Source organism: Zophobas morio, unplaced genomic scaffold (assembly GCF_036711695.1).
Source record: "Zophobas morio isolate AGI-343-1 ecotype UQ-CSIRO unplaced genomic scaffold, CSIRO_AGI_Zmor_V1 ptg000255l, whole genome shotgun sequence".
NCBI lineage: Eukaryota > Metazoa > Arthropoda > Insecta > Coleoptera > Tenebrionidae > Zophobas > Zophobas morio.
The window spans coordinates 10,109-82,197 of record NW_026972359.1 but is presented as its reverse complement, the minus strand read 5'-3'; the positions used below and the strand labels follow the sequence as shown (position 1 = coordinate 82,197).

The 72,089-nt window shown below is 24.4% G+C and overlaps 2 protein-coding genes and 3 long non-coding RNA genes across 6 annotated transcripts; 1 reads left to right on the top strand and 4 right to left on the bottom strand.

The window, feature by feature from the left end:
- Nucleotides 1–20,774: 20,774 nt before the first annotated feature.
- Nucleotides 20,775–21,399, bottom strand: LOC135146655 (uncharacterized). Its single transcript, XR_010283904.1, has 2 exons — nt 21,240–21,399; nt 20,775–20,913 (listed from the first exon to the last, which is right to left on the bottom strand). It is a non-coding gene; the product is annotated as an uncharacterized LOC135146655 (long non-coding RNA).
- Nucleotides 21,400–23,147: 1,748 nt separating this feature from the next.
- LOC135146654 (uncharacterized) lies at nt 23,148–23,446 on the bottom strand. The gene is made up of 3 exons (XR_010283903.1): nt 23,388–23,446; nt 23,294–23,333; nt 23,148–23,202 (listed from the first exon to the last, which is right to left on the bottom strand). It is a non-coding gene; the product is annotated as an uncharacterized LOC135146654 (long non-coding RNA).
- Nucleotides 23,447–28,504: 5,058 nt separating this feature from the next.
- LOC135146666 (fructose-bisphosphate aldolase-like) lies at nt 28,505–34,882 on the top strand. The gene is made up of 8 exons (XM_064078794.1): nt 28,505–28,709; nt 28,769–28,852; nt 28,957–29,193; nt 29,257–29,473; nt 32,199–32,304; nt 32,353–32,442; nt 32,832–32,934; nt 34,796–34,882. The coding sequence occupies exons 1-8, from the start codon at nt 28,557–28,559 to the stop codon at nt 34,880–34,882; spliced, it is 1,077 nt and encodes a 358-aa protein (XP_063934864.1). The 5' UTR covers nt 28,505–28,556.
- Nucleotides 34,883–43,219: 8,337 nt separating this feature from the next.
- LOC135146652 (uncharacterized) lies at nt 43,220–44,618 on the bottom strand. The gene is made up of 3 exons (XR_010283902.1): nt 44,576–44,618; nt 43,353–43,424; nt 43,220–43,290 (listed from the first exon to the last, which is right to left on the bottom strand). It is a non-coding gene; the product is annotated as an uncharacterized LOC135146652 (long non-coding RNA).
- Nucleotides 44,619–67,705: 23,087 nt separating this feature from the next.
- Nucleotides 67,706–71,164, bottom strand: LOC135146677 (leucine-rich repeat-containing protein 15-like). Of its 2 annotated transcripts, XM_064078803.1 has the most exons (10): nt 71,120–71,164; nt 70,975–71,043; nt 70,845–70,916; nt 69,931–70,002; nt 69,744–69,815; nt 68,524–68,595; nt 68,389–68,460; nt 68,265–68,336; nt 68,012–68,083; nt 67,706–67,957 (listed from the first exon to the last, which is right to left on the bottom strand). In XM_064078803.1, coding segments are annotated over exons 1-10 (768 nt in total). In that variant the 5' UTR covers nt 71,122–71,164; the 3' UTR covers nt 67,706–67,764. The 2 variants fall into 2 exon arrangements, 1 of the variants encoding a protein (XP_063934873.1); XR_010283907.1 differs by lacking the exons at nt 70,845–70,916; nt 70,975–71,043; nt 71,120–71,164 and having other exon boundaries at nt 68,261–68,336.
- Nucleotides 71,165–72,089: the final 925 nt, after the last annotated feature.

Sequence of the window (72,089 nt, the reverse complement as noted above, 5' to 3'; positions counted from 1 at the left end):
AATTATTAATAATCAAAAAAAATATTTTTTCTATTAAAATTATAAACTTGAGGAGATTGTAAAAAAAATATGAATACAAATTTTAATAATAATAAGTAATAGATAATTAATAATAAAAAATTATAATAATAGATAAAAACCAAAAGGCATAATATTAAACATTATAGAATAATTTGATTTTAATATAAAATTCTATTATATCGATGTATTAATTAATAACTATAATAATTATAAATAATTAAAGTATATTTTTCTATTAAAAATAATAAAAAATATATAAAAATATAGTATTACATAAGAGTATAATAGATAAGAAAATAGCAAACATAACAACAGTAATATAAAAATTTTTTTAACGACGTAATAAATAATAATATAAAATTATATAATAATAATATTAATCTTATTAAGAAATTTGATAATAATAATAATTACCAAACAACAACTACTCGTATATCTTGAAAAACACGAATTGCTAGAGGACCTTATAATAAATTATTTTACTTTATATTATTACCGTATAAACTTTTTATATTAAAAATTTGCGTTTTAATATTCGTTTATTAATACGAAAGTATAAAAAAAAAATTTTTTTCAAATTATTATTATTGATTTATTTTATGTAAAGATAATATATATAATTATAAATATATATTAAAAAGTTTTCTTTTATATTATTGTTATAAATATATTTAAATAAAGTTTTATTTTGTTTTTTATTATTATTATTACTATATTTTACTAACATAAGCAATGAAAATAAATAATATTACAATAATTATAATATAGTTTTTTTGATTATTTTTATTTTATTTAACTTTTTTTCCTAAACTTATTTTAATATTGAATTTACTATAATAATTTTTATTTTCAATATTTTATATTAATTTTTAGTATAATTATAACTTTTACTTTAACGCAAAAATAAAAAATAATATTATGTTAAATATTTCTTCATTATATATTTTTTATATATTTTGTTATTCTTATTTGTTATATTATTCCTCTTCTAAAGTAATTAATATTTTATTATTATAATATTTATGAATTTTTATATTATATTTATTTCAAATTTTTATAACATTTATTACTATATTAATACTATTTTATATATTAATAAATACATAAAAGTAATATTTATTAATACGTTTTTAAATATTTTCTTATTATTATTGTATTTTTTTTATATTATTCAAATAAAAAAATTTATATATAAAATTATCGAAAAAAATAATTTAAATATTTATCTTATTATGTTAATTTTCTGTAATAAACTAATTAATTTTTAAAATTATTTTATATAAAAAATTTAATAACGTAAAGTTATATTATTTTCATTATAATAACATTTTTTAATTAAATATAATAAAAGCATTTTCGCATATAATAATAATAAAATAATTAGAAAATTTTATGTAAAATTTATTGTATTATTATTATTATTGTAAAAAGTGAAGAGTATTATGTATTATTTTTTTTTTTACAGTAAAAAAAAGTGAATTACATTATTATTAAGCACATCATAACTATTATTTAACAAAGAAGACGATATCAAAATATAATGATATTAATATTAATAAAAATAAATAAAACTCTTGAAAATAATAAAAAATGCATAAACAATAAAAATAATAATAAAATTAAAACATTTAAAAGATTTTATAGCTTAACAGAATATAATTTTTATTTATTGATAACTTTTTATTCTATTATTTATATTATTATTATAGAAATATAATGCATATAATAACTATTAAAGAAAATTCTTGATATGGAAACATTTTATTATTATTATTATTACAAAGACCATAATAACTTTTAAAAACAGAAAAGAATTTTGAGTAAAATATATATAATATAATTTTATTCGTTTATAACTTTATATTAATTTTTTATTTATTTTATGTTTATTAATAATGCTTTTGATAACTGAAAAAAAAAGAAAGACAAGAAATTTTTTAATAAAATTTTTTTTTAATGCTTTAAATATTTCTAATCATTATTATTAATATTCTCTTCATTCATTTAACTAGTAAAATTACTTTTATTATTATTAATTTTTTTTTCCTTTTTTTATTATTACATATATTAATTATTTATTATTATTATTATAGTAAGTTTTTTTATTCTTTTAATAAATATTTTCATATTACCCTCTTCCTCCATAAAAAAGTTTTGGGTGTAGTTATAATTATTATAATAGTTTTCTGGAAATATCTCAGTTTCCTCAATCCACAGTTCACCTATTTAATGTAGTTTTTATATATATATATATTTTCAATGCTTTAGTTATTTATAGTTACTTATGTTTATATATTTATATATTTCTTAGGTATATTATATAAATAAATAAAAACTAAACTTTCTTATTTATAATAATAAGAAAATTACTTTAATTATATATTGTTGTTATATTTATTATTATTATTATCCATAAAAAGTATAAATACAATACCAATATTGTCCAATTCTAGAGAATTTGAGCCAAAATGCTGGCTACGAACCAACTAATATATAATATTAATAATAATAAAAATACGGAATAATACTTAAAATCTAAAAAAATATTAAATATTATATCAATAACGAAGATTATTGAAAGTATTATAAAAAGTTAATATAAAAAAATAATAATAAATAATATTGTAAGTAAGTATAATAATAAATAAAATAATACCATAATTTGAAATTATACCTATAAAGACGCTAAATAATATAATTAATAATAATTAATATACTAACAAACAATAATAGTAACAATTTCTAATAATAAATAAATGATATAATAATATGTAATACTCGTAAATAAAATATAAGTAATATTAACTAATAACGATATATGATATAATTAATATAATAAAAGCTAAAAGAATTAATACTTTATATTTCAATAAATAAAAAATTTTAAAAGTATATAAATAATTTAATTTAAGCAATTATAACAATTTTTAATAGTAAATATAAAATTATAATGGTAACAATTATAATAAATAAAATATATAATACTAATAACGATGATAAAAAGTATAAAAAAGTAATATTTAAAATATTAATAAATAAAATTATAATAATGATAATAATAAATAGAAAAAATAATACTAGTAACGACAATGAATAATAATGTCAGTTATAATAAAAGGAATAAGATATAATTAATATTTTTAAAAAATAAATTTATAAAAGTTATAAAAATTTAATATAAACAATAATTATAACAATTTATAAGAATAAATATATAAAATTATAATAATAACAATAATAATAAATATAATAAAAAAAATTCTAATAACGACGATAACTAATAATAATTATATTAATCAAGGAAATAATTATATTAATAGATAAATTTATAAGGTATTATAAAAAAGTAAAAATAATTTATTTACAATAATAATAATTCTTAATATTAACAATTAATAATTAAAATAATAATAATTATAAAATATATATGAAACTTAATATAATACTAATAATGTTAAATTATTTATTATAAATTATTAAATAAATATAATTGAAAAATTGATATTCATAACAAATATTTATAAATAATTTTAGTTATAAAATAAAATAGTGTTAATAATATTATAAAACATCTAATAAAAAATTATAAATATAATAAAAATAATAAAAGTATAATAATAATAACGTCATGCTCTTCACGATCGAAGCGAAAACTTAATAATTCGGTTCTTGTTATATAGCCAAAGTCATAAGCAAGCTGAGCTCCTATAATTATAATAATTATTATAATAATAATAATAAATAATAATAATACTAATAAGATAACAAAGTAAAATTTTTAGGGCAAAACCCAAATTATTGGCCTCCTCCAATAACAACCGAGCAGTGTCCTCTTGCTGGAGGGGTAGCGCCACTACTACTTTTTGGTGGGTGTCATGAGAAAGACGATTAATCCAATGCGCAGCATCGAGCGAGAGCTTCAGAGCCTTTTGGGCCAATGGAGCGAAGGGAGGAAGAAAACTAATATTTTTAGAAATATAGTGAAATATATTATAATTATAATAAAAACACGATAAATTTAGACAATAATATTTTAGAAATATAAATTTTATATCAATTTTATTGTTAATAAATACTACTAATATTTTGATAATAGTATATTAATAAAATAAACTTATTAATACTGTTAATTAGTAAAAACTGATTAAATTTAAATATGTTCTTCTGAAAAAATTATATCAATTTTATTAAATAATATAAAATTAGAAATAAACTTATTAATACAATTTTTTTATATAAAAACCTGTAAAATTTAAATAATATTATATTCAATGTATAAAATTTTTATCAATTTCATTATTAATTAATAATTAGTTAATAATTTGATATTAAAATTTAATTAAAATAAACTTATTAACACTATTATTAAAAGAAAAGAATACAATTTAAATAATATCCTGTATAAAATTTATATAAATTTTATTAATAACAATTGATAATAATTAATAACATTATAAAATTATTAAAACAATATTTTTAATGTATAAATTTTTAATCAATTCTATTAATAATAATAAATTAATAATATTTTGATAATTATATATAATTAAAATAAACCTAATAATACTATTATTTAATGAAAAAACTAGAAGATTTAAATAATAATATCTTTTTGTATAAAAAATTTAAACAGTTTTATTATGAAAATATTGATAATATTTTGATAATAATATAAAATTATAATTAACATATAAATACGATTTTCTATGAAAAATTTATAATATATATATATTTTTTTAAATGTATAAAAATTTAATCAATTTTATAACTAATAAATAAATAATAATATCGTAATAATAATTAACAATGACTTATTATTACTATTATTTATTTAAAGATTGATAAAATTTAAATAATAATATATTTCTTTTATAAATTTTATATCAATTTTATTATTAATAAAAAATAATATTTTCTTGTATATAATTTATATCAACTTAATTATTTAGAAAGATTAATAATATTTTAATAATATTAAATTATAATTAACTTTTTAATACTATTATATAATAAACATAAAAATTTTAAGTAATATTTACTTGTAAAAAATTTAGATCAATTTTATTATTACTTTTTAATACTATAATTTAATTAACTTTATAATTTATATAATATTGTAAAAAATTAATTCAATTTTTTTATTATTACAATATAAATACTTTTCAAAGAATATATAATAAACTTATTAAATAAAATAAAAAATTAAATTAAAAAAATATTTTCTTAAATAAAATAAATACAGTTAGAAATAATAAAAAAAAATTTGATTATATTATGATGAAAATATAAAATAATGATAAACTTGTAATTATAAACTATTAATATTTAAACATTATATTCTTTTATATAAAATTTAAATCAGTTTTATTATTTAATGAATATGAAAGTATTTTAATAAAATTATAAAATATAATGAACGTATTAAAACTATTATTATTAAAAAAAGGATAAATTTATATATTATATGTTTTAAAATAAAATTTAAATTATTAAAAAAACATAAAATTTAATATAAAAATTTTATTCAACTTTAAACTACAAACTTTCGAAAACTTTTATAAGTAAAAGTTAATTACTTCAAAAAATTCCTTTGGAGATTGTAATTATTTAAACTATAAACTTTACTTCGTTGTTTATTTTTAATACTTAAATTTTTATTTTAATTTTTTTTAAAAAAGTTTATGAAGTTTATGAAATATTATAAATATTTCATGAGAAATTTATAAAATTATAATATTTCCATTATTATTCTATAAATACCAAAAAAAATTTATTAATATTTTTTATTATAATCCACTTATAATTATTATTATATATCTATAAAAAAAACTTTAAAAACTATAAAAATATTTTTTATGTGCAATTAACTAATTATTATTCTTATTTTGTAGAAAACAGAAAATAATTCAAATTTTAATATAATCGACTTATTATTATTTCGTATAAGCCTTTATAATATATATACTTTTATTATAATTTTTATTTATTATTATTATTTTATTATTATTATTATATAAAAAATAGGAAAAAAATAATTTTAATAATATATTTTATTTTAAGAACATTATTATTATTACATATAAAATTTATAAAGTTTTAATATTTCGAGTATATTTAACTTGTAATAATTATTATTACTCTATGGAAAACAAAAAATTATCAATAATATTTTATTATAATATACTTATTACTATTATTTCTTAAAAAACTTAGAAAGTTTTAATATTTTTAATATAATTAACTTATTATTATCAAAAAATATATTTTTATTTTAATCAACTTATTTTTATTAAATCTTTAAAAATCTTAAAAATTTTGATATTATTAGATTAAACTTATTGTTATTATTTTTCCATAAAGACTTATAGATTTTCATGATGTATTTATAAATTTCAGTTTATTATTTTTTATCAAAAACTTTAAAATATAAATATATTTATTTAAACAACTTATTGTTATAAATAAAAATTCGTAGAAAATATTTAAAAAAATAATTTTTTTTATTTTCAGTTTATAATAGTAAATAATTAAACGTTGATAATCACCTTTTATATCTGATATTAATTATTTATTCGTTTAAAATATTTTATTTAGTGTTTATTATTATATTAATTTTATTAATAAGTATTAATAAAAAAGTACATTTTATTATTCTTTTTCAAGTTTTATATTATTTATTCATTTTATAATATTTTCTTTAATGTACATTATTTAAATTATTTAAAAATATCAAAAAATTTATTTTATTAATATTTTAATTCTATTTTATTTTAACATTTCTTATTTTTATTATTATTTTAAAAACATCATAAAAAGTCTATTTTATTATTATTATTATTTGAGTTTTATATTATTTTATATATTGGACTTTTTTTTCAGTGTACTACTTAATTATTATTTATAAAAAAATTTTTATATTATTATTTTAGTTTAATATTATTTTATTTATTTCATAATAATATTGAAAAGTTTATTATTTGAATTAATATTTAATAAACTTTAAGAAAAAAGTTTATTTAATATTTTAATTTAGAGTTTATATTACTTTTTTTTTAATCAATAATATTTCTTTTTTTTAACTTTTTTTAACTATTATTTAGAATAAGTTTGTTTATTATTATTACCTGATTTTATATTTTTTATTTTTTTATAATATTTTTTTAAAGGTTTATCATTTTCATTTTTATTTTATTAACATAAAAATTATTTTAGTAGACCCAAGTTTCATATTATTTTATTTATTTTATAGTTTTTTTTTGTTTTTATTATTTTTTTAATATTATCTAATGTTATAACCTAAATTATTAAAATTATTCATCTAGTCCTTATTTAACTTTATTTTATTGGTAGATACAAAAAAAGTTTATATTTTTTTATAACTTTATTTAATTTTTAAACAATAACAATTACTTTAATAACTTCGTTTGCAACATTTTATTAAAAAATAAATTTTATAGAGAAGTTTAATTTTTTATAAATAATTATAAAAACTTTATACAATATTTAATATTTCTAAAACTAGTTTAAAATTATTTAATTAAATAAAATCTCAATAAAAAGTTTATTTTTCCCTTAATGTTTATTTTATTAATAATATAAATTACAGCTTTAGTTAACAAGCACATTTAAATTAAAGTATTCTATTTATAGATTTTAAAAATTAGTATTATAACTAAATTCGTTAGAAATTATTTAGTTATGTTTTTGTTAAAGTATAGTAGGAATTTTTTTTAGATGCAATTCTAATGAAATCTATACAATAATTATTTTTTAATAACTTTATAAACTAATTTTATAGAAAACAATTTTAAAAAAATATTTTTATAGAGAAGTTTATTTTTCCATAATATTTTCCTAAATAATAAATATTATTACAGTTTAAGTTAGTTATAGTATATGATTTAGTTCTTTTATGTTTTATAAAATTTACTTTATTTAATTTTAAAAATGATTATTTTAACTTAAGTATAATATTATAATAATATATTATAGCAATAAGAAGTTTAAGGTAAAGGATATTATTAAAAAAATTTTTAATTAAAAATACTAGTAAAGAGTTATAAAAGTAAAGTTATAACATAATAAATACAAAATAAATTATATAAAAATTCTTTAATATATAAAATATAAAATTATATAAAAGTTGTAATAAAATTTTACTCTAAATTTCTGCAGATTATATTATATACTAAATAAAGGCAGCAGCCGCTTTCAAGAGGCTCAATTTCGTACTTGGAATTTGCATACTTGAAAGAAAAAGTTTTTAATAAATATATAGTAATATAATAATTATTATAAAAGTTGAAAGGGATTTATGTACAAAAGAAATAAAAAAAGTGCTGAATAAATTGTCCTCGTCAAACGTAAATTCGGTAACTTTTTCATCCTTAAAGTGTTTGAATTTCCCTGAAAGTAAAATTTACACACAAATTAATAACATATGGTTATTTTATTATTAAAGTAGATAAAAAATATTGTAGTTAATTTTTAAATGAAAAGCGATATAAGAATTTAAGTGAAAAAGTAGGTGTGTAAAATTTTATTATCCAACAGTAATAATAAAAAAACATTAAATAAATTGATTACAAATTTAATCTGAACAAATTGTTTATTAAAAAAACGAAACTTTTATAATTAAAATGACTAAAATTATGATATAATTTTTATGAAAATAGTGGCAATTAATAGAAAATTTTCAAGTTTAGTTTAACATCTAAACTTTATAAAAATAGATTTCATAATATATAATTAAAAGTATAAAAAATATTTTAAAGTTATGAAAGGGCTTTAAATGTTAAACAAACAATCTTTAATTTATTTTTCTATTAAAATGTAGAAAAAGGTTATAAACTATTTAAATTTTCAACTTTATTAACTTTTATACAGTAAATTGTAGAGGTTTAATTAAATTTAATTCTTTAACGAGTTTACAATAATAAAAACTTTACAGTTTAAAACAAGCTAATCTTATAATTTGCTAAACTTTCTGGTTTATTTAATGAAATTTTAAATTTTAAATTTTTTCAATAAAATGCAGACTAAAAGCGATATGTTTAAATATAAAGTTTTAATTTTTTAAGGAATTTTTATAAATTCTTTATATTTTAAATTTTCATAAACATGAACTAAATTTGGTATTTTGAATTAATATTTTTTTTATTATTTTTAAAAAATAAAAGACTATGAAATGGTTTATTGTTTAGTTTAAAATTTTAAAGGGATTATAATAATGAAAGCTTCAATGATGTGTCTAACAATCCCTATTAGATTTTGCTATTTTCATCCGATTTTTAAATGTAATAATAAAATAATTTTTTTTCATTCGATCTTTGATTATAATAAAGTTAAAATATTATTTTTATTATTAAAAAGGGTGCGGACTATTAAACGAATATTATTATTAGTAATAAATTTTAAGCCATCATAGTACTGGAAAAGTTGCTTTTTTTGTTGGCGTTATAATTTTAATTAAACTTAAATATATTTTTAACTTTAACAAAAGTGACAGCCTAATGAATGCATATAGTTAAATGAATACTAAATCTTTAAGGGATTATAATACTGAAAAATCTGCTTTTTTTACTTTAAATTTTTATTTAAATGTAAACTATATTACTTATTATTTTAATAAAAGTTGCAGACTAATAAATATTATTATTTAGTAATAAATTTTTAAGAAATTACTATACCGGAAAAATTGCTTTTCTTCTTTTTGTAACTTTAAATAAATGTAAACTATATTAAACTTTATTTTAATAAAGGTTGCAAACCATTAATTTAATATTAGTATTTTTTAAATTGTAAAGAATTGTGAGAATGAAAGCCTTTACAATGTTAAACAAAAAGTTTTTCGGAAATTGCTACTAAATTTAAGTTAATATATTTTAATTGTAAAATGTAAAAAATAAAGTAATATAAAAAAAATTTTCAAAAATATAAATAATTAGATATTTATATAATAAATAATAATTTAAATATATATATATTTATTTATATTTTTAGTATTAAATCTTAAAAATTATAAAATTGAAAGCTTTTTAGCTTTAAACAAAAAATTCTTTTAGAATTGGTATTATTTTTTTAAAATATTTTTAAAAATGAGAATAAAAAAGTTTCTATTTTTAAAATAATTTTAAGTTTTTCTATATAAAAAAAAGTTTCAAACGAAGTTCTACTTATAAGTATCACAATTTTTATATAAAGGACAAAATGTGCAAGCCTTACAGCGTAAAGCACGATACTTTTTTTTAGAAATTTTTAAATTTCTTTTAATTAAAACCTTTTGATAATTATAAAAAGTTGCAGACAAACGAAGATTTTTTTAAGAATTACAAACAAGAGTTCTTGCAATTACAAAATAGAATAAATTATATTTTTTATAAATTTAAATATCAACTAAAAAAAATTTAAATAAGTCTCATCCAAATATGAGCTAAAAAAGTTAAACAAAAAACAATCTTTATGAATTGCTATTCGAATTTTTTGGCGAAGACTATAAATAAAGTTAAAAAAATTTTTTTATTAGAAAAAGGTAAGCCTGTTTAGTACCTCCTTTATAAAAAGATGGCAAAAGCAGTATTAAAATCAAGAAGGCATTTTTACTTGTAACAATTTTTTTCTAATAAAATAAATTTCAAAATTTTATATTTTGTATTCAAATCATATTTTCTATGCTTATTAACTCGAGATCCGTAAATTTAAATTTGTTAGTTTTACTTTTACTTGCAGGCAGTTATAAAATTTAACTAATTGCTAATAATAATTACTAAAAACATTAAATAGTATTATAGGATAACATATATTATTAAAATTAGGTTAAAAGGAAGTAAGTACATTTTATAAGTAACAACTACTGATATTATTATTGGTGAAAGTAGTAACTAAGAATAACACAATTTAATTATACTAAAAAGTAAATTTTTATAAATAATTTCATAACAAATGTAAATTATATAACTAAATGAAAATTGTAACGCTTAACAATACTAATAATAATTATATAATAACAATTATTATAATATCAGAAAGTATAGCAGATAAAATTGTATTTAGGCGGCTTTACATATATCGCATAAAATGAAAATGTTAGAAATTGTATATGTAAATTTTTAGGCTCTTCGCCTTTAGAAATATATATTTATACATTTTACATATTGCACTAAAACTTTTCTTTAATCATGTACAAGAAAAGCTACTATTATAAATATTATACTCTTTGCAATTAAAAAATATTTTTATATATTTATATATAAGGTACAAAATAATAAAACTTTATAAAAACGTACAAGAAAAGTTATTTGTAAATTTCAAATCTTTACTTATTAAAAGTAATATTTATATATTTATAAACTTTTCTATAAACATGTACCATTAAGCTACTATTATAAATTTAGAACTCTTTGCTATTAAAAATATAATTTTGTATATATATTGTACTAAATATTCAAACTTTTTTATAAACATATATAGGAAAGGCTACTTTAAAATTTTAAATTCTTTACTTTTTAGAACTTTTATATATTTACGTAACACTAAATATTAAACTTTTTTATAAACTGCCATCTCTGGAATATTTCTACTAATAATGGTGCTTTTGTTATTTTTATCAGTCTAAAAATTTATACGGATGGCTTTCCTGAGGAGTTAATAAACAGATCAGAAAAAACGGTATCAAATTGAAGAGTAGAATCAATGTTCAGGATGGAAATGATTCTCAGTGTTAACTTTCTCTGGTTTTTGTAAAGTTGACGGTGAGTTTGACATATAAATTTTTTTAATAAACATAAATCTAATTTTGGCAGCTGAGTTTTTAGAATTTATTAACTTACATTAATATATTTATAAAATTTATACAAATATTTAAAAGTTTAAACAGACTATTTCATTTTCCCAAAGGGGATTTGTTATTTTGTATATTGAAGACAAAGAATTTAGATGTTCGATATTTTTGTAGTTCTTATTATTTTTATATAAAGGCAACGGTAAAATTTTTTGAGTATTTTCAGATTTTAAGCCAGGTAATACTAAATCTTCATACACTATACCGCCTAAAGAAAAGAGTTAAAAGTAAACTATAAAAATAAATTCTTCTTTTTACCAATGCAAAAGCTAGTATGGTTGTAAAGATGATGATAAAACAGTTGAGCTACGTCTCTTCTATAAAGTCGCGGAGGTACAATTTCAAACCTTTCTGAAGAGGCTTCAAAGAAAATTAATTTATTTTTTAGCAACTTTTTTAAACTTAATATTTTGCTTAGAAATACTCAAAAAGCTAAGTTTTTTTTCTCAAGTTACCTTAACAATCTAAAAATTAATAAAGTACTGCTAAATTAATTTAGAAAATAAAATCTATCTTCTCTTACGCAAATAACTCTGATCCTTATTATCGGTAAAAATTGCTTTCGCTACGTTTAACATAGTAATAAAAATATGAATAAAATTTAACAGTTCACTGACTTCTTTATAACACTCATGTACAGCTGTTAAAACCCAACAAAACAATTACTTCGCGGCTTTTTCAAGGTAAAAGTTAATTGTGGATCGTATAAGTTTGTATTATTTCAAAAAATTTTTAGCTAAAATAGTAATAACTTTACTATGGTTATTACTTTAAAGCTGTATAGTTCAAGTGCCTAAAAAGTTTGTAAGAGTAAGTAATGATACGACATGCGCGTCCTTATATTTTTACCTTTCGCTCTACTTTCAACGCTTCACATATGGTGTAGTTCAAAAGGTTATAAGGATCAAAATCTTATTGTGGCTTAAAAACAAGTTAAACCTTTTAGAATAAATGTATTTGTGCACAACTTTTTTTTTAAAGGAGAACTTTCAAGATATCGTAACAAAAAATAAAAGTTGTTGAACACCATAAATTAAAATATTTATTAATAAATTTGGTATGCTACCATCATGATAATACATCTTTTGCTTGCTAAACCATTTCTCCCTTTGAATTCATGGAGAAAACTACAAAAGTGAAGGAAATAAAATTCTTGTTATTAACGAGTCAAAAGTATTATTAAAACTTAATTTTTTATTATATTTTTACAAATTTATAAAAAAAAAACTTTTAACCGGGTAGTCTCTTTAAATTACTGCAAGCCCTAACAACTCAATTGTTGAGACAGGCATCTCATATTAATGACTGATAAATAACAACTTCAAATTAATTATTTACACAGTTTTTGGAAACATCCAACGTTACATTTACTTTACTGGTATAAACATAATATTTATCGTAATTTTTTATAGATGAACTTGTTCATTTCGGTATAAGAAAGGTTAACAACTATTTGTTGGGACAAGTATAAGAATTAATTAGTTTTTTAAACGGAGTTGACTTTGCAACAATTGACAACAACTGTTATCTAAATAGGGTATAATTTATTCTTGGTAACTATTTGTCAGATTTAGTGATAAAAATGACCCGAGGTGCAGCAACAAGCAAGGATGTGCGTAAAATAATGTCAAACAGTATAGCCAAGGTAATATTATACGTCGGTTTGCTGAATCTTTAAATATTCAATCGAGAAAACGAAGCGGTTGTTGTTCAAGGTAAAAGCCCAGGCGATCCTAAGCTAGTTTCGTCAGGAAGCCAACGATTTCTCATAAAATTGCAAAAAAGGGTGATGAAATACGTTACCATATATTAAGGCACTAAAAACTATCTTGTAAATGTTGTAGATAGTGGATACCCAAATCTTGACTAAAACCTTATAAGGATGGCATAACTACAATGTACCTTTTTAATCAGGAGCATTTTTTTATTATACGAAGGCTAAAGAAAAACCACTTCTCACCCTGAAAAAAATAAACTTGAATTGGCGAAACTCATGGACTGTAGAGGATTGGCAAAAATTATTTTCAGTGAATCAAATTCGACGTCTGTGTGAGGAATTTTTGAAAACGAGTTATAAGGTCTAAATATGGATTTTCATGGCGACTGAATTAAACGCATCATAAAATTTCCAAAGAGGGTGAAGATGTAGGACTGGGCTGAAGCAACTTTTAGTTTATCGACGGTTTTGTAAACGCTAAATATGAGGAAAAAAAATATTAACAAACCAATCCTTCCAAGTATCAACAAGCTGAATGCTGAGAAATATTGTGTTTCCATTAAGACAAAGCTTCTTATAATACACATAATTGGCTCCCTGAGAGTGGCGTCATAGTTTTGTGATGGCCTTCTAGTAGCTCAGGCCTTAATTATGTTAAAACGCTCTGGCATAAGAAGAAGCATCAATAAAGAAATGATCCTCAGAGAACAATTCCAGATTTAAAGTTGAAACTGGGTACATGCCAAGTTCGTTTACACCCTGAGTTATGTAAAGCTTTAGCAACAATCACGCATACCAGAACAGCAACGATTGTGAGGGCGAAAAGGGACGTAACACGATATTAAACTGCACATATTCGACTTCACCACAAATTATAGTTCTCAACGACTTTCAGGTTTTTTGTAATTCATTTAATTATAATTACTTTGTAGGACTAAACACCGACTTTCGTTACAGAAAACGCAAAAAAACTTACATATCTCTTGTTAAACGATTTTGCTTCTAATAAATAATAAAACAGGAAATATTATGTAGCGTTTCTCAAAAATTAGTTGTTATGGCTCGTAGCTTGTGTATGAGAGATAAGCACAAATGGAAGGTGCATATAGACATAGAACTTTATTCACTTTTATAGAAGCAGCTTGTTGTAAAGGTTTATTTATTTTTTTTCTGTTCCACAAAGTGTGTAAATAGTATTATAAGCACTCTTACCATTTCTGAGGAGTGATAGTTTTTTCTTCAGTCCTAAAAATAGCACAATAACTAAAAAGATAGGAAAAACGCAAAAAAAAACTTAAAAAAAAGCGGTTATTTCTTGGTTTATAAAATTAATATACTAGAAAATTGGTTAAGTAGATAAGATATAAACTAAACCAACGACCGAACAATTGTCAAATTTCATGTATTTAATAGTTTACAGTATTCTTATTTAATGGGGATAGCTATGAAGGGATATTAGTAGTAAATATTGGTCAGCAAATTATATTACGAAGACTTGTACAAAAACCAGGAAAATTTTCGATTTAAACTTTACTCAATTGAAAAATAAAACAAAAGCAGTTTAAGGCCCTCTTAGATTCAAAAACACGTCCTAGTCCTTATTAAAATAAGCTTTATATTAAAGTTAAGTCGTGGTTATTTATATTGCGCTAAAACAATTAAATGAAACGACGAAGGACTTCTGTGTTTATCGAACTATACAATAAAAAAAATGACCACCAATTGCGAACTCTTAAAGAGAAAAATTCTTTCTATTACCCTTTGCGAAAAACAAAAGTGGCCTTCTTTTACAACTTATGCAATTCAATGTTGACATGATCCCGAGGTCAAGAGATAAGCTTAAAATTAAAATTTTTCCGACAACAGCCGAAAACACCGCGCGATCACAGCGATAATGCCCAAGCAAGAACTAAAACATTTTACCTATCAGTAACCTGAGGAAACGATACACAATTTTGTTATTTTTGGAATTTGTTGAGAACTCGATATCTCCACCGTCGAGACGAACCTGCACGCGCAAGGCCTCGCACCTCTCCGAGTGGACGGATGCACACGGAGGACATTGTCAATGGCGAGCGGAGGAAACGTTCGTTACCACTAGTTCTGGAGTATACACCAGAACGGAGCGGCAAAAGCTTTTAAAGATGAAGGCTATTTCCACCTTCAGATCAAAACAGAAGATTTTTGAAAAACAGACGCACTGGTCAATGCCACCGCTGCCAAACCTTTGGTAACACCGCAAGATTTTGCACTGCGGTACCTCGGTGCGTCAATGCAGTGGGGGCCAGCTGACCACAGAGTGTACCAAATCACGAGACTTGCCTGCTATCTCTGCGAATTGTGGTGAGACATATACCGGCAACTACCGGGCTGCAAATGTAACCCGCGGAGTCTTTAGAGGCCCACCAAGTTACGCGGGCATGAGACCCAACGCCCACTCCAGAGATGCTACCATTACCCCAACTATACCACATGCTTCTCGCCTGAGAACGAGACCGCACTAAACGCCCTCTGTGAATAATCATACTAACATTGGTAATGCTGACTCCGTTATTTGAACAAGAACAGCGATCGCAACCTACTCTAAGGCATGTTAGCTATTTTGATGACGAAGCTGTTGACCATGCTTGAGACCTTGGAAGGTTTAGAATTAGTTTGCAATGACTTTTAAAATTCAAACACCTAAGCACATCCAACTACTTTTTTGAACCGCGGTGGACATCCAGAAGAAAAAACATGAGTTGCAAGAGTTAATGCAATGTGCAAATAGATATCTGTGCTGTCAGCGAAGCACAGCTCTCCCCTAATGTACCAATTTATCTGCAACTTTGCGACGTATCGCAGGGATCAATTGTACACCAGTGGTTGAGGGGTGGATATTCTTATCAAGCGAGACACCCAACACCATTTAATAGCATTACTAGCTCTTCAAGGGTTCGAGGCAGTTGGTTATCCCCTTAACCTGGTAGACAGGGGCCCTTTACTATAATGTCAATCTATAAACCGGCCAGCAAGCCACTCACTCCGTTAGAACTTGATGCTCTTCTAGTGCATGACTTTCGGGCGGGGGTTTTAACTTTAAACCTCCTGCGTGGAGCAGTCGGGTTGCAAATCGGAACGACTACATCCATGAGGCTTACGCTGAGAAACGCGGGTTGAGAATGTTAGGACCACAGTTGCCTACACTCATGGTAAGGAAGACGGAGACAAAGGACGTGTTGGATTCGTCGTATTAAAAAATATATGCATTCCCACGGCTATAGAGGCGCTAAATGTATTGTCGTCGGATCATTTGCCTGTCCTTCTCGAACTGGAAGACGAAAAGGAAGCAATAGCAATACTCTCACGAACTTATAAAAATTGGAACAAATTTTCCGAAATGGTCGAAAAGGCGCTCCAACCATTTACGAAACCACTCAAAACTCATGCTAAACTAAACAGCACTGTTGGTGAATCCGAACGCGCGGTGAAAGAAGCTCACAGCAAAGCAACGACGACACGTAAAGTTGCACCTCGTCCTAACGCCTTCCTGAGGAACTAAAAGCATTAATATACGAGCTTCGGCGTTTATTCAAGTAATTATGGCCTTCCAACGGGCAGAAGACAAACTAGTGCTAAACCGCCTTAACCGACATATCAGGAAAAAAGCTGACGGCGCATATAAATGCCGATGGGATAACAAAAATTAACGAAGTATAGGAAGCTGGTGACATCGGTCCGCCTCTGTTTGAAAATTGGTTAAGCGAGTGAGAAATCGCTGGCATTCGACTCGGCCACCACTTCGTAACGTCGATAACGCTCCCCTTGTGCCTAATCTTATCTCGTCAGATACAACTGATTTTCTGGAGATGCTCACCACAGATGAGATTAAGTCAATTATCAAGTTACTACCGAAGCGGAAGGCCTCCGACCTTGACGGCAGCATAAGCTGATGTTAAAAAAGTTGCCAGAGGCTGCGATGAATTATCTATGCAGCCTCGCCATCTTGGTGTTGATCTTCGGCTATTTTCCAGGGAGATGGAAATTAATGGTAGTGGTGATGTTACCAGAAACGTTGCAACTGGCGTCAGAGACTCCCAACTACCGACCATCAGCTTATTGTCGGCAGTAGGTAAGATATGAAGAAGTGATACTTATTCGTTTGAAAGCGGTTGTGGACGCACCTGAAATTTTACCAGAGTTCTAGTTTGGGTTTCGCAAGGGACACTCCACGACCCATCAAGTTCTTCGGCTGACTGAGTGGACGGGCACAGCCTCTAAATTTCAAAAAAGCCACCGGCGCTTTCTCTCACGGTGTTGAGAAGGCTTTTGGTTCATTATGGCATGGTGGTCTGTTATGCAAACTACATCCTTTGGCGATACCTCGAGACCTTCAAGGAGTTCTTAAGCGGCACTTAACCGGTCTGGTTTTCAACGTCCAAGTAGGCGCTGCCCTGTGGTCGCCTCACTATCTTACAGCGGGAGTCCCCAAGGCTCTCTTTCATTCTCTTTTATCACCACTGCTATACGCTCGGTCTGCCGGTCCGCCCTCAAACGCGAATCGACATTTACGCCGGCAATATGATGACTTATTCTTCGTCCAATCACACGTTTTAGTATGTCAGCGCTTACAATTTAATCCTGATGCGCTTGCTAGCGGGAGGCGCCAAAGGGGCCTCTCCACTAACGCAGCAAAGAACAAGGCGCTTCTTATAACGAAGAAAAGCCATACGCTGCCGACTCCGTTAACTTTTAACGGCATGGAAAATCCGTGTGTGTTCCCAGGTAAAATACCTGGGGGTCATTTTAGATTCCAAGTTGTCGTGGCGGCGAAGGTCAAAGAACAGACCCAGATGCTATATCCTTTCTTATGCAGCAAAAGTAAGCGCAATAAGCGAAGGTTTTATGTGGTGTGCATTCGACTGATTATGGCAAATGCATCTCCTGCCTGGGCCTATAACTTATCGAAAAGAACGCTCTCGCCTTTCACGAAAGGATAGCTGGACACGCTAATCGCCTACTAGCGGAAGAACTCACTAGTTGTGGGACGGTGCACAGTTCCGCTGTCCTCGCGACGCACCCTTCGCACTAACGGCTGCAAGTTATGTGGGGGGGAGGGGGTCTAAATTGAACGTGAAGGGCAACATGTTAATAAAATAATTTTATCTGCACTCCTGGGCCACGAAAAACCCCTGTTCGAGAGCTCGTGTATTCGAAGTTGTTAACTCGATCCAGCCCCAGGAAATGCCATTACTAAATAAATAAATGGTGGCTTTACCATTTCTTTTCTTTATACTCTTTTTTCCCTTCTCTCTTTTTCCGTTTTTACCCCGTCTCTAGTGTTTTAGTTTATGTTGCTCAAGAGGATCAGCGATATTATAAAAGTAATAGTTTTTTTTTTTTTTTAGTCTAGAGAGCGTTATTGTTGAAGTTAATAAAAAGCTTAGTGTTCTAGAGGACAACTAAGTAAATAAACAATAACTAGTTTTACTAAATATTTTGAAATAGGTTAAGAAAACTTTATTTAAACTCATTGCATCTCCATAAGGCGATAAATAACTGAAGATTGACAGTGATAGCTTGTATTAAATTTACTTTACAGGATTTTCGAATATAGCTTATTAACTACAGAGAGGATTTCAACTGTTCATTAATTAATTTCAACAGTAAAAACAGCTTATTCACTATTCAATAAATTGATTTCTTTATGTAACGTTAGCATACATAGGAAAACCTTAATTAACGTATACACAGTATGCCCTAATTAAAAATTTTAACCCCTCAAAGTTTGCAGCCGGATACCTTCATAAAAAGATAAAAAAAAGATTCAGAAAAAAAACAAGGAGCATGGAAGGCGAAAAAATACATTACTTTTTACCATTAGTCTTTCTATATACACTTTAAAAAAAAGTTAAACTACGACAATGCAAAAAGTCTATATTTATCCAATTATTAAGTCGTCTTTGCGTTTATGCTTCAAATTAATATAATTTTGCTATAAATTTAAGCTAAATGTTATATTTTTCGTCTTCATTTTACAACAGAATTCAATAAATCGAAAATTATGTGACACAACACGGGTCAAGCTGTTTATTGATTTATGTATCATGCTTCTAGAATGTGTTTCGGCTCTTGCCACTTGTATGACCTCTTCACTCTCCTTTGTGGTATAATAATCTAATCGCACCTTTTATTTTTTTCCAGTAAAACTTTTTATAATGATTATTACGTACTTTTTGTAAGAAAAAAGTTCATTATATATTTTTATTATTAAAAAATTCAACTTTGTATTAACAAAACGGATTGTATCTCTATTGCTGCTGTACCCGAGGAGTCAGCTACTTTACTGAGTCGGTTTATTTTTAAGACATTGGTTTGTGCTTTTTAAAATATGCGTGTTAAAAAAAATTGTGCTTTGCTTTTTTTATTTATTTTTTAGTTAACCCTAAAAAATTTTTGTTGTACGCTGAACTGATTTAGACAAGTAGATTGGTATTGTATTAACAGCTTACTTAGCGGAAACGACTGGGGCATATTTTAATTTATTAGTATCTCAAATCATCACGAATGAAGCCAATACTCTTACTATTATATATAATACACAAAAATACAACCATATACAAACCATTACTTACACATTAAACTAGCAAAAGACCACTTAAAAAAACGGAGCGCAGAGATACCACGACTCCAAAAAATTTTTCTTTGATTTTAAAAGATTTTAGCTTCAACATTTTTTTCAGCAGGTCTAATATTAACTAGATAAATTGGTAAACAACACCATAAACACGACTTTTTTTTAAAAAAAAAACACCAGAAAAACGTTTTGGTAAATTCAAAAGAATATAATAATATAATCTGTAAGAAAATGTGATACTTGTACATTATTATTATTATATGTTATAAGGTTTTCCTACTAGTACTTCAGGTTTCATTAATTCTATATTTTTTAAAAACATCTTCCCGCCTTAAAATTAGCAGTACTTACTAAAGTAACTGCAATTAAGCTGCTATATATTGTGTAACTAAATTTATTATTTAACATAAATCTTTCATTTTATCCTTAAACTTATGAATTATTTCCGTCCCAATAATTCATTTTAATAATAAATTAAGAATGCAATACTTTTTATTAAGCCTTATAATGAGTAATTTGTTAATAATATAATAACATAATAAAAATTTGCTATTAATAAAAATAAAATAAATAACAAAATGTTTTCATCAAATTTTTTTATTGGTTGAATAATTTTCTTAAAATAAACGTTTATCTTTTGTAAATTACTCAACTTTATTTTTACACTTGATCTTTTGAGATAAATCCGTCATCCATGAAATGGCCTCATCAAATCCTGTGCTGCAAATTTTTGTAGTTAAAAAAAGTAAGACTTGAAAAAAGTATTTAAATATATTCACTTTTAAAAGCATATAGTTAATTATATTTTTCGAAATATTAATTTAAGTCAATCCAAAATAAACTAATAAAGCGGAAAAGGTAGACATCGATAGTTATTCATATAAATTAGAATATATAATAACATGAGCAAGTAAAAAATTAAATATTTTTTTATTAAAACCAAAAAATAGATTTTTCGTAGAAAAAATTACAAAAGCAACTTAAGTATAATTATTTCTATTATTTTGAATTATAAAAAAAATAATGTAAATATGCAAATTACAAACCCTTTAAGTGCCGACATGGTAAAAATATTAACTGAAGAGTGGAATTCGACGTTTAATAAAATTAAATTTTTCCAGTCGCTCAAGGAAAAAGTTCCGTTTAAATCATTTTTATTAATAATAATAGTGAAAGGTTTCTTTTGAAGGGCCGTGTGATAATAAACTTCTTCTATATTATTAAAAAATAAAAATTGAAATGTTATAAAAAAAAGGAAAGTTTAGAAATTTTATAAAATTAAGTAGTCTCTTTAACAAAATAATAAAATTTTTTACAAATTTTATCGAGTACTTTATTTATGCCTGAAACAAAAAATAACAGAATTTAAAAGTACATAACAAGTAAACACTTAAGATAATAGTTTTTAGTAAATGAAAGAGTACGAGTGACAACGTTTACCATTTTCACAAAGTGAATTTATGAGTGTATAAAAAACAAAAATTCCAAATTTATAGTTCGATGTATCACGGGTTTGTCAAGAAGTAGGAACAATTGATATAATTGAAAACTTAAGAAAATAATTATAATAAACTATTAAGAAAACTAAATGTGTTCCTTAACAGTTTAATATTGAGTTACTTTTCAGTTTTTGAGCTCTAGTCAAGGTAATTTAAGAGGTGGGACGTGCATACTTTTATGCACTTTTTAAAAATTTATATTTCAAGTAAATATATATATCAAACAAACCTTTGTTCAACGTTATTGTTTTTGGCTATAAATTAAAGGACTTAAATTGCTGTCTGGCGCTTGTTATTATTTATAAGTAACTTAAAAATTGTTACTAAATTAACATGGTTGTGTTGAGCAAAATAAAAATAAAATTCGGTATCGTTTAACTCACTAACCTCCAGCCTTACGTAAATTTCTTAAGGTAAAAGACTTAAATTTATTATTAAAAAACTTCTATCTAATTCTTTATAGTTAGAATGCTATTACTTTTAAAAGTAAAACACTTCTTTAATTGAGCAGAATTTTTATATTCCGCTCATACAAATACCGAAAAAGAATTGTAGGGAACCGTACTAACCCTGAAGGTTGAGTTGAAAATTCTCATTTTAGGGTAAAATTAAAACTTCTAGTCTAAAAATATTAAAATAAAATAATTTAAAAATATATTTTTGTTAGATGTCTTACAATAATAATACTTAAACCCTGAGCAAGAATTCTAAAATCTAAAAATTTATAGCTTAGCTAAAGTCAAGTGCCTGTATATTTCATACATTCGAACTGCTTTTCTGTTAAGTATGGTAAACTCCTATTAGTTAACTTTTGGAAATGAAAGGATATCTTATTTAGTCACAAAACGGTTTTTATAGCTTAACTTTTCTATTCATCAAAGGAGGGAGTTCTTTACAAAACTACCAAAAAAAAAATTATTCACTGAAAATCAATTAACTTAAATAATTCCAAAGCATTACCTTTAACGTATATTTATACGAAATAGATAGTAAACAATAAGTTTGTTTTCTATTTAACTCCAAAGCATAATTGCCCAAAATTTTTACTTCGAATTTTAAAAATTAAACTTTTCTTAAAAATAAGGTTTTAAAAAAACTTAAGATTAGTTGTGAGAAAATTTTTTTAAATAATACTTTGTATTATTGGACAATGTTTATAAGTAAAAACTTTCTACAAATACCCAACATAACTTTCTTTTAACTTATAATAAAATTATTTCAAAAAATTTTATGAAATATTTATATATACAAATTCAAAGGTAACCTTACGAAATTTTAATTAAATTCCAATTAAAATTCCAAAAAGAACTAAACCTTATTATACAAGATTAACAAAGTTACGCTTATAATCCACCATACTTTAAAAAATATGTTTTTACTTATGTTAGGCAATACCAAAACCAGAAGAAAAAAAATTAATTAATATTTACAATAAAACTTTTACTAAAAAGTTCTAACATGGCATGAACTTCAGAAACGGTCCCATCAAATATAAATATGACTGCATCAACTTTTGTTTGTAAAAATAATAAATTATAAAAAAGAAGAGTAAATTAATCCAAGTTTTAAAAAATTTTTACAATTTTATATTTAAAGTAAACCTTCATTATAGTATTTATTCCAAAAGATTTTCATTTCTTCCTAAAAAAGTTAATTAATTTGGTAGTAGTGAAATAATTGCTGATTAAAGAAAACTTTTCCTCCGAGATCCCACAAAACAATTTCCAGTGTTCCATTAATAAAAAATTGTACAACTAACATAGTAATAACAATAAAATAATAAGATTTAAATGGCTTTTCTTACTAACGATTTAGCCCGACTGTTGGAAAAATTTTTCGATTCTTAAATTGATTATGTTTAGAAGTCAGTAAACATCTTAGATGTTCAACAAAGGTCTTAAATTTAAAAAATTCTTTTTCAGGTGAAAAGTATTTTTAAAATTATATAAAGCAATAATAGATATATGTAGAAGATTAACAGTATTTTTTTTAATACTTTCGTTCTAAAAAAAAAGAATAAACTTAAACTTCCAACTTTCAATATTTTATACTATTTTTAACGTTTTCAAATAAAAACATTCTAAGTTTCAAAGACTTTTTCTGAAGTTGTTTTCCTTTAAGAATCAACACCACAGAAAAAACACAAACTTTTATAAAAAAAACTTAATATTATAAAATTCAAAATATTATAAATAAGTTAATTTTAAAAAAAAGATTTTGTCGCTTATAAATACCATACTTTATTAAAGTCTTTTATAAATGGAGTTAAAAACCAATATTTTTAAATATATTTCTTTTTAATTTTATTTAAATTTTTTAAAAACTATAAAAAGCTTAATGCTTAAAATGTATTCAAATTTCTCTTAGAAATTAACTTCTAAAAATTTAGTCTTTATTTTCACAAGATAAACATATTATATAACCGTTTTTCCTGATTTCTCGGGACCTACAACTAAAATGTTGTACTTTGAACTTTCGAATAAATTATTCCATAATTCAGTTATAAAAGACAACATTATTGATATCATCTGATCTTTGCTTTCGATCAATTGTAAACGTTAGCCCTTAATAATAAAAGCACAGCAATAAGTAAAGCTAAATATCTTTTCTTATTTTTTCAATATCTCCTTTAATTACTTAAAAATATTAATTTTTATATGTCACCTTATTACAAAGCGCACATAACTACTAGGCGCGACTTATTCATTTCTTTAAAGTACTAGATTTTTTTATTAACAGTAAAACTTCAGGCGAAGTATTTTTAAGACTTCCGAAAGAATTTTACGTGATCACAATCCTTTTACTAGGCCGCCAAGCAACCTCACGTGCAGTTTTCCCAAAATGTACCAGCGAAGAGCGCCTATGTTAGAACAGTCAGCAGTTTTAAACATGTCGGGCGTACCGACTTAAAAAACTAATTCCTATTCATGAAGAAAAGAACGAATGTAGTTCATTTCTCTAACCCATTTGTCAATTCGAGAAATTTGAGCAGATGATACCAGTAAAGTCCATTAAGCTCTTCGACCGTCATTAATCGTACTACTTTTTTCTATATATATTTTGAACTCTGTATATAAAAACGTTCATCCATGTAGCTCTGGTTTGCGATACTTGTTGCCTATGCAGAGTGTTTATTGTAAAAATCCTTTCATTAAACGATAAAAATGTCAAAATTAACCCTGCTAGAGGGTTTATATATTGCCATTAGAGATACCCTCCGCGATTGACCTGGCGTGTAAATTATAAAACTAGCTTAACACTTCCTTTCAAGTTGCAATGATGCTGCATTCTTCTTTTGACCTCTACACCACATCAATTAGAGGATTCAATTAGAGGATTGGAGGCTCTTCTTAAGATACGTCGCAAAGTTAAATAATTTAAACGTGGCCTAATAATAGGTAAACAACAGATCTTACTCACTATAAATTCCTATAGTTCATGTTTCTAGTTGTGCTGACCTCTTTCTGCCTATTAGAACAGTATTAGGGTGTGACTAGACGCCTATGAGTTATAAATCATGCAAACGGATTTTCAGCTGGTTGGACAGATTTCTCTTTAAAATAGTTAACATTTAACGTTAGCTAATTTTTTTTTTACTATGCAGATTTAACTACTTCTTTTCAGGTTATAAATTTCAAGCGGACAGCCGCTTTTTTGGCCACGTTGATGTTATTTAGAGCGTTGTTAAAAGATTAATGATAGCTGATTCCGTCCGTCTTATAACCTTTTTATTAGCAAATTACTTTTTTCATAGTAATATAAAGTTGACTTTACGGTCGTTAACTTGTTTAGCGCTAGTCTTCCAGCGGTTTGCTATTAAGTAAAAGTTAGCCGTGTTATTTTAAAAATAGTTCTAAGTTGTCCAAGTAAATTTTATACCCTACACCGATTCTAGTTAATTAAAAGAATAAAAGTAGTAATTGTTAAATTTATAATACACTATAAGGCACAAGCCAAAAATTGTGCGTTTTCTCATCTAAAACTAAAAAAAAGCCTTACTAAATGCACGAAGAAGTGTAGTTGAGCGGTCCTAACTATTGTGTTCGTCATTCTTTTTAAGTTTAATTAATTATTTTAAAAACTATAAAAAGTTTTATTGCTTAAATGTATTCAAAATCTATATCTTTCTCAAGTTGGTATATATTAAAATATTTATATAACCGTTTCTCCGGACCTTTCTCGGGGTCTACAACTAAAATATTGTACTTTTTTCGAATAAATTATTCCATAATCCTTAAATGCGACAAAGAGCGTATTATACGATAGAGTAAATAGGTTCGCTAACTTCTACTTAGAGATGTGGTCGTTTCACTGCTAAGTTGCAATGTAATAAAGAAAAAAAACTAACCAACTAAACCAAAATACTTTTGATATATCGATAGAAATAAGCAAGAAGCTAATAGAAAACATATGTTAGACTAATAAGCAGAGCATGATTAAAAATATCCGTATAAAAAAGTTTTGGCTACATAAATAATTTTTTTATTTGTGCTGCATACTTTATCAACCGTTCTATTACGATGCATATCATGGACATTAAAAAACTCCTTGAGGATGTATAAATATATATAACTTCTGGCTATATAACAAATTTTTTTTTATTTTGCTGCACTTTTTTTATTAACCATTATATAATAATGGAAGTTATTAAAAAGAGCAGAAAACTCACATACAGAAGCTTTAAAATTACTTAAGGCCACAGCCATCGTCTTTTAAAAGTTTTTGGACTTAAGCGATCATTCCGAAACAAATTAAATAAATTTCTCAGGCCGCTTTTTTTTTTGGTTAAAAAATTTTTTATAATTAGATGTTATTATAATTTTGGTACTAATACGCAAATATATATATATTTAATAATATAATTTATAGTTTAGCAAATCTTCTTTGCTGTCTTCTTTCTTTTGCCTCTGAATTATAATTAACTCTCTGACAGTCCTTAAACATCAGCCAAAATATTAAGAAATCTTTTCAAATGTAAATAAAAGCCAACATAATTCATTAAAAATTTAATTACCTTAAGCACGGATATTAAATTTGAATAATTGAAGGTAGCTGATTATTTATTGAGTAGTTTTTAAATTATTGCATTAATATGTATAGTATACATAGGTATATTTTTCAATAAAACATGTGTGGCTCGGCCGGTTTTTTTTTTTTCGGTGTTTATAGCTTCTGTATTATCGCAGTTCTACGTTAGTCTAGAATACCAGCGATTATGTAAAGGTAATAGTTTAATCTAGAAGGCTAGATCAGAGACTAAACCTCTAGAGGGCGTAGTTGATGTTAATAAATAACTTGGTGGCCTAGAAGGCTACTATGTAAAAAAATACCGAACTTAACTAGTTTTATTAGACATTTTAAACACTAAGAAAACTTTATTTAAACATAATTAAAATCTTTGCGTTCCCCTTATAAAACCAATGAGTGAAGAGAAATACACTTATTTACCAATAATAAGAGAATTTTAATTTTAATGCATTTTTAACATATGTTAAGTGGGATAACTGCCGTTAATAAATAAGAAAGGGTTAATTAATAATAGTTCTACTACAACTACTCATAATAGTAATAATAAAATAATAATGATAATGACAGTAAAGAAGTAATAGATCAATAGTAATAATAGTAATTTAAATAATATAAAAAAGAATAATTTTATGCGCTTCTATTCTAAATTGTAGCACTCCAAACTTTATAAATAAGTATAGTATCTTCGAGTGGAGTACTTCGTATAGTTGTAATATATTAAAAAAATTTTTTGTAAGTCTGGTATTTAAGTTCCCTTCTATCACTGTTACTTCTCCAGGACACTATATATGTAGGATCTACACTTTCTATTAGTAATTATTTAGCGTATGTCTCATTTATCAGTCAACTAAAATATTTTATTTCTTTAAGTATAGACTTTGTTATAGGCTGGAAAAGTTTGTTACTTTAAAAACGAGATTTTGCCGGCTATAATTGTAGTTTTTCCTATACTGATTAGTTTTAAAAGCAAGGCATAATTTGGTTGGTATTTTTCTTAAGGACTTTTGCAGAAAAGTACTTGCAACGTATTAACAGTCGTTCGGCTTTCTATTATTATTATTAATCTCAATACTAGGTTAGCATTTATTTAGACAAACAAAATATACTCTTGATGGTCTTTTAAAAAACCTTCAAAGCTAAAAAAACCAGGTGGTTCGATAAAATTAAATTTATAACTTTGATAATTAAATAAACCCTTTTACATATTATAATACTCTTAGAAAACTTATATAAGACCAACTTGACTTTATATGCTTTAAAGCTAACGTGTAGAGAAAATTCATAAGTACAAAAGTTACCACCGTCCGTTGAATTCTTATAAGCTACTATTATACCAAAAACTAGCACTTTTTATATACTGTTATTAAACAAGAGATGCAATATTGTTAGATTTTCGCAATACAAGTAGAAACTAACTTTTTTTTTTAAAGGCTTTATACATTAAGTATCTGAAAAACTGAAAACAATAATTATAACAAAAATTTTTTGTGTACCTGATACTTTTTATATTAGTAATTAAAAAAAATGCAGTTAGTCATTAAAAGTAATATTTTTAATAAATAAAAAATTATTTGGTTTAACAAAAAAGTCAATGAAATAAAATTTCTGAACAATTCTATGTTTTGCAAAAAATTGATTAAAAAATATTCCTTATTTTGAATTAGCGGTATCAATCTTTTTAATCTGCTACATTATTATTAATCGCATCGCTGATCTTACTAAAAGTTTAATCAAAAATAAGCTCTTTTTAGCCTCTCATTCGGTTCTACCTTTTTTTTGCATTACCGTTTTACTTTTTTTCCTCTCTCCGGTGGTTCTTCTTTTCTTTTATTAGCAATGGGAGTTCTCGATTTCGTAAAACCAGGCGTGGTTACTGGCGATGATGTTACAAAAGTATTAAATTATGCTAAAGAAAATGGTTTTGCTATCCCCGCTGTTAATTGTGTATCTTCTTCATCCATAAATGCTTGTCTTGAAGCGGCCAAAAAAGTTAAGTTTATAGAAAAACTAATATTGTTTTTAAATCTAAAATAAAAAGTTTTATCAAGGTTAATTCCCCTATAATAATTCAATTTTCAAATGGTGGTGCTGCGTATATGGCTGGTAAAGGTCTTGATAATAAAGACCAGAAGGTGTTTTACGTTACGATTATTATAATTTTTTAAAGAAAAAACTTTTCTTACAAATATTAAGCTATTAAAAAAAGTGTTGTTATAGTTTACTATTTTATTGTTAGGCAGCTGTTTTGGGAGCTGTAGCTGGAGCAAATCATGTTCATTCTTTAGCGGAAGCTTATGGGGTAGTGGCTTTAGTGCATACCGATCACTGCGCGAAGAAACTTTTACCGTGGCTTTCTGGCTGCCTTGAGTTTGGAGAAAACTTTTATAAAAAAACAGGAAAGCCGTTATTTTCTTCTCACATGATTGATCTTTCTGAAGAGCCTCACGAAGAAAATGTTAAAATTTGCAAGGAAGTAATAATTTTTCTGATAATAATTATGAAAATTTTAAATTTTTATTTTACTTTTTAAAAAAAGTTTTTGGTTAGAATGGAAAAGATGAAAGTAACTTTGGAGATGGAAATTGGTATTACGGGCGGCGAGGAAGATGGCGTGGACAATACTAAAGTCGATAATAAAAAACTTTACTCGCAACCGGAAGACATTGAACTTGTTTGGGAAAATCTTTCTTCTGTTTCTAAGCGATTCACCATCGCCGCTGCTTTTGGAAATGTTCATGGAGTATATAAACCGGGTAAACTTAGAATTTTTTTAGTTGAAATTGTTTTTTTTTAATGAAAAGAAATTTATTATGTAACAAAATTTAGGAAAATGTGGCGAATTCAAAATTGTTAGTTTAAATTGTTTTATAATCTTAAAATTTAAAAGACAATCTTTGACTTCTACTTTTTTGTTAAATTTTAAAAATTAAAAATTTATTTTTATATACCCTTTTATATTTTCAATGTAAATTTGTAATAATATTATAATGTAAAATTTTAGAGATATATTTATTTTCTTTTAATAGGGAAGAGAAAATTATTTTACAAGATTTATAACGAATTTTATTTAGTTTTTGATTTTATTTTTTAATTTTAATAGTAAAAAAAAGATTTTTTCCCATTTCTTGTTATCTTTTTATTTATAAAAAATTTTAATATTAATTAATTTTTTGTGTAAAATTGTGATAAAAGTATTTTTTATCTGATGTTTAAGAACTTTTTAATTTATTCATGTTATTTTTATTAAATAGAGAATGTAATAAAATTTAATTTTTTTTTTTAAACTTCTAGCTTAATTTTTATTTTTAATTTACTTTTCTTTGTTAATTATTATTTAAAAATAAATTTAATTTTAATTTTTAAATTTTATGTAAATATGTGATAAAGTATTTTTTATGTCGGTTGTTTTAAGATCTTTAGTTTTTAAGTTATTATTGTTAAAAAGGAAATATAAAATTTAGGGGTAATTTTTTTAACAAAATTAATTTTTTTAGTTAAAATTAATTTAAAATTTTAAAGAAAATAGAGATTTTTTATTTTTTGTTTATTATTTTAACTTACAAGTTATATATATTTTTTATTAATTTTAAATGTGAATTTATAATTTAAGATATTTTTATCTTCATGTAAACGTAATAAATAATATTAAATTATTTAAGTAAAAATTATTAAATTATAAATTTTGTTAGTTTTTATTTAAATTAAAACTAATTTAGTTGGTGATTTTTATAATCAATTAGAAAATATTTTTAAAAATTATATAAATTTCTTTTTAAATTGGTTAAAGTTATGACAATAATATTGATTTAGTTATATATAGAAAATAATTAAGATTTTTAATTTATAAAATAAGTTTATAATTGAATTATTTTTTTATCTTGAAAATTTTTATTAAAATTTAATAAAATATTGATTTTTTATATTTTAATCATATAAAATTAGATTAATTGGTGACTTTAATAACCATTAAAAGACTTTTTCTTTAAATTTATATCCAACATTATAATATGGAATTTGTTAGAATTTTTCAAAAGAAAATATTAATTTTATAATTGTAAGTATATTAGTAATTAAAAATAAATAAATTATAAATTATTTTTATAAAAAATTTTAATTATAAACTAAAAATTAATTGCTTGGACCTAAATAACTTTATTTATTAATAAAAATAACTATATTTTTTATAATTTTAATTTATAAAAATTAATTTATTGGGTATCAAATAACCAATTAAAAACCTTGTTTTTTCAATTTATATGAAAAATTGTTTTATAGAATTTTTTATTATTTTTTTTAAAATAATTATTATTTAATATGAATTTTATAATAATAAAAAATAAAATTAAATTATAAATTATTTTATTCAAAATTTAAATTTTTTCAATTTTTTAAAAAAAAATTATTTTCCAAAAATAAGTTTTTGTATTTATAAATTTAAATAATTATATGTATATAAAATATTTATAAATAAATTAATAATAAATGACTTTTGCTATTATTAAAATTTCTTTAAAACATTATAAAATTTACATTTTATTTTATATTAAATAATTTTAGTTATAAAGAAAATTATTGTAAAAAATGGAAATAAATAATAATTTCTAAAATAAAATATAAATTTTAAAAATTTAATTTTAAGTAAATTTACTTGAAACTAATTTCCTTTATTTAGTTTTATGTAGTAATAAATAATAACAAGTAAGTATTAAAAAAAAAGCTTTCTTTATAAATTTATAAATTAAAATTTTTTTCCAAATTTGCAAATTTCATAGATTTGGGACGCATAAAATAAAAAAATTATTTTTTTTCGTTTATTTAAAATTTTTATTCGATAATAAAAAATAAAGTTTGAATATAAATATAAAATATAATTATTAAACTTAGACAAATTTAATAAATGAAAATATGTAAGCTAACTTTAATACAACTTTTAAAACTAACTCATTTATGCTACTGCTAATAAAAAGAGTGATGAAAATAATAGTAATAATATTTATTAATAATAATAAATTTCATAAATATAATAATAAAAAATAAGTCAGTAGAAAATTTATAACCGGTTTATTTATAATATAAACAATAAATAATTGTTATTATAATTTAAATTTTTTCACTACTAATAATTATAAATAAATAAAATTAATTTAAAAATTCATACATGAAAAATGTTTTGTATGAAGTTTATATTTGTTTTTATTATAATTAATAATAAAAATAATCATTAAAATATTATAAATTTAATAACTAGAAATAAATTAATTTTATAAACAAAATCTGAAAATGCTTTATTTAATATTGAAAATCAAAAACTAAATTTAAATTATTATTATAATAATGAATAATAAATAAAATTTAAATTTAATAAATTAACTCTTTAAAAAATTTGAAATGTGATTAATTTATAATTAAAAAAAATTAACTACTAAAAAAATAATATAAAATTAATTTAGTAATAATAGTAATAATAAAATATTATAGGAAACGTGCGATTAAGGCCTGATCTACTTGGAGACTTTCAAAAACATATTAAAGAAAAGTTTCGTTTATCTTCGGATAAGCCAGTCACTTTCGTGTTCCATGGCGGGTCCACCAATCATTATTTAGATTATAAATATTATTAATATTATTGCAGTTCCGGTTCGGACTCGAAAGATATCGAAACTGCTATAAAGAATGGAGTTGTGAAAATGAATATTGATACCGACACGCAGTGGGCTTATTGGTATGTAATAATAATAATAATAATAATAATAATAATAATAATAATAATAATAATAATAATAATAATAATAATAATAATAATAATAATAATAATAATAATAATAATAATAATAATAATAATATACTAAATAAAATATAGTAATATATAAAAATTATTAGTATTTGTGAAAATAAATATTATTATACTGATAAAAAATTATAATAGTGATAAGAGTTAATACATATATAAAAAAATATTGATCGAATAATAATAGTAATATTAGTATTCACACTAATAATTATAACAAAATAATAATTTATTTTATAATAATTATGAGAGAATAATTTAATAAATCTAATAATAATATCAATATAATTAATAATAATAGTAGTAATTGTAATAATAAAAAGGGATCGTTTACGGTGTTATTACGAAGAGAATAAGGATTTCTTGCAAAGTCAAATTGGAAATCCTAAAGGAGACGATAAACCCAATAAAGCTTATTACGATCCGGTTATTATTACTATAATAACTATTATTATTATTATTATTACTATTCTAACAATTATTATTATATTTTATAATAATTTTTATTTCTCGTAATATATTTTACTTAATATTATAATTATCATAATTATAATTTATTAAAATAAGAAGCGCATATCCAAAATATAAAGTTTTTATTGGTCTTCAAAGCTTTGCTGAAAAGCTGTATAGTCTCCGAATAATTCTTTTTTTGATAAGCAGTTTTCAACGGTCTTTTCATAAAAAAATAGTATAAATACATACAAAAAAAATGGGAAAATACTTAGCCAATAAAAATAAGAAAATCTCTATATTGTCCATTCAGTGAACCAAAAAAATATAAGGTAGAGCCTTTGTAAGGTAGGCGACGGTTCTCGAGTATTGCTCGTCGACTAGGAAATTCTCTGCAAGAAAAGCGTAGTGCGGTTCTAAATTGCGCGAGTATTTTTTTTGGTAGCTTTATAAAATTTCCAAGTCAATATTGTTAATATATAAAAGTAAATGTTATCAGTATATATTTAAAAGGTATAAAAGTAAAAAGTTAGAGTAAATAGTAATAATAAATATGAAAAGTTAGTAAAAGTTATTTAGTAAAACTTTTTTTAAAGGTTAGAAGTAAATGATAATAATAATAAAAAGTATAAAGAAGTAAATATTTTCAAAAAAAAAATAAAAAAATTTATATAATAAAAAGTAATAATGTAAAAAATTTGATAAATAATTAATAGATATAAAAAAGTATAAAAATAAAAAAAATAAAATTTACTAAAAAGTTTTAGGTAAAAGGTTAAAATATTAAAAAAAAGTATAAATAAAAGTAAAAAAATTTAAAATTTTATAAAAGTAAAAAAAATATTATTTATGTTTACAAAAAATTAAAATCTACCAAAAAGTTTTAAGTAACTTTTTATTTAAAAAAAAGTTAAAAGTATAAAAAAAAAGTATAACAAAGTAAATATTAAAAAATTTAAACTTACTATGTTTTGAAAACTTTTAATATACAAAAATTTATTTTGCATTTTTCATATTAATAAGTAAATATTGTTTTAATAACAATAATAGTATGAGAAAGTATAATTTAAAAACTTTTTATAATAATAGTTCAAGAAGATATTGATATAAATATTATTAATACGTGATTTACGTAGTATCAAATATTTATTAAATAAGAAATTGTAATTATTAAGTTTTATATATATGTTTTAAAAATATAAAGAAGTAAATAGGTATATCTTTATTATAATACTTTCTATTTATTAATATATATCATAAAAGCAAAAAAAATTGTAACTTTTTTTATATTAAGTTATGAATTATTTTTTTCATATATATATAAACTAATAAAAAATTTTAAAAAATTATTATAAGAAAATTATATATTTTTCGTGGGCAGCAAATTTTTTATTATAAGTTTTATATATAAAAGTAAAATATATTAATAAAAAAATAAGAAAATTACTAAAAGTTGATGTTAAAACATAACACAATTTTTGATTAGAAAAGTTTTACTGTAAAATTAAAATAGTAAGTATAACAAAAGTAAAATAAAAAGTTTATTATAATAGTATGTAATAAAAAAGTTTCTTATATATAAAAGTAAAATATATTAATAAAATAATAAGAAAAGTATGGAACAGTTAATACTGTATAATATAACAAATAAATATCTTATATTTTATTCTATTTTTTATTAGAAAAGTTTTATAATTAAAATCTCTTCATTAAATAAAATTACTACTAATAAAGTTACTAATAATAAAAAGTCACCATAAACTCATTTTTTTTCTGTATATTTAATATAATTATTATAATTACTTTTATGATTATTAATGTTATTTATAAATTTAAGCGAAAGTGGCTTCGGGAATGCGAGGAAGGCATGATTGCACGCATTGAAGTTGCTTATAAACACTTGAATTGTGTAAATAGGAATTAATTTCAATAAAAAATATTATTGTTATTATTATTAAGTTCAGGATGTGTACTGCTATTTTTGAGACAATTTAATGAATTTATTTGTTGGTAGTATAAAAGCGATTCAAAAGTAAAATAAATAAAAAACACTTATTTATTTTAATAAAAATAAAAAGTAAAAGAAAAATTTAAAAGTAAAAATTTTACGAAAAAATAACTAAATAGTAAAAAGATAGTAAATCTATAAACCTCAAATTTAATAATATAATAGAAAATGTAAATAAAAAAAACTTTAAAAAATAATGAAAAAAATAAAAGAAAACTTAAAAATAATATAAGTATAAAATAAAAATAATAAATAACAAAAAATATAAGAAATAATAAAACTTCGATAAGTTAATAAAAGTAATAAATAAAGAATATTTGTTCTAAAATTTAATTAAATGAAATAATTAATTATAAAAAATATAAGCAATAATAAAACTTTAAAAAGTTAATAAAAATAAATGAAAGAAAACTTTCCCATTTTTAATATAAATAAAAATTAATAAATTTATGAAATATTGAAAAAATTAATATAATTATAAATCATATGTACATGCAAAAAAGTAAGATTTTAAAGAAGTTAATAAAATAGTAAAAGAATTGGAATTAAAAAAAATAAAGAATACTATAAATTGTAATGTAAATTAAAAATAAATAAAATAAATTAAAAAGTTAGTATAAATAATTAAATATATATAATAATATTTAAAAGAAAACTAAAAGTATTAACATAATAATTAATAATAATAAATAACAAATAGGAAATTAAATTCAATAATAAATATTATAAAATTTCATTTAACGTTTTTACTGCAAACGCAATAGGTAAATCTTAAAGCCTTGAATATTTTAACTGAGTGTTTTTCGCAAACTTGAAAAGTTTTTAAGTATCTTTAGTATCAAAAATTTTTACTATTATTCTTTGTTACTGAAACTCGTATAAGTTTACGTCCTTAAATTAAATATAACTGTTATTATTCTTTTTTAAAACTTTAAAAGCAAAAAGGCCTCTTTAATAACTATATTTTTATCGTTAATAAGATATATGTTTTATTATTTATTGTTATTATTAACGTCAAAAATTGTTTATTTATTATTTTTGCTTATCCATAACTTTCTTTTACACAATTAAAATAGAAAGTTAAAAAAAATTTATATAAATGTAATAACTGTCGAGAAAAAAAAGCAAAAAGAAAAACTAGTTAAATTAAAACTTTAAGCAGAAACAAAGCATTTTTATTTACGGTTATGTAAATAAGGCGCGTTTAATATTTTTGCATTCCTCATTAAGTTATGGAAAATTTATAAATTTATTAAAATGAAGTAGCCGTGGTCGAGAAAGAAAGCAAAAAAAAAATTATTTTTATTATAAGTAACATTTTATTCAATAGTGCAATCCCAGTTAGGTGTTAAAATTTAATGGGCGCTTAGCTATTTGCATTTTTCATTTAAGTTACTGAATATATGCCACGTGAGGTTGAGCGCTTGAGGGCACATCACTGATTGGTCTTATTAAAAGGGTGGCATGTATACACATTTTTTACCTTTTTGTTGGTTTATTTAAAGAGTGCGCGTTATACTCCTTAAACAGCTCGAAAATTATGAGAGCTTAATATTTTTGAAGAACTATATATTATAGATAAACAAAAGTCTATAATATAGCTTTATCGTAAATACAAAAACTTTAGATTATATGTGTGGGGGCGGATGGCCATTATTAGTTGGTGGAGTGATTTTTGTCTGGTTAATTTCGTTAACGAACGACCTTTACCTGCTAAATACGCTATCTATTTAATATGGAAAAGCTTAAAGAGAAAAATCAAGGAGGGAGAGTTACAAAGCAAAGCTGCGGGGGAAAAGGAGAAGGACGAGCTTAATGTTTTCCGAGAACTATAAATTATAGATAGACACAAATTTATAATATAGGTTTATCGTAAATACAAAGACTCTGTTATAATTTATTTGATAATTTTTGAGCTGCTTGAGGAGTACAGTTGCACACCTAAATAAACAAACGTAAAGGGAAAAAAATATATTTTTTATTAATGAATTGTGCAGATGCTCGGTAATATTGAGTGCAAACTGCTTAAACTTGCAAATAATTTATATTAGGGCTTTAAATCGTATATAGCTTCAACAGGTCGTCTCACATAAAACTTTTTGCATGTGTAAAGGTAAAACAAAACTGTGATTGTGCGCTTAAAGCGCAAGGCGGGGCCTTTAAAAGCGTGACCTTTTCAGGGTTCGTATGTAAATTCTTGAACTCACTGATGGGTTGGATACCTACTAAACACGTTCAAAAGAAACTGAAGTTGCATACTTCAAGTTGTTTTAAACTCACTTCGTCATGCAACGTATTGTATCGCAGGAAATAAGATTCGTCTGTCATTAGTCGCAGGAGCTTGTTTTGCTGCGTCTGAAGGGGTGTAATCGTTGACGGTTTATCATATCTCTAAGTAACAGATGCGTAAGCAATAATAGGGTGCACGCAAATTTTAAACTATTTTAAAAGGCGTAGTATATTGCGCAGGGGCATTGTGTTTTTAGCACAGCAGCGGGTAGATTGCATGATTTGCTGCTTTAACCTTGGTCGTTACGAATTCTACGTGTTGCCTCCAAGTTAGTCGCTTATCGGTGATGACCCCAAGTGTTTGGTCAGAGAGCCCCAAAGGGCTCTTAACATCTTCGAGGGTTAGAGCGGGGGCGTGATGCATCTTGCGATGAGTATGGTTTTGCACTTCATTCCATTTAATGTTTACTCCCTACTGCTTATACCAGTTAGCAAATGTTTCCAAATAACACCGGTGTTGCCGTAATAATGAGTGGCTTTGGGACGCATAGAGTGCAAAACGCGGATGTGAGGGTTGGCAGGAATCTCTCGCATGTATAGCATGTAGAGTTGGAGGAACACCTCTCAGCCGGCAGACTCGCCCCCACTCTTAATTGAGAGGTGCGTTCGCCCCGAAAAAACGCAAGTATGCTGTAGAGGGCTAACTGGAATGCCTAAATGTGCTTAGTTTTTGCCTGAGACCCCGATGCCATACGCGGTCAAAGTTAAAGACATCAATAGAACGTGTAGAAATTGCACGAACATTTGGCATAAGAAAACACTTTTCGAAATGGGTACCGTGTTTGCTCTTCGTGGAACTGTTTAAGCGAAATAAAAAGGATTCTTCATGCGATATGTTAAAGGGATGGGTCCTAGAGCATCATTACGCTCCAAAGACCAATTGGCAATTAGCTGACTCGAAAGCAAAGGACGAAAGACAAACTGTCTGCCGGAAAGATTATGGCCACCGTCTTTTTGGGTACGCATGGTAGGATATGCATCGACTATTTTGCAAAAGAAAAAAATTATTATTATCAAATATTATATAACCCGATTATTTCGATTAAAGGAGGAAGTTAAAAAAAAAAAGGCTTCAAATGGCGAAAAGAAAAGCGCTTTTTTATCAAGACTATGCCTCGAGTCAAAAGTCGAGGGAAGGCAAATTTGCACGAACTGAAGTTCGGTTTCATTCTGCAACCACCATACTTTCCAGCTCAGCCCTCCAGTGACTATTATCTCTTTGCCGACCTCAAAAATTTGCTCTAGGGGATGAGCTTTGGGTGAAACGAAGATGTCATAGCCGAAACAGAAACCCATTTTAAAGGCGACGGCAAATTGTGCTATAAAAAAAGTGTTTAGAAATGCTGGAAAGTGTGGGTCTGATTGTATCGTTCTAGAAGGAGACTATGTTGAATAAAAAAGTTGAATTTTGCTAAAAAAAATTGTGTTTAATAAGTTAGTTCGACTCTTTCAGGTCAGGGCCCTATTTTCGTAGCACGCATGCTTGTATTGTTATTATGTTAGCCACGTGCATCTATTAATTAGCATGCTTATGGATATAAATATAGATAGCCCAACACCGTTGGTGGGGATTTAATTTTTTCTGCTCTTTGTTTGCTGCGTGGAAGGTGTTGTGGTATAGAGGGAAGCCTAATTACTGTGTTTTATATATTAATTTGTTCAATAAATTTATTTATTTACACATTTATTTTTACCTTGGGTATACATATATCTACATTTTATAGCAATTACCCGCGGTAGTGCCATTCTAGGAATAATTTCTCTATAACCGGAGTGACTTCTAGCCTCCTTAGGAGAGCCACGCTATATCCTCCGTTTATGCCCTTTCGGTGTCTCCGTGCCTGACTTGCACTTTACCACCTTTTTGGGAGAACGCAGGAGATTTGTTGGCTTTCTTACTAAGCCGGCTACTATCACTTTGTACGGGGCGCGTGTAGTCGTTTGGATGGAGGGCCCAAATTTATAACATTTTTTTAATTTTTGTTTTTTTTAAAATTCTTGTGATTGTACTAAAACTCTTTTATTTTTCTTTTAGCATTTTTATGAACTTTTTAAAGAATTTTTTTTTATTACAAAACAGTATTTAAGTAAATGTAGATGTAATTTAATTTTTTCTTATTTAATTAAAAAAAAAACTATTTACCGTTAATTTTAAAATAAATGTTTTAGTTTTTTTTTTCAAGTTTTTTTTTTGTTTTTAAAAAGTTTAATATTTTATAATTAAGATCGTTTTAATTGCTGTTCTTCGGTTATTTAATTTCTACTTGAAAAATACTAATAGATAATTGTTTTACTATTATCTGTACTTTTTCATATAAATTTTGTAATATTTTTTATATATAATTTTTTTAATAAACTTTTTATTTTTATATGAGCAATTTATTAGATTAGATAGGAAATTAATTTTTTCTACTATATAACGGTATCAAAGTGTATATATTAAATTATTGAAGTGCTAACCAAAAAATTATTAAAAATTAAATCTATTAAATTTTTATTATCAAATTAAATTCAAAAGCACAGCTATTCCACTGATTGTAATATGAATGCTGGCGCCGCTTGAGGCCGTAATTTTTTTATTTTCAGTTTCACTGACTTCCTCGTTGACTTCCTCGTTAAAAATCGACATCGTCTCAATTTCAGTTTCGCTAATTTCCTCGTTGCTTTTAATTATATTTAATTTTTCATTTTCTTCAGGATCAATAATTACTGGAACTTTTACTATATCTTCATCGCAATTTTCTATTGGAAAAGTGCTAAACGCGAAGAGTTTATCTTGGTGAGTGCACTGATCATTTTTATAGAAAAAAGCATCTTTATAAAGAAATCTTGAGCAGCAGAGAAAATCTTCGTTGAGATTAGCTTTTCTAATCGATTAATAATAAATAAATGGATTTATAATTTTACCAAAAATATTTTTAAACAAATAATTTTTATATAAATTATTGATTAAACAAAATAAACAAAAATTTATCTTTGAGATTTAGAGGAATTATAAAATTTTTTTAACAGATTTACCAATAATTTAAATATAGTATTATCATTTAAGAAAAATTTAAAGAAGTTAAAAAACTCTCTAATAATTCAGAATTAGAATTAAAATAATTTTAAAAAGAAAATTTACTGCCTGTTTATAAAAGGAAATTAAAAAATAATAAATTAAAATTATCGTTTCTAAAGAAATTAAAAAATTTAAAAAATAAATTAACTTAATTAATTCAAAAATAAAATAAAAAATTATAAAAGAAAAATTTCACAAAGAATTTTTTAATCACTATTGCTATAAAAACTAAATTCCAAAAAAAACAAAAAAATATTAAAATAATTGAGAAATAAAAATAAAAATTTCTATTATTTTTCAAATTATAATAAAAATTAACGGATAATTTTTAATTATTAATTCAGAAATAAATTAACAAAACCGTTACAAATATTTTAAATCTAAATTATCGTTTAAGAAAAAAGCATCGGGGCCAATTTCCGTAATGGGATTTTCCTTAAGATCTCTGAAAATTATAATTTATAAATATTAAATAAAAAATTTATAAAATTTAAAAATGAATAATAATTTTTTTAAAGAAAATTTAACAAAAAATAATTTATTATTTAAGTGATTGTAACTTTACATTTTTATTATTTACTATTAATTACAATAAATATGTAAAATTTAAAAAGTAAATTATAATTTTTATATTCCTTTTTTTAAATTTTTTTTAAAATTATTTATAAATACTTAAAAAGTAGCTTTCATGAATTTTTTTAAATTTTACTTTCTTTTTTGAAAACAGTTTTAAATTAAAAAAAAAATGAAGTGAATGTATAATAATAATTTTTTTAAAAAAAATTTTACTTTTAAAAGTAAATGATAATTTTCCTTCTTTACAAAAAATTTTTAAGTTAAAAACTTTTTTTATTATTATAACTTTTAACATTAAAAAAAATTAAGTAAATTATAATTTTTAATTTTTTTAACAAAATTTTAAGTTTTAAATAGTAAAACTTATTTTTTTTTCCTTTTTTAAGGAGAAGTTTTACAATAAAAAAATATGTGCAGTGAATTAGTTTACTTTTAAAAAAAATTAGAAACAGTCTAAAAGTAAAAATATAATTTTTTTAATCATAAAAAATGAATGAATTATTAATAATTTTTTTTTAAAAAAATTTTACTATAAACGATTAATTAATTATTTTTTAAATTTGTAAAAGAAAACTTTTAAAATTAAAAAAAAAATGAATTATAATAAAATTTAATTTTTTATCCTTTTTTTTTAAAAATGTTTTTACTTATAAATATTAAAGATTTATTTTTATATTTTTTTTCCAGAAGAAAACTTTTAACGTAAAAAAAGTGAAATGGATAAATAATTTAATTTTTTTTAAAAAATAATAAAACTTTCTGATAGTAAAATATATATTTTTTAATAAAAACTTTAACATTTCAAAAAAAAAAGTGATAACTAAAAATTTTAATTTTGTTAAATAAAAATTTTACTTTTAAAGAAAAACCTAATTTTTTATATTTTTTATTTATGAAAAAAATTTTAAAATCAGAAGAAAAGTGAAGTGAATTTATAATTTTTTTTTAATTACTATAAAAATAAATATTTTTCTAAAAATTAAATATTTTTAATTTTTTTTTAAATTTTTAAAGATTTATAAAAAAGTGAAGTGGACTCTAAATTCTTACTTTTTTTAAAATAAATTTTACTTTTAATTAGTAAAAAAATTATTTTTTAAAAAAACTTTAACATAAAAAAAGTGAAGTAAATTTAAATTTTATTTTTTAAAAAATATTTATTATAAAATGAAAACAGAATTTTTTTCTTTTTTTATATAAAAGAAAGAGTGAAAGAAGAAATTTTTCAAAATAAAAATTTTAACAATAAAAAAGGGAAGGGAATAGTATATTTTATTTTTTGAATAGTAATTTATATAATTTAAATATAATTTACAAAAAAATTTTTTTAAAAGAGATTTACGTTATAAAAAAGAAGTGAAATTAATAAAATTAGTTTTGAAAGTTAATTGTAACATTAAAAAGGAAAATCATAAATTTTTTATTTTTTTTAAAAATAAAGGAGATGGTTATTATTATATTTACACAAATAAATTTTAAAAATAAATTTTAAATAAATATTTTTTTAAATAAAAATTTATTTCTAAATTTTAAAAGTAAATGTAGAATTTTATTATTGATTTATATTTCGTATTATAGTTTTATTTATTTTATTAAAAAAATTATTGATGGAAATTAAAAAGTAAATTTTATATAAATTTAGATATAATAATTTTTTTTTGGTTTTTATTAAAAAAAATATAATAAAATTTTAAAAGAAAATTTTATGTAAATTTAAATAATAAAAAGTTAATAAATTTTAAAATATATTGTAAATTTTGAATAATATTTATTTTTCGTACAAAAATTTTTATTATTAAAAATTTAATAATTTTAAAAAAGATTACACGTAAATTTTATAATTTAAATTTTTTTAAATAATTTATAAATTTTAGTAAGTAAATATAAATTTTAATCCCTAATTTTTTTTGTATTAATATGTTTATTTTTATAAAAATTTTTTTTATAAAGTTTAAAAAGTAGATATAAAATTTTAAAATTTATTAAAAAAGTAAAGGGAACTTTTTTATTATTATTAAAAAATTAAGAAACTTTGGAATTTATAACAGTTAAAAATTTACAAGTAAGTTAAAACTTTTAATTGGGAAAAAGCCGATCCAGCAATGGACTTTATTGTATTTTTCTTAAGCGACCTTTTGCACGTGAAAAAAAATAAATGAATAATATATTTAAAAAATTTCATTTGAAAAAAATTAACAGAATCAAATTGATAACCTTTTATTAAAAATAAAATAAAAAATATTATTAATGATATAAATATAATAAAATGCATTTATAAAAAAAAAATTAAAATAATATTATTATTAACAATAGTAGTTATTTTACTTACAAGTGATGAAGTTTTTGGAGATTTTTAAAAAGATTTTCAATAGTAGTTAAAAGATTATTTTGCAACCACCTTAAAATAATAATAATAATAATAATAATAATAATAATATTAATAATAATAATAATAATAACAATTCTTTCAACTCGGTAAGCCCCATAAACAAGTTAGTGTCAAGCGAAGTTAAGCGGTTTGTAGAAAGCCATCTACATTAAAAAATAAAAAAGTTATATTTAGAAAACTTTTACCTTTTTTAAAAAGTGGGAAAAAAAATAAATATAAAAAACTTATATTATATACTATTATTTATATTAAGAAGTTTTGAAGAAAATAAAAATATTAATTATAAATACTTTGTACTATTATTTATACTAAAAAGTTTTATTAAATAATAAAGAAATATAAAAACTTTTACTTTTTATTATTATTTATATTAAAAAGTTCTAAAAATAATAGAAATAAATGTAGAAAACTTTTACATTTTTTTATTATTTATATTAAAAGGTTTAGTAAAAATAAAGACAACATTAATATAAAAAACTTACTTGTACATTTTAATATTATTTATATTAAACAGTTTAACAAAATAAATAAAAAATAAAAATAGAAAACTATTACTTATTATTATTTATATGAAAGTTTTAAAATAATAAAATTAATATAAAAAATATTTACTTATTTTTTTTATTAGAATTTTTTAAGGTCATCGAAATACAAAGAATATATTATTTTTTTATTTATAAATATTATTATTAATAGTCATCCAAAAAATATAAATAAAAACTTAATTTATATTATTTTTATACTTTATTTCTTATTTATTACTTTTAATAAAGTAAAGTAAAATTAAATAAATATTAAAAACTTTTACTTTTTATTATATATATAAAAAAACTTTTTTTAAAACCATTATTAATATTAATACTAATATTATTGTTATTAAAAGTCATAAAAAAATAGATAAAAACTTTACTTTATATTATTTTTATTTTAACATTTCTATAAAAAGTTGTTTATTTCATGTTTTATTATATTATATCTACAGAAAACTTTGTTAATAGTAATAGCCTGAAAGTTTCTATAGTATTATTATTTATAATTACTTCAAAAACTTTTTCAAGTAAAATTAATAAATAATTTATACTTTGTAAGTAATTTTTTATTTAAAATTATTTTTGGTCCTTTTTTTATATATAAAACTTTTATTATTTATATTACATTTAAAAAAAAAAATAAATAGAGCAATTTTTTAAAAATATAAATTAAAAAAATATTTACAAAAATAATTTTAATTAAAAAATAAATTAAAATTTTATAATTTTTAAATTTATTTATAAATTTAAATAATAAAACTTACAAGACTTTTAGTGCTTTCAGATTAGAAAAAGATTCTTTTTCTATAAAAGAAATTTTGTTGTTATCCAAATATCTTAGATAAAATAATTAGAAAATTTAATACGAAAGGTAATCAAAATTAATAAATTTATATAAAAAAGTAAATTATTTCGTAAATAAAAAATTTTATAAAAGTATTAAAAGTTGCAAAGTTTGGAATTTTACTAAAGTAGATTTTGAAATTTTAATAAGAAAATTAAAGAAATTTGCATAATATATGTTTACATTTAATAAATATAAATAAAAGTTTTATTGAAAATATTTATAAGATATCTAAATTGATTTAGTTGAAGTAAATTATAAAATTTTTTTTTAAGAATTTTTAAAATTATTATTACATTTAGAAAAAATATAAAAAATATTTTTTTATTACAAAATAATAAATAGAAAATTAACAAAATTTATTAAATAAATATTGCTTAAAAAAAATATATATTAAAAAAATTTCTAGATTTATATTAATTTAATTTTGTGATATTGTTAAGTAGAATTCAAATTCAAAAAGGAAATTAACAAAATTTCCAAAATAGTATTCACATTAAAAAAATTAATATATAAGAAATGTATCTAAGATTTATTATTATAAAGAAATTTTGTAATATTAAGTAGATTTCAATTTTTAAAAAGGAAATAATGAAAATTTACAAAATAAATATTACATTTAATAAATGTATAATTTAATATTTTTAAGATTTATAAATAATTTAAGATTAAAATAAAATTTTTAATATTTTAGAATGTAAAACTTTAAAAAGGAAATTTATAAAATTTACTAAATCAATAATATTTTCAATTAAAAAAAATAAAAAAAAACATTAAAATTTTCAAGATTTTATAATCTAGATTAAATTTTGTAATATTGTTAAGTAAATTATTAAATTTTAGAAAAAAATATTAAACGTAATCTTCAAATAAATATTTACGTTTAATAACTATATAAAAGAGTATTTATTAAAACTTAAAAGAAATAAAATAAAAATTATAATTATTATATTATTAAAGTAAATTTTAAAATTTTATAATGGAAACTAAATTTATTTACAAAAACATTAAATAAATATATTAAAAAAATATTTGTTAGAAAATAAGAATTATAAGATAATGTAAATTTTGTTAAAGTTGGTAATATAAAGTATTAAACAAACCACAAAATTTACAAAATAAATATTTACTTAAATTATTTCAAGTTTTATATATAAAATTTTTAATATAATTTTAATGACTTAATAATTTTTAAAAAAAAAAAATTTACATAATATTTGCTGTAAAAAAAATTTTTAAAGGAAAAGATTTGTAAAATAAAGTTTTCTTTATAAAAATATTATATTAGTAATATTATTTAAAAGTATAATAAAAACATTTTAAAAAAAATTGCAAATTAAATATGAGTGTTTAGTAAAATTAATAATAAATATAATTTTTTAAAAAAATATTTTTAAATCCTGAATATTACTTTAGTAAATTGCAAAATTACAAAATAACATAAAATTACAAAATTATATTTAAAAACAGATTTACAGTTCATATTAAAATTTATATGATAAATATTTGCTTTGATAAAAAATTTATATAAAAAAAATTTATTTATAATTATTACATAATTGTAATATTAAAGTAACAAAAAAAAATAATTTTTAAAACATAACATTTAATTACTTGCTTTAATAAAAATTATTTTAAAATTAATTATTAAAAAATATTATTATAGTATAGTACAAATATACAAAATAAATGTTTTGGTTCAGAAAAATTAATTAAAAAATTTACATTTTAAATTATAAGTTTGTTATATTATATAAGTGAATTATAAATTTTTTTAAAAAAAATTAAAATTTACATAATAACTATTTGCTTTATATAAGAAATATAAAAAAAAAAGATTTATAAAATAAAATTTTATTTTTTTTTAATAAATATTATACTGTTATAATATTATTTAAGCATATTATAAAATTAAAAAAAAAAATTACCAATAAAAATTGCGTTTTATAAATTTGTTATAAAAATAATAAGACTTTATAAAATTATATTCTATAAATATTTTAAATTTGTTATATTTATTAATATTATAATATTTATGCATATAGTAAAATTTAAAAAAAAATCTAGAACTAAAATTTATTAAAAAAAATTATTATTTTAAAATTTTTTATGATTCACTAATTAACTTTAATTGAATGAAAAGTTACATTAATAATTAAAAAAAATATTAAATTCTTATCGAGCATAAGAATGTTATAATAATGAAAACTGCATTAAAATAATTATAAGAATATTTTATTTCAAATTAATTATTACAGAATATAAATATGAAAAAAGCAATTTCGTAATGAAATATAAAAACTAATTTTGTTATAAAATAAATCATTTTTAAAGTAAAAATAAAAAAAAAAAATTAATTTTATTTTAAAATATTCAAAATAAAAATAAAAAAAATTATTAGGTGTTTATAAAATATAAAAAACAATTAGTTCCATAAAGATTATTTAAAAAGTAAAAATGAAAAAAAAAATTATATTTAAAACAATTTAATTCCAAAATATATTATTCCAATTTAATTCAACTTCGAAATAAATAATTAAAAACAATATATAAAAACAAGTAATAATTAATTTATAAAACTGTTTAATTCCTAGATAAACTATTTAAATATATGATAAAAAATAATCTTGTAAAAGATATAAAAACAATTCAATCCCATAATACAGTTAAAGGAAAACTTGAAAATGTTATTTTAAATTTAATTTTTAAAAAATAAAATAAAAATTTTTTTTCTAAAATATTTTTTCCGGATTTTTAAATTATAGCAATATAGATATTAAAAGTACTTCATAATTTGTTAGTGATCGCTTTTTGTAAAATTAAAAGTAAAGTTAAATAAGTTTTTTAAAATTTACTATAACTTAAAAACTAATTTTTATTAAAAAAATATTTTTAAATAGTAAAAAGGCATAGAGAATATTATTAAGAAAAAGTTGGAAGTTCGCAACCAAAATTTCATTTATTTTATAAATAATAGAATCTAAAAGTATACCAAAAAATATTATAAAGGAAAAAAGTTTTTAAACAGAAACTATTAAAGTTTTAAAACTATCTAAAAGCAGAACTTAAAAAAGTATTAAAGAAAATTAAATTTCAATTAATTAGGTCTATATAATAACTATAGAATTTTTGCATTGCTATAAAGTAATCATTTTTAACCGCTATCATAATTTATTTATTTATTGTAAAGAAGATCCGTAGAAGTTTTAAGTGGAAGTAAGAAATTGCCACAGTATTTAATCTTTTTAAAAGTTATAAGAAAATTATAATAACAAAATCGCTGAGAATTTTAGGTGTGTACAAAAATAAATAATAAAGAACGGAATTTTTCAAAACAAACTTTATTAGTTTAAAGATTGTTTTTAAACAAAACAAAAGAAAATTTAATTTTGTACATGAAAAATATGTTTTATAAATTTAAAAAAAAATATTAATTATTATTTTTTTTTTAAATAATCATCCGTTAAATTTGTTATAAGTAAATGTTAGAAGTCCACAAGAAGTTATTTAAGTGAAAATAAATTGCTGGAAAAGGTTAAAAGTTTCAAAAAAAGAAAATAGTTAAAGAAACAAAATAATAGTTTATTTTTTTATGAAATTTCTTAATTCAATTCGCTTTGTTTACCAATTACTACAAAAAATTAATTTTGTTATATAATAACTATTTTCATAAACTATTATTTTTTCTTTAATAGAGCCCCGTAAAAGATATTATAAGCAAGAGTTGGTATTCGCACCAGTAATAAACTTTTACTAGTTACAAAATTAATTAAAAAATGTTTTAAGAGCGGTTTCATAAATACACACTTATTTATTAATGCTGTCCTTGGGCAAAATATAAACATATAATTTACTTTTAAATTAGTTTTACAAAAAATTAATATAAATATGTCACTATTATGAAGAAATCATTTTAATACATGAATTTAAGGAGAATGTATCTCCTTTTTTTTTTAGTTAAGCTTAAAGATTTTTAAAATCTACGTTCATATTTTTATATTTTTAGTATACTTACAAAATCCTTAAGTTAATCAGTTCTTTGAATAGTTTATTGCTTATCGATGTGAGTTGGTTTTGATGAAGCCATCTTAGATTTAAAAATGTTATAGTTTTTTGCCATAAACTTTTAATATATACTCAAAATATTTTTTTTAAGTAAACCATTTATATACTATTAAAATTATTTAAATTTGCTAAAGTTAAAATTTATATACATTGACGACACTGAAAATAGTCGTCTTTGCACTGTTTAACGGTAATAAAAAGCGTGTTCTACTTAGTAGTAATTTATCTTTTAAATTTTTTTTTTTTAAGAATAAATAAGTCAATAATATTGCAAACTAAAAAAGTTTTATTCAACATATGTTAATCGTAAGTTGAATAAAAGTTTAATTAAATTTTAGTGAGAAACTTCTACCTCATGGCAATTTTTACTTAATAAAGCTATTAGTTATTTTTTTAGTAAAGTTAATAATATTACATTAAAAAAATTTACAAGTGTTTATGTTAAATTTTTAGAGAAGAATTCTCTATTTATTAAAGTGTTTTGTTTAACTAAAATTCTTTTGTGAAAATTTTCTATATTAATGCAAATATATAAATTGAATTGATAAAATCTTAATACTTTTTACAAATCGAAAAAGTAATAAGTAAATAATTTTTTTACATTTTTTTCTACGGTAAAAACAACTTATACGCATATATTTTTTTAAAAAATATAATTTTAAAAAGCTTAACATTGATGTTTTTAGATTATGACTAATAAATACGAAAACTACTTCATTTATTTTATTAGTAAAAAGTTTATTTGGGGAAGACTACAGTATTAATATCTTTCGAGGTAAAAATATTCATCGAACAACATTTTTGGTTTATTAAATTTATTTTTTTATGTTTTTATTATCTTTTGAATTATTTTGAACACTTTGATCTAATTTTATTTGTAGTTTATTTATATTTTTTAATTTTTAATTTTTAACTTACAAAGTTTTAATTTAATTTTTTTATTCACTCACATTTACAAATGAATTACTTTTTTCTTTTTGCTAACTTAAATTTTATTATTTTTTTACATTTTAGTATTTATTAACTTATTTTATTTAAAAATTGAGGCTAACGTAAACAAGTAGTTGCTAATTCTTCTAATTTTCTTGTAGAGTTCTACTCTATTCTCTTTATTAACATCATAAAATGCTACTTGTTATTAAAAGAAACTATTTAAATACAATTCTTTAAGCTTTTTGAAGTCTTTAAAAGTGTTTTCATTTAAAAAAGATAATTCATTGTGGGAGAGTATTCTTTTTATGAAATAAATATTATACCAAAAAAAATTTAAAGTAATAACTTTTAAAATTACAAAGAAGTAAGTTCTGTAGAAACTTCATTTTCTGGAGAAAATGATTTTAAAGAGCATTGTGATAGGTATCTAATTAATTATAAATTGTTAAATTATTTTAAAGAAAAGGTAAACCCAGAATATTATGTTTACTTACAAAAGCCTAATCTTAACGATTACCTAAACAATATTATTTATATATATTTAAGTAAATAAATTGTTAATTTAATGTTTATTCTTAATAACGCCAACATTAATTAAAAAATAAATTCTGGCCCGAAATTTATATATACTCTACGCATTTATTTATTACCTAGAAAAAACTATAATTAAGTGAAATTTTTACTTATTAATAAGTTATTACTCTTCTTATTTACAAAAATTAAAAAAAAATGATAACTTTTACTTTTCATTAATACTATAAAATTATTCAATGTTTCAATTATAATAAGATTAAAGTTTTGAGTATTTTACTTAATTTTTACATCCACTATTTGTTCAATCTTTTAATAGTAATATAAAGATTGCATTAGTAAACCTGCCATGTCCTTATTAGGAGGAAAAAGTACACACTAAATATTAAAGTTACTATATTAAAGTTTATTAACTTTTAATAGTCAAGCAAATATTTAAAAGCATATGTACATTAAGTAGTTTTACAGCTTTTTTTCTATAATTTAGCTGTCTTACAACTAAATTGTAAACTATAAAAGCCTTAGAAGGTAGAATTAGTAAGACGAACTGTCTTAATTTTAAAGATCGAATACCGCATTCACCTCATCCATAAAAATATAAAAACAACGTGGAAGGCTATTTTTAAAAAAAGAAGCGAAAAAGAACAGAATCTTAGTAACTTTAGGTTTGTACAAGTTAAGGAAAAACAAAGTAAGATGTTAAGTTCTTATTTATTTTTTACTAGCAAATAGAAGGCAAATGTTGGAATTATAATTAAAAAGTAACATTTATAATACTAAAAGGTTACATTCAATTAAGTTAATAAAACAAAAATTGTTTTTTTTGGTTAGAAAATGATTTTATGTTTCCTTTGGCCAGTTTTCACCCAATAATGTTACTATTTTTTATTCTGCGCAATTCTTAAATTTGAATTAAAAATGAAAGTGTTTTTTTTTAAAATAACTAAAGAAAAATTGTTTATTTAGTAAAAAACGCAGTATAAAAGTGATAGATAAACGTAAGTATTAGTAAAGCTTGCTTGTGTTAAAAAAAATTTATTTACTTATAATAACTTGAAAATTATATAAAAATGTGGAAAAAAAACTTTACCTAGACCCTAATTTAAAATTATTAAGCATAACTGAAACTTTCATATAGCCGTTTGGTTTTATTTAAATCAAGACAATTATTATAATTTATTCCATTTTTAATACAGCGAGAATTTTATGGTAACGAGTTGTTTTAGGGTTTTCAAACTTATTTAAGGCATTAAATAAACAATCCAATAATTAACAAGACACAATAAGAGTAATTAAAAATGAAAGATTTAGAAAAATAAAGTAGCTTTAAATCATTCTGAGCAGTTTTTAATTTGTACTTACAATACAGGAGAGGCACCCATATTTTTACAACGCTCTGTAGAATACGCCTCCTTTCCCAGAAAAATCACAAAGTAAAATGCAATAGAACAAAGTAGCATACTATCTACCAGAACAAATTAAAAATGTTTCACCAGTGGTTTGGTTAGTGAAGCTTTATATACTCGACTATTTTATTAACTTAAAATATTATGTCAGAAGTTACAACCTAGAAGAGTTAACCACTGAATATATAAAAAAGTATCTGTAATTTTGAATTGTAAAGCAAAATTCACTAGAAATCATTAATTTGTTTAACAATTACTTAATTTATTTATTATTATAACTGAGTAAAAGTTTAAGAGTTTTAAGAGCAGAACTTCAATCTGAACTTGCGAAAGTGTTTCAAACAAAAAATTGAAGAAAGTATATTATAACATATTAAAGTATGAGGGTTGTGCATATTATGACCTAAAAATAATGTTTTTTTCATTGTCACATAATTCCTTCCGAGTTTAGGTATGTGGAATAATGATCTGAGTAGTTGGCAGTTATTGGAGCAAATCTTAAGAATTTTTTTTAAAAACAAGCAAATAAGAAAATTTAATAATACCAAATATTTTTATAAACTGTAACCGGGAGTAAAGAGAACCTTAAATTTTAGAAAAGAATTAGTATTAGCACATTTTATGCTATAATCTTTACTGTTATTGAATTCTATCATTTTACTCTAATGTTATACTGCTTTGTTATAAGTAATATTAGTATTTCTTGCATTAAAAAAACTACTGAGTGTACTATTTTTCTTGTTTATATATGAGTTCATGTTTTATGTTCTATTTCAATATTTAATAATGTTTAAAGTTCAAAATAATTATTTAAAGTAGCCTAGTTTCTTTTATTTTTAAATAGCAAATACTTTGTAGGTCAGTTGCAGTGTTTTAATAGAAATACAATCCTTTACTATCCATAATTTCTTTTTTGTTTTCAACTAGTAATTTTTTTTAAAGGCTTCCCTTAAATTATAGGAATATTTATAAGATTTTTAAAAAAAAAGCGCGACACCTAATAATAAATTATAATATTATATCATCTTTACATACTGGGCTGACATAATAATAATGCAGATCAGTTGTTTTCTATTATTATTAGTTTGTTTATAATTATTTTATCATAACAAGGTCTTGGTATGCGATAGATAGATCAACGGAAAATTGCGAAGAAGAGCTTAGGGTTTATCCTGCTGCCGGCCGTTATCCAACAGCTTTATGCGTTCAATCAATTTTTACAAAGTATGTATAAAAGGAAATGATGAAATATGTCTAAAATTAAAAATTGAAATGAAAAAGTTAAAGAAACTTTTTTTTAAAAAAAATAATATTAATTTTTCTTGTTGCTCTTGATTATTCTTAAAACTTTTAAACTCAATTCCCTTTGTAAGTTTTTGTAAAACTCTTTAATATAAAAACTTTGCGTATTTATTTAATATTTTTAGGATTTGTTTTTTAACTTATTGGTGACAATGATAATATTTACGTAATCCAAGAATCTTTTTTTCAAACAAAATATATATCCATGTAATTACTCTCTTCCTCCATCGGCTGTCTTCTCACCTTAGCGTTTTTTAAATTGTTCCATAAGTATGATTTTATTATTACTGCCTACTACAGCAAAGCCCTAGAACTTTCGCTAAATATTTGATTTTTTTTTTTTTAGAAGTTTAGTCAGAAGTATCCCCTGCCCTTCTAGCTCTATCGACTCTCCACTAAAGATTTAATTATAAACTATATATAAGCTATAATAAAACTAACTTACTGTAAGCTCTTTAATTTATTATACCAGTTTATATTATATATATATATTTTCAGAGAGTTTTCAAATTTTTAACATCATACCGGGAATTGACGTAATAATCATCAGTACATTCATATTTGTTTCTAATTAACTGTGTTATCCTTTCTAGAGATTCCATCTATTTTTCCTCTTTCTCTAAATCGTACATCAGTAGGGTTATCAAAAACTTCAAAAAGATTATGTTAAAGTTTGCTAGAATGAATCATAAAGGTTATGAAAGTCAGCATAACCTTATAAAATAAAAACTGCATGGCCGGGCGCATTCCTTCCGTACTTATACATTTTCGCTTCACCGGCTTCTGCAATTTCCATCACAGCTAATTAAATAACTTATAAAGCATAAAGTTTGTAACTTATGTAATTTTATAGGCGTGGTGAACTTTTTACAGGATCGCTCTTATTCTAAGTTCCTAGCATATATTTCTATATATAAATAAATATATATCTAGATCGTAATAGCAAAAAAGAATAATGGTCCTTAATAATTCTTTTTGGTTCTACTAATTCATCCTACTCTAACAAGAGAACACAAAAGGTACTGAGAATTAGTGAAACTAAGATTTTTAAGTAAATATTATATTAAAAAAATTTAAGCTAAAATATTATTATAACCTTTAATTTTGATTAGACAATTATCTATATTAAAAGTCATTAAAAACTTTACCTTATCTTTATCCAAGGAAGATAACAAATATTATATGCTCGCTTTCGTTTAATATTATAATTAACTTTTTTTTTAAAATAAAAAATTGGGTAAAAGTTTTTTTTAATTTTATTTCAGATTTCAAACTCTTACTTATATTTAAACTCTGAATTGGATACTAGTTTACTATACGCTTAATTTAGTAGCTAAAAAAAAAAACTGTTTCATTTCTATAAGTTATAGTGAGAGAGAGACCAAAGTTGATTTATTAAAGCGCTTAGCACCAATACTTCAACAAAGATGAACCAAACTAAATGTGCGTTAGATTTTTATTTATATGGGTTTTTTTTTATTGAAGTAAAATTTATTGAAAGTCTAAAATTTTTCAGTTATTATAATTAAGTAATTTCTAGGTGATCTTTGCTTTTTTACTTAAGCCTCTCTCGTGTCGGTTAAGCCCCGTTGTTTAATTTTAATATTAAAATTCTTATTTGAATTATAATTTGGAAAGTTTATGGTTACTTCAAGCATTTGGTGTACAAATTTTTTGGAAAATATTTGTTTAATTAGTATATTTTAAAATCCAAGCGAATTTTAGTTAGTTTAAAAATTTACATTTACTCGGATACGTTGATGAAAGTTATTTTATATGAGAAGTAGTGACATTCCGAATTAATTTATAAGCATTAACACCTAAAGGTGACTTGCATAACCATCTGCCTTCAGTTGTTTTTTGAGTCGTATGCATAGTTGTTAAACGGATTTTTGAAAGAAGAGAAGCTTTTCTTGGGCTCGTTGTTAGCAACAAATCTAGTTCTGATGGTTCTGAAGACGAAGTCGAAATACTACTTTGTGATGAATCTAATTCGGGTAAACTATATAAGGCTCTTACTGGTTCTGGAAGTCCCATTTCTAGCAAAATAACGTTTGTGTATTCCACCACAGGGCCCCTAATATGCTGGCCAATTGTTACATCTTCTAAATTTGTTAAGGCATGAACAACTTCGTGAATATAAACTCTAACAAAGGAAGGATCACAAAGTTTGTTATTACAACCCATGTACCGTAGATTAGAAAGAGCTTTGATATTATGGTTAAGATACAACACGGTCTTTGATTTTGGATTAACATGTATATATCCTTTTTCATCTACAAAAGAACCGGAATAGTACGCCCGGATATTTTTACTTTTGACTACAAGCTCAACCCGATTATCAGGCTTATCCCACTTATAACTAAAACGCGCATAATTGAATAATCGTCTAAAGGTAGGACTCTTTACGTACGCTTTATTTAGTAAGATAGCTAAAAATTCATATTCTCTTGTTTTTCTTGCCAAGTTCAGTGAGTTTTTAGTAAACATTAAATCTATTACTCGCATTTTGTTTATTGTCAAGTAATCCTTACTGTCAACGGCAACGCGGTCGTGGTCCAGCAAATAGGGATCAGGATGTTCTGACTGGAGTCTAAGATTAGGATATTTCTGAGCGAGCGTGGAATAATGCTCTAATGCTCCTTTTTGATCAATTGATAAGCTGGCAATAATTTTCGTTCTTACTGGAGAAATACCGTAGGAAGGTAGCTGGTGAGCAATTTCTTTAAGAACTATGTTGGTATATTCTACTACTGGTCCTCGAGGATATTTCGAAGAAGGCTCATAAGGTATTCTTGTAAGAGCTTCGATAACTTCATGGAGGTAAGCATGCTCTACATTAAAGGTTGAAAAAGTATCTCCACTTTGGTAGTATCGACGGTTAACTAAATCAATGTTCAATCCTATAGTGCGCCCGTGAGTGGCTCCTTCTCCAGAAATTGTCGTCTGTATTGCTTCGTTGGGAGCAATCACCCAACGATTTTCTTTTTTGAAAAGCTCCGTATCATAAGCATAGTTATATAAGCGTCTAAAAGTAGGACTTTCTGTGTAAGCGTCAGTTATTATTCTTCTCAGTACATAGTATTCCACCGGAAAATCTCTCCAATTTTTAGTTTTGACTTTTTTAAATTCAAAATAGGCCATCTCCTTTTTATTTTTTATAAATGACTCTATAACACCATTACTTTCACCTAAAAAACGATTGGAAGTATCAATAGCCAAACTATCGTGCTGCAAAAGTAAAGGGTCAGGGTTTTCTAGCTGAAGTTGGAGATCAGGGTGTTGCCAATAAAGCTCTTTATAAAAATGAACTACTTTATCGGGTATTGCTTTCCGAGTCACTTCTTTTACTTTATTCGAGATCGAACTTGCGACAGCCAACTTACCTGTAAGTTCCGCAGCCCTTGTTGATGGATTCATATGTAACCCATTTTCTAAAACTGGTGTTGATAACGGAGTCGGCCAAGTTTCCGGTGGTGCAGCGGGTTCTATTAAACTATCCTCTACCAAAACTGTTTCGGATGTCGTTTGTAAAGTGTCCAAAACATTCATTTCGAACTCTGTGGCAAGTTGCTTTGGGCCTTCTAATAATTCTCGACCTACTTCCTTTATTAATCTCATTGATTTGACGATAAATATACTCGCGGCGCCGAACAAAGCCGCAGTACCTACGTCCGTTTCTGCACCTTTAGCAGCTTGTTTTCTTTCCTCTGCAGAATCACCAAAAATTGCTATATGTGATTCTATTCCAAGAGTAGTAGCAAATAGAGCGGTTCCAAATGTAGCCCCTATAGGGCCAAAAAACATTAACGGTATGCTAAAAAACATTCCGACAATTTGGAAAGCCATTAATACGCGCTGCTCACATAGTTCACTGTTAGACATTATTAAGGTATTAGCATCTTTAAATTTACATCTTTTTGTTTTTTTTGCTAAAACGTCAAACACATCTTCTTTAATCTTATAATCTTCATAATAGTCAATCCCGCTGCCGTCCACCTGCCAGTCTCCTTCTGCTAATTTTTGTAAAGCATTGTCAACTCCAGTATAAGTATTTCCGTCCTGACGATTGTATAAAGAAAAATGAGTGGCTATTTTGAATCTTTTTTTTAAGTTTGTAGCTTGTTCTACTATCCATTGTCGCAACCTGTGATCACTCTCAAAAGTATAAAAGGATTGTTGGCTCCCTGGAATATAGAGAATCTCCTTACCATCTTTTAACAAGAATCGAAGGATATCAGTGGCGGTGTAGCCATTTATATCAAAAAGGCGAACGTCTATTAGAGGAATTGACTTTTGTCGAAGATGAAACAAGGTAACTGGCTTATTAATAGGAACACCGGGTGTTAATCCCATTAGCAAGTATACGTAATCATTTTCATCTAGAAAACCTTTTTCCTTAGCTTCTAAAGCAGAACGCAAAAATTCTGCTTTTGCTAACATCCGCCAATCATCTTGGTGTTCGTTCCAGAATTTGCTTAACTCTTGGTCTACTTTAGTAGCAAAACCGAGCTTCCAAATTATATCGCGTAAGACGGATGGTTTAATCTTGATCTCATTACGAATACCATAATGATCACAACCAAAACCTTGCCAATAAACCCCATATTCTTCGTTTAAACGAGCTGCAGATTTGAATTCATCTATACTATTATAGTTACAAAAGGGTAAAGCTGTAAGTGTAATAGACCATTCGGGTTGTACATCTCGAGTCCATTTTAAAAAAGCTTGTGATGAATAGTGTTTTGGTGATTTACCAAAGTAGTTTAAATAAACTTTATCCGGGTCCAAGTCCAACCCCGTTTGTTCTTTGAGAATGGAGCGCATTACTTGACTTGCCATTTCTTTGAAATTAGGTAGAGTGGAAATAACTGTATTGCGAAGTTGTAGGTAAATTGCGTAGTTAAGGCAGTTAAGCCCTTGTAAAACTGCTTTTTTACTATCTGACAAATTACTTATCAACTGCGTTCTAACAGGGACAGCCAAGTTCATTTCTTTAAGAATTATATTTGTGTATTCAACTACAGGGCCTCGAGGGTGTGAATGCGAAACAAAATCCGACAAGTTAGTTAGCGCTTTGACAATTTCGTGAAGATTATATCGTTCTATCGAAAATGGAACTAAACAGGACCCGCTTTGAAAAAATTCCTTTTCCTTCCCGATTACTTCATTCTCATACAGCCCAATCATTCTCACTTCTTTGGCACTAAATTGCTTTCGAGTTGCCAGCAATTGTAAGTTTTTAAAAGGCATAATAAGCCAGCGTTTATGAGGATACTGCAATTCCTGTTCGTAAGCAAGGTTGAACAAACGCCTAAAGGTAGTACTTTTAGTGTAAGCCTGGGCCAAACTATTTTTAAAGTTCTTGTAAAAGCTTTCATAATCTTTTTTAAAATTTACTAAACTTAAGTTTAAATGAGTTTCACTCTCTAAGTATATATTTGTACTTTTAACAAAAAGATCAATTATACAATTTTCTTTCCCTAAGTAACAATTGCTTTCATTTAAAGCGCGTTTATCATGCTCCACTAAAAAAGGGTCGGGATCATCAAGTTGCACTTGCAGGTCGGGGAACTTTGCTTTTAATTCTTTGTAAAAATCCTTTTTAATCTCTTTATTATGTATATGAGGCTTTTCAAGAGGATCACAGGTTTTAGTTTGTAGATTCTTCTTAATAGGTATTACTGACTTAGTGGCACCAAACAGCGCTTCCATCTCAATAAGTAACTCACTTTCTACGTCCTTAAAATCTTTACGGCCCGATGATAATTTAAAACCAAGTTGCTCAGTAAAGTTTCTTAATTTTAAAGTCGCCCTAAGAGGCTCGCACAATATTAATAACGGACCAGCTGCAAAATTTATTGCATTGAAATAGAAAAGACTATTACTTTTGATTTGGTCGTAGCTTGCTGTAACCATGCCTGTGTCTTCGAAGGAGCGCTCCATCGTTAGTAATGCTATAGCTTCAAAGACATCTTTTGTATAAGTACTATAATCGTAGCCGATACCACGACCAGCGGGATCCCAGAGTCCCTCAGCAAGTTTTTTAAGTCCATTATCCACACCAGTATAGGTTATTCCATCCTTTCTGTTATACAAGCTAAAGTGACGTGAAAGTAAAAATCTTAATTGTTTATCTTTAGCTTGATTTATTATCCAGGCCCGCATATCTCTATCATTATTAAAAGCGTAAAATTGTTTCGACTTTTCAAAAAGAAAATCATCCTCTGCATATTGATAAAAAGCTTGTTGGTCGATTGAAGGAATGTAGAGTATTACTTTTCCATTTTTAAGAAGAACACGAAGGATATTATTAGAAAAATAGCCATTAATACCTAAAAAGTCTACTTGTATACCCAAATAACTCTTACACGTTTCCAAATGTTCCAAAGTAAGTGGTTTACTTAATGATACTTCCGGTGCTAACCCTTTAAACAAATTTATGAGGTCTAGTTCAGAAATTACGCCTTCTTCCTTTGCTCTACGGGCAGCGCGAATAAACTCTGCTTTTATTAGGGAGCGCCAATTTTCTTTGTGTATACTCCAAAACTTTTTAAGAGCGCGATGTACTTCAGTAACTATATTGATTTCCTGTATCATATCCCACACAGCAGCTGGGTGTATACTACCGTATTGGGAATTATTATTATATATAATACGGTAATGAGAATTCAACTTGGAAGGAGATTCTCCTTTTTCCAAAGCGTGATAATTAATTAACAGCGCCCCTGTTAGTGTAATGGCCCATATGTACCGAAGTTGATTATGGGCGTTTGGTCCGTAGTAAGCCAGATGCAGCTCGTCCGGATTTATATCTAAACCATACCATTTTTTTATTTTTTCTTTCATAGCAGCGCGTGCAATACCCAAAACATCCGGCATACCATTTATTAAGTTTTTTCTTATATATAGATATTTAGTATAATTGCTTATGCCATCCTTCAGGTTAAATGAAATATTTTGATTATTTGAATAAATATTATCTGAGAAAAAAACACCTAAAGCTGTAAGTACTACTAGACTTTTAATTAAAGTCATAGTTTTAGAAGGTTCTTGCTAGTATTAGTTAATAATGTTAAAAATATAGTTATTAGAGGTGAAAATAGTGGTAGCAGTCAGCTTCCGTAACGATAATACAGTTAAATGTCTTTTTATAAACTTTTTGACCTACTATATATATTATAAATAATAAAAAACATTACATTATGGTCTCATAAAATACTCAGTTTGTTCTTAAAAATAATTACCTAACAAAATAAAAGAAAAGGAATATAAAGTTACAGGAAAGATAAGAAGATTATATTACTGGATTATTAAAATATAATGCTCCTGGGAACTCTCTTTTTCCTAAAATACGAATTGACTTTAATATCTTGATAGTTAGCCCGAGGGTTAAAAAAAAGTAATGCATATATAAGTAGAATATCAAAGTGGATATAAAAAAATTAAAAGTACTATTCAGTAAACACTTTGGTCATAACCGGTTTGGGTTTCAGGGAAACAGATTAAATAAGATAGTAAGTCTCTCTACTTCCCGGTGTTTAAAGTAAAAACCAAAGTTCCAATTTTAAAGATTGTTTAACAAGATGGTTTTGGTGGAATGTTAAGAAAACTTAAAAGAAGTGAGGTGGCCTAACCACCGAGAACGCAGATACTTCGTCATAATCTTTTATAATAGATGAAAGCGTTAACAACGATTTCTCTTTAAAGTAAACATTCATTAACCCACTAGATGTATCGTGCCAGTTTAAAAAGGTCTATGTTATAGTAATTTTTCCTTTTGCTTTATATAATTTGAAATGCTAGCGCAATCTAAGACATAATTTCCATTTGCATTTAGTGTTATAATTAATGCAAAATGCAGAACCTTTTTCCTACTATAATTTATGTTTATAAGTGGATCTCCCATTACAGAAGAGTAGGAGAATGGGGTTAGGTTTATATAATATTGAAATGCTAACAACTAATGGCATACCTTCGCTTAGGTAGGATAGCAACGCATCCCTAAATTTGACAGCGTTTTGTTAAAAGGTTGTGGGTAATTGCTTCTTTGTCTCTAAAATAGGTAACACAGTGCGCATGGTTTTCCGCAATAATGAAAGGCCTGTAATCGTAAAAAAAAAGTTGTTTGTAAATTTGCATGTTTTTCGCTTTAAGAAGTCATTTTTGTAAACTTTAACTCAACGATTTTATATTTGTTTTTATAGACTTCAAGAACTAACTGAATGTTTCCTGAACTAGACTCTCTTTATTAGTAGACCAGGATATATTTGTAAAGGCAAATAAACTTAAAAACCTTGCAATTAAGAACAACTACGTCTTTAAAATTTTATTAGCGATTCCTCATTACTTATATATTACATATTTTGACCAACTTTTCCCAGTGTAAATTGTGCTAACGAGTAATAATATATAAGAATCGAGTTAACTCTCAAAAATGATCTAGCAAAATAAATTAGCTATATAGGATAGTAATTTTTAGTAGAATACCGGGTTGTGTATTATCACAATAAAACTAGTAACCGTCTATACTGTTTCAACAAATACCTGGTCGTAAAAATGCTCTTGTCAACTACATGAAAAGCAATTCTTTTTTATCAGTACACTTGTTTGATAATCATCCCAGGCGGGATAAAAAAAAATTTACACAACGGTGCCGATCACGTTTTTAAAGCGATCAATGCAGGCTAAAGGTACAATCTTGAGGTAAAATTCAGTTTTTCTTTGTATATAAGAATTCACCACAATTTATAATATGCTACTAAGGCATAATAAGATGAGTAAAAGCTATCTGCCAACTATATTTGAGGTCGAATTATAACTGTCACATGCACAGGAGGTTCTTAGATAAATGACGCTTTGGAATGAAGAAGTAAAAACTTTAAAGCTTAAATTCAATTATTTTTTAAAGCTATAAATATATTTTTAATAACCAAATAATTTTACTTTCTAATATACATTATTAAGAGGAGGCTAATACTTTTATTTTTGACTTAAATAGTGTCGAATGTAATAATGATATATTTTAGCTTATAACAAGCATTAAGAATATGACGCCATTTTTAAAATAAATTGCATTTAGAAAATTTCCCTCTTGGGTGTTTCAAAGAAGACGTTATAATGAGAGTTACACCTCTTTTTAATAATATTATAATTATTATATATCGTACGTTTAAAGAATGTAAAATCCTACGTCAGGAAGGTTTTTCAATGAAGTACAACGCCGAAAAAGTGGGTGTGAAAAAATATACCGTCCATCTAACAATTCGTCTGTTCCAAAAACGCGGAAACCTTAAAAATTTCAAGCGTCCTCGCCCATGTCGGGTCACCTCAGCAGCGGAAGGCAAAAGAATCAAACTGATAGATAAGCGTTATAGAGGCTTACAGCCTCCTAAACGGGTTCATCAAAAGAGAAGACCCTGCTAGTGCGTAGAAAGTCGCTTACAAGCCAACTTACAAAGGTTGGTTGTTGTATGGAATCCACAACTTCAACGAGGGGCAATACAAAACCTCTTCAGTGGGCCAGAACACAGAGGACTAGAAAAGCGTGTTGTGGACTGACTATGGCAAATACGAAGTCTTTGGTCATAAACGTAAAATTTTGTCCGACTAAACAGGCATATATAGTTCCAAAAACGAAGCAGGGAGGTTTCTACAATTTGGGGTCGTTTCTCTTTAGGCGGCGTCGGAGATTTGTTAAAAAGTGCTGGCATCATGCGCAAAGAAAATTTCTCCGAAGCTCGGTGAAGGGTTCCTCAAAGAGGGTGGAACAATATTCAGCAGGGAATGTAGAAAAATTGGTGGCAAGGATGTCGAGAATAGTGCGTGCGGTAATTGCATCCAGAGTGGAACCTTTTGATGAGAGTAAAAGTTAAATTATTTAGCGTTTGTACATTATCTTGTAAACATGATCGTGCTGTAATACGTTTGGCTGTTTATAAAAGTATTTACCACAAGTAATTTTTCATCTGGCTATATTTATTTCACTAATTATTATAGCGTTTATCGACTTTTATCCGATACCCATTCTTCTGTGATCGATAGAGTATACTACAAAAGCTTAAGGCTAAAGTAAAGCCCTTAATATAGTGTTTGGTGATACATTACTCTTCATAAATCAGAAAAAAAAAGTTATAAAATTTAAAGATTGTTTTAAGATAGAGAAGCCTACCAGACATATGTGGATTTACAAGCATTGTTCATGGCCTTTTAGCCGGAGTGAATTATTTAATAATAATAGCTTTAAATATGGCGGCCTTATAGAATGACCTATCACAGTAAAACACTTCTTAAAATTACAATGTAGTAAATAAAATATATATCGGCTAACCAAGCTGTTATAAATAATGAAGGGAAAGGCGAGGCCCATAAAATGTGGGCATTTGCTCACAATAGGGCTTAACGAAAATTAAAAACTTTATCTTACTTTCAGAGATAAAGTTTATTTTTTATATAAAGCGTACTACGACAAATTCAAGAAAAACTAAAAGAATAATATAGGAGTATTCTAACTCCCAGATATACTGTATATAGAGCGATATGGCATTTTCTGTTTAAGGTAATTAAGAGGAAGTTTGTCTACGCCGAGAGCATAAAGTTACTTGTATATAGGTAGCAATACGGACTACTTTTTTTTTACTTATTTTATAATGAATAATAAGTTGTATTCTACCGCATAGTTTAAGAAAACCCTGCCTTGAGGTGGTAATTAATGCTTGAGGAATTCGGTGGGAGTTTGGCACGCCTTCATCGGGGGACTGGCAAGGTTTGGCGTAGGTTGTTGCAAGCTGAATATAACTTAATTATAAAATTCCAGGGAAACTATACAATAATACACTAAGAAAAAATATGTAATTAAATATAGGCTATAATAATGACTAATGCAAGTTTAAATAAAGCAAATAAAATACGAAGGAAAACCCCATTTCTACCATGAATATTTGTCAAGATAATTTTACCGTAAGTTCACCTTAAGCATGGTTAAAATAATTTATTTAAGATTCTTTTAATAAAAATGCAAATAATTATCATTAGGCTAATTACGTAAAAAAAATTTAAAATTTGGTACTACTTCAACAGAGTTAATTTTTTTTATAAAATATAGCTTGTTTATAACTAGGAATTAATTGATATTAATCATGCTTTTTTTAAAATTTTTTTTATAATCTACGCTTTGGCTTTTGCTCTTTAAATTTTGTTCAGCACTGGGTATGCATTAAGGGTATGACGTAATGTTTCAAATGAAGCATTATTAAAAATTTACAGAGGCTTTCTTACCTGCATGTATTCAACTAAAAAGTGCATAATTATATTATATAGGCTACTAGGTTATCTAGCTAACATAAATTTAAGCGCCTTTTATATGTTTCTTAGTACGTCTAAGTTTTATATTTTAAAGCGTTGTAGCTCAAAACTAGAGAATCGAACAAATAGGTAGGAAATAAACGAACCATGCACACTTATCTTTACTTAAATATATATACCACGGCTTGGCCCGAGTGCCTAAAAAAAATATATTGAGCTGATATTTGAATAAAAAAAAAAAAGAAACCTTTAAGATGGTAAAAAAAGGTCGTAGTTTTCTGTAACGAGTGTAAATGTTCATAAATTATCTTAGGAATTAAATCGTTAGGATGAGCTAAGAATTCTATAAAGCTTCTAACTGTAGTGAAAAAATTATTATGTTGAAGCTGTATTCTGTGTTTTATTTTTAGGTAGCCTTAATACAGCTACACTACGATTTATTAATTAAATCTCAAATTATATTTTTAGGCATAGATGAATGACTTTTTTACAAGAGAAAGGGGGCTAAAGCCTTTGGACTGTTAACTCCGCTTAGTTGTCTATGTACTCGACGTGCTAGCGCCACCGAATATTGCTTGTCACTTCTTGTTCAAGTATACGGCTTCGGTGTATTAGGAAGCCGGTTTGATTCATGGAGAATATACGTTTTATTTCCTCTTGAAGATGTATATGCTTCAGTAGATAAATTATGATATGCCATTGATCAATATAATATCTCAAGTATAGTAACACGTAAGTTTGCATGTGCTTAAAGCTAGTAAAAGTACATTAGGAGAGAGCATATTCCCCGCCCGAGAAAAAAGTTAAGTAGTTTGCAGTCCTGAGTATGTATAGTGCAAATAAAATTAAAGATAACAGTGACTTTTCTGGGCTCAGTTTTCAATTCTTTCCAAAGTGAGCTGGCTTTTTCAATGGTAACACAAGAACGTCTTCGTTTAGAAAAGATGAAGAAAGAAGAAAACCATGTTCTTTCGGTTGGAAATTATATTCATAAACGAAATGCCATTACTTTTTTAAAAGCCTTACAAAACATTTAATATAATACTTATGTCGATTTATTATTAGTAAATCCTTTTCTAATGAGTTTGGACAACCTTAAGACAACTGCGTAGTAAACGTGCTCTTTTAATATAATTGGTGCTATTAATTTTATGAAAACCTAATTAAAAGTTGTAAGGCTTTCGTACAAGCTAGGATGGGCAAAGCCGTGCAGTGAGAAGAAATGATTCTGGCTGTTATTAATTAAGAAACGGAAGATAAAGTTAATAGAGCTAAGAATCAGCAATGAGGACTTAACTACAGGGTTATAAAAACAGTATCTTTCTTCTAAATTGATAGCAAGGTGAAAAGTAGCAAGAACCGCAGTTAAAGTTGAGCGTTTAATAGATAACAGCTTTAGTTAGTTTTAGTTTCTACTTATTATTCGTCGACTAGGATCAGAATATTTTAAAATGCTTGATTAGTGCTCCCTTATTAAAAAGGTAGGTGAAGTAATAGCAAAAATATATCCGCCGCCTATCACTTGGCTAATTGTGCAAAAAAAGTTGGTTATAAAACGAGGCTATAAGCAGTGGCCAGCATTGTTGCTAGTCATACCCTCCTTAGTTCGCACGCACTGTCTACCCAAAAAACCCCTTTCCCAACGAGTGCTTGGACAGTAATATAGCGATATATAGTAGTTTTTGGGGTTTACTTAACCTTTTTTTGGATATAAACTATGAAGTTTTTTATTATTTTTTCCCAATTTAACACAACTTGAGAATAATAGAAAAACCGTTGAAAACATTTTACAAAAAAAAAACAGTACAGTAAATTTAATTATAAAAGTAACTTTTCGGTTTTTAGAACCTAATATATGTATTTATATATGTTAGTTAGGACCCCAAATCACGTAAATTCTCGTGTCGACTTTAGCACTTATAAACAATATAAAGAGAGGTAGCAATTTTGTAGGATTATTCTGCAATCTGCACCCAAGAAAACAAAGAAAGGGGGCCCAGCGTGCTGTTCGTTCGTACAATACATAAAATATTTTTTTAAACTACATATGGTAGTGTGCATTACTTGCTTTTTCACGTGCACCTCTGCTAGGTACAATGCGGAAATGAAAAATATATTACATAATAGTTAAGTGGTAAGTTTTCTTTAAGAAAAGGGGGCACTGAGACGCAAATCAATAAATAAAGGCACAGAAGCGTATAAACGAGATGGTTTGGTTTGATTTTATTTGAGTAAATATTAGAAGTTGAAGAGTTTTTCTAATAGAATATTATTTTGAGAACAAATGAAGTCACGGAAACGTACATAAACTAAGCGCCATAAAGAAAAATATTAACGACGGCACAAGAAAGGTCCAAGTAAACATAAGGTAGCTAGACCTATATGATAAGGCAACCATTCTAGGGATAGGCTCTCTTTTGTAGTTATCCCCCAAGCCTTTAGCTATAGACCGTTCTTTCGTCATTACTAAGCCCATCTATAATAATTCATTTCTAATCTCTTACTAGGATAGTTCGATTCAGAGACAAGTATATAGGGATACTTCCATAGATATAAACCTTATTTCGTGTTTCCACGACTATGTTAGATGGAACCCCAAAGTATCAATTTAATGTCCTATATGAATAACAAAGTAAACTTGTTCTACTAATGTAGAAAGATAGAAAAAATAAAAAACCAGAATGGAGAGTATATGAAAGGATCTCTGAGGTAGTACTAAGCGCGAGATAAGGTTAGAAAAGCCTTATGTTGTAAAAGGCATAAAATAAAAGAGAAAAAGGAACTATAAAAAATGGTTAACGTTATAACGATTCGGATGAGGGAATGGGAATTCAGTGAGCGTTTTACTCGAAAAAATCAATAGCTCCAGCGGGTTAACTTACTTACAATTACCAAAATTCCGTTATATTATACTCCATTTATCCGGTACATAATACATTAAGGCTTTCTAAAGGTTTTTTGTTATGTTTTTGTATTTTTATATTTTAAAATGAATATTTTCTAGTTGACTGCAACCATTTCATTATGTTCTGTAAAATTTTATCTATAGTCAGGATTAAGATGTCGTAACTGTCATCATTTTATTTCTAGTCTAATATTAAGAGAAAGACACCTGTTAGCAAAAAAAAAAATTTTTTTTTTTCAAATATTCTTTTTAAAGTTTTAAACCTATTAATTAATATTAAAATTGCTTAGTTTAGACAGAAGACTATAATAATTAGTGAAAGGTCATTAATACAGTCGTTAACTACTTGAAGTACTGCATGGCTGAATAATAAATAAACAAGCCTGATAGAGATTAATAATTTCTAATTAAAAAAGAGGTGCATAAAAATAAAATGTGGACTTCAAATTTTTAAGAATTTGGATAATTCAAAATAGTTATCAATTATTAAAGAAAAGCCAATTAGCCATTCTATTATAGCGGCTGTGTTTTTTACAGCTAGTAAAAATAATAGTAATCTGTAATATTTTTATTAGTAAATTTATAACCTTTTCGTGGCATTTTATGTTTATATAGTTCTTTTATGACTTTTCTTATAAAAAAATTACATTTTAAAGTAGCCTATTACAGGATTTCTAGCAATTCACTCTCCCCCTTTAATAATTCATGGTACCCTCTTTGTTTTTTACATAATTCAAAAAAATCTTCATATAACTTTAATGCACCTTCATGAGTGCAATAGCTGTCAACAAAGTTAATTTTATTATTATAGTAAACTCTGGAGGAACAAACAAAAGACTGATTCAACGATATACCCCTAATAGTTGTAATAAGCACGGCAATAAAAATCTCTAAATAATTAAGTTCTTACAGATTTTTGAAATTAAAAGATTCTCTAAAGGCACGCGGGTTTATTTGGGTTATGGGGTTTTCTCCTAAGTCTCTAATGATATTTTAAGCAGAGAAACATAATAAGAAAGTAGGGAATTTATAAGGGAAACATAACATTACAAGTTACTAAAAATATAAAAATGGGATAATAATAAATGGTTTTTGGTGTAACTGGGTGTATATAACTACTATATAAACGTTAAAGGCAAAAAAGACTACAAGAAGAAACCTACAAATAAACTAGTGCTCGTAAATGAGAAAAAGTTTCCTTAGGGATTGACGTAATTTTGTTGGCGTAAAGACCTCTACAGATGGTAATTAGAATTGACCAGTTATTTAGACTCTTGGGCGACTTACAATTCCCTTAAAGAAGAGAGTCCATCAAACATAGATTTATCCAGAGAAGTAAGATAATTAAAGTTTAGTCCTCTTTTGAAGCAAGATGACAGTAAATGGCACCACTCTTAGGAGTAATAGGGAAAAGTAACTTACAAATAAGTTAACATAGACAGTTCCTTGAATGTTTCTGCTTTAATACTTGTAAGATAATTTTTACCGAGATGGCTATTTAAAATTTAATATACTTTTGATTTTAGAATGAATATAAAATAAAAATATCTAATATGTTTTTTTCATCATGCTTGTTTGTACTATTTCTTCTATTAATAAATTTGATATTTTTATGCTTTTTTATAGAATTTTAAAAAGTTTTATGAAATTAATCGATATCGTTATTTATAAATAAAAATTTATTCATTTTTACCGTTAACGATAATAAAATTCGAAAGCAAAGAACAATAAAACTAAATCAGTATTTTTTTAATCATATTTTATTTCATTGCTTACTTTAAACATTTAATAAAAAAGGACTTTCCAAAGTTCAAAGTTTAATGTTTTATCAAATATATACTAAAAAAGAGATAGTAAGGCTTGTATATATTATTTATTAACATTAATAGAGGAGCCTGTAGTGTCCAAAATTTCGTAAAAAATAATTTATTTCTAACTATGCGAAATGTGAGTAAAAGTGGAGGGGAGGGATAGCTGAAAAAAGCTTATGCGGAGAATAAATTACACCAAAACAAGTTTATGGTTTGGCAGTAAAGTGATAATAATGTTTGCACACACTATTACAATACGCCTAACCTATTTAATATAATTATACAGATTAGTAGAGGATGACAATCGACCATTAACATAGTTAAGAAAAACTTTGTAGCCATTCTCCTCACTTACCAAATTTTTTGTACTTGTTAGAAAATGATTACTACTTTTTTTAAAAAAAAGTGTACACAATTTTCTTACTTTCATAGTTTATAAACAGTGTACTAATCTTAAACACAATGAAATAAATAGTAAAAGGACTCGTTACTTTTCTAAGTTGTAACGCGTGCTTAAATTTTGCTTTATCAAACAGTAGTAAAAAGTAAGAATGTACTGTAAGGATAGTTAACAACTGATAAGAAATCTATTTTAGTTTACAATTAAGAGCTATGGTGGCAATCATAATATATCACTAACTGATTGATTTCTTATCTAAAGAAATAAATACACACTTAGCATATTTATAATAGTTATTGTATTTATAATAATATGATAAAATGAGTGAGGGAGTTAATACCCCAAGACAATTAACTAAAACTTAGCATGAAATTGTAAGCTAAACAGTTATTAATAAGTTAATAAGTTAATTAATGTAATGTTTAAGTTACAGCTGCTCTAGGTTTGATAGACCCGAAAAAGTTCTCTCTTTAATGGAATTAATCAAGTTATACTGTAAGTCCCTCCACGTTCATAACATAAAAAAGTGGTCAGTAATAAGTTATATGGTAACGCAATTTAACAAAATTAGTTTCTGCAACAAATAAGATTAAATATACTAGAATAGTCACAACTTACAAAATCCTTAATTTACTCTGACTAAGGAATGAGTTGAGTGCTATCCATGTAATTTTATTAAAGGCCATATTTCTACAGATATAAATTTGTGTAACATTTATTTATAGTTTAGAACAATAGGAGAACAAATAAATATTAGGAAACGTTGAAAGAAGTATCTTAACTAATTGTTTGAAAAACTCTTTCAACAAAGGGAAATAGTTTATGAGGAGATAAGAAACTAGTAGCAATTCTGTCGTATGCACTTCACACTCGTTTACTAAAATGTTAGGGTTCTTCTTACGGCTGAATTTAGGTGGAGTTGAGTTTTTGTAATAAGTTACCACAATAATTCTTTATAATAACCAAACTAATTTCAACTTGGCCTAAAAAGTTACCTGGAACTCTAACAACCCCGAGGGTTATTAAGTCGAAAGGTATCTACACTAAATACAAGACAAAAATATGCTTTCCCACCTAACAGCGCAGACTACAGTAACTTGTAAATTCATTTCTAATAAAAAGTAAATCAATGTGTTAGGAGTTGCTAGTAATTGAAGTTTAGCTATAGATAGAAATAAAAGAGAATTTGAGTTTCACGGGCTATGTAGATGTAGTTTTCAAAGTAATTATCAAAAGGTATATGTTGTAATATTGATAGGTGACGTCAAGAAGTGATAGGAAGGAGTGGGGCGAGGCTATAAAACTAAAACTTATGTAAAACAACTAAATTTCTTTCCCCATCATATTTTTATAAAAACTTTGTAAAAATCCTCCTGTAAAATAAAATTTTATAATGTGTGAGAGTATGGACAAAAGTTCAGGAAAGGAAGCCTGACCGTTTACTTTATACCATATTATGCCAATAATAGTCTTAAGCTAGTTGGTATAATGTATAACGCTCAAATTACGGTAAGTCTTTAACGATAACATACATCTCAGTTAGAAGGGTAAGAGCTCGAAAAGTGATCCAATTAATAGAACTGATATCGTTTGAGTAAAGTATTCTGTATACGCAAAAGTTAAATTTATAAATATAAAGCAAATTTCTAATAAAATATTTACAGTGTGGAAAGTAATGAGGAAGTCTTTGCATTAGGAGTAAAAAAGGTTAGTGAGCAGTTTGATAAATCCCTAGATAAAAATATTAAATGCATCAAGTATTTTACTAAAAAGATCATATTTTTTTGGTTTATAAAAATGTTATTACATTTATATTTTTATTTTTTGTTAAGCTTATCTTTTACAAACTTCAATGTTTTGAAGTTCGTTATTAACTAAAATTAATTGTTAGGAGTTTTTAATTATTGTTGACTTCACAGGCATTAAGTCTTCGAAAACTTGTATATCAAAGGCAGTAAAGTAGTATAATATAGATAACATAACGAGTATTATGGACAGTAAGTGATATAGTATAAGAAAGTTGAAGTACTAGAAAGTACTGTAAAAAAAAATTTATTTGATCATTATAAATTCCAAGCGCACCAAACCCATCTGCGCAACGATCAATCAAGAAGAAAAAAAAAAACTACTGCGGGTACGCGGGCCAAACTTATACAATCACATGTGCACTGCCTTTGAATATTACCCTCTTATTATAAACATAAAAAATTGACTAATTTTTAATGATGATCTTCCTTCTTATTATCACCAGGTGTCGTTTTGTATTTATTAAATTTCTATTTTTACTACCCAAATAGCACATATTGGAAATATGATTTATTTTACTTCAGTTTTTTTATTAAAACTAACAAAAATTCTAAGAATTCATTAATTTCACTTACAAAGTTGGTGTACTACTTAGATCTTTACAATGCTCGTCAGAGCATACGTCATCACCAAAAAATGTTAGTAAATAAAATGTCAATAACATATATTTAGCGACAACTAAAAAGAACCACATAATTTAAAAATTTCTTAGCGGTAAAGTTCAAGTTTTATAATATGCTGAATACTTTATATATTATTTTAGCTCATGTAAAATTCAAAAAATATTATGACATATATTTGTGTAAGATACACCGTTAACAAGAACTTTAAAATATCAAATATAAATAATGTTAACTTCTGGGATAGGTAACTATTAATTTTGTTAGTTTTAATGCAGCCGCTTAAGAAACGTAAAGCTAAGTTACAATTTTTATTTTAAATTTTGTATTAGTTATTAATTTAAGTTAATA

Excerpts from the sequence above, each read along its gene's own strand:
- LOC135146666 (XM_064078794.1), top strand. The coding sequence starts at position 28,557 with ATGGGAGTTCTCGATTTCGTAAAACCAGGCGTGGTTACTGGCGATGAT. Across the intron at positions 28,710-28,768 it reads GTCTTGAAGCGGCCAAAAAA|GTTAATTCCCCTATAATAAT; the intron begins GTTAAGTTTATA and ends AGTTTTATCAAG. Across the intron at positions 28,853-28,956 it reads TTGATAATAAAGACCAGAAG|GCAGCTGTTTTGGGAGCTGT; the intron begins GTGTTTTACGTT and ends TTTTATTGTTAG.
- LOC135146677 (XM_064078803.1), bottom strand. Across the intron at positions 68,337-68,388 it reads CTCTCTTCTTTAAGGGAATT|AGGTCTTTACGCCAACAAAA; the intron begins GTAAGTCGCCCA and ends TACCATCTGTAG. Across the intron at positions 67,958-68,011 it reads TCTTTTAATTTCAAAAATCT|GGGTATATCGTTGAATCAGT; the intron begins GTAAGAACTTAA and ends TACAACTATTAG.